This window comes from Neomonachus schauinslandi, chromosome 2 (assembly GCF_002201575.2).
Source record: "Neomonachus schauinslandi chromosome 2, ASM220157v2, whole genome shotgun sequence".
NCBI classification, from domain to species: domain Eukaryota; kingdom Metazoa; phylum Chordata; class Mammalia; order Carnivora; family Phocidae; genus Neomonachus; species Neomonachus schauinslandi.
Window position 1 is genome coordinate 183,404,804 of NC_058404.1, and position 65,112 is coordinate 183,469,915.

General features: G+C 43.6%; 1 protein-coding gene across 3 annotated transcripts; it reads right to left on the reverse strand.

Annotated features, from left to right (window-relative positions):
* Positions 1–18,021: 18,021 nt before the first annotated feature.
* ANAPC4 (anaphase promoting complex subunit 4) lies at positions 18,022–56,162 on the reverse strand. Of its 3 annotated transcripts, XM_021679449.1 has the most exons (30): positions 56,105–56,162; positions 55,875–56,013; positions 52,933–53,038; positions 51,132–51,264; positions 48,622–48,696; positions 48,461–48,487; positions 48,324–48,368; positions 47,580–47,664; positions 46,800–46,904; positions 44,882–44,965; positions 43,665–43,751; positions 43,188–43,252; positions 42,435–42,477; positions 42,244–42,320; positions 40,474–40,574; positions 40,342–40,393; positions 34,290–34,345; positions 31,733–31,779; positions 30,818–30,874; positions 30,420–30,476; positions 27,540–27,633; positions 24,028–24,125; positions 23,385–23,446; positions 23,268–23,306; positions 23,067–23,168; positions 22,158–22,232; positions 21,114–21,287; positions 20,340–20,463; positions 19,588–19,838; positions 18,022–18,232 (listed from the first exon to the last, which is right to left on the reverse strand). In XM_021679449.1, exons 2-29 carry the CDS (start codon positions 56,001–56,003, stop codon positions 19,611–19,613), a joined length of 2,427 nt encoding a protein of 808 aa, XP_021535124.1. In that variant the 5' UTR covers positions 56,004–56,013; positions 56,105–56,162; the 3' UTR covers positions 18,022–18,232; positions 19,588–19,610. The 3 variants fall into 3 exon arrangements, with proteins under 3 accessions (XP_021535124.1, XP_044768948.1, XP_021535123.1); XM_021679448.2 differs by lacking the exon at positions 18,022–18,232 and having other exon boundaries at positions 19,493–19,838; XM_044913013.1 differs by lacking the exons at positions 18,022–18,232; positions 56,105–56,162 and having other exon boundaries at positions 19,485–19,838; positions 55,875–56,044.
* Positions 56,163–65,112: the final 8,950 nt, after the last annotated feature.

The following is a 65,112-nucleotide window of genomic DNA, read 5'->3' on the forward strand; positions in this document are numbered from 1 at the left end:
CATGTGTGTACCAAGCGGAAGTGGGAGTGAAACCCCCTGGTGAGGAGGTTAAGGCTGACACAGCTGACTAGCTGACTCCTCTACTAGAAACTTGTGACACCTTCTGCTTCCCCTCCCCCCAGCCCAGGAAAAAAAAATGTGCCTATGATGCTTTCTTATCACTTTGGGGCTGCCCACATTAGAACTTCCTGGAGAAGTTGGTAACATTAGCATCAGGAAAATGGATTCGTTGATCATTCAGCCTTTCTATTTCTTCTTCTTCTCCTGTTTTTGGAAATAAACAGATTCTTTCTCAAGCTGGACCTTCACCATGGCCTTGGTGTTCCCCTTCTGCAGAAACCAAACGCAACCACTGAAAGCCCTCAGTGGCCAGGCCCACACGGCACTCCAAGGCAGCCTGTCCTTCTGGTAGACTCGGGCAAGCCAGCCAGCTTACAGCTCAAAAGTTGGCATCCCACACGGTTTTACTACAGAGAAACGATGCCCCGGTTGGCAGACATGAGTCTCTGGATGGCTCGAAAATCGTACTTCTCATTGTAAGTTGTGAGTTTTAGGTTTTTTTCACTCCTAAAAGAGCTCTAGGCATTGGCTCTCCAGAGTCTACTCCAAGTCCCTCTTACCACCTTCTCCACTGTCCCTGCCTCTGGCCCCCAAGGCTGACACTTTGCCAAGGTCTCCTGTCATTGGTTTGCTTGACCAAGTGTATCAGGTCCACGCCTCAATGTAAATCATAATTCACATTTGCCCGGTACCCTCAGGTTCACGGTTTGCTTTTGCATCAATTATCTGATTGAACCCTCTCCTCGTGGGGTGCAGAGACCCACGTTACAGGTGAGCAGACGGAGCAGCAAAAAAGGGAAAGCAATTCGCTCAAAATCGCACAGCTGGTTATGTAGCGCACTGAGACACAGACGTGCACAGTCCAACCCTGAGCCCGGCGCTTCTCCATCTACACAGTGGCACACCAGGGGAGATTATCTGCTTAATCTGAAATACAGAGAAGAAGCTCCCTGGGCTCAGACCTGGTTTGCAGAGACTTGGCTAAAGGCACCAAGAAGGTCGGAATCCTCAGTAAATACGGGAGCCAGGATGGTGCCTTGTGCAGGAAAATGGTGAAGAAGATTGAACTAAGCCAGCACAGGACAGCACTTTAAAATGGGAGAATGTTTGGAAATATTTTAATGTGAGTTAACCCAATACAACATTAATCAGAAAAAAAAAAAAATGTAACCAGTCAGCATTTAAAATTCCAGAGATTCCCCAAAACCATAAAACAGAACTGGTTTCCATTGTGCCTTCTGTGGCAAAACCAAAATGGAAAGACGAGCCTCGGGGATCCGGCACTGTGGTTCTTGCATGAAAACAGTGGCCGGCGGTGCCTGGCCCTGGGACATGGCTTCTGCCGTCACAGTGAAGTCTACCCAGCGGAGGCTGGAGGACCTGAAAATCCACTAGAAGCTCCACCACATTGCTAGCTTATCATAAATGGGTTGATCTATGTAACAATTTTATGTTCACATTTCCAGAACATAGAACTATAGAGAAGAATAAGAGAGGTGTTAGAGTTCGTCATTTTAATAAGCATCACAGGGTGGGCCAGGCACTGAAATGAGACTCAGCAGAATGGGGAGGATTACGTTATATCTGACCAAATATATGACTCGGGCCCGGCAGGGCTGATTCACTTAGATTCAGTAGCGCTACAGTCTACACGGCTTCTGGAATATTGTAGAGTCACGCTCGACTCCAACTGGTGGTGGGAGCTTGACATTCCAATGGCCCAGGACAAACAGCAGCCTTTCCACGCGTCAGGCTAGGACATACTCCTCACGAGCTATCACCTGCCTAACGGATCCCAACTCACGTGAGACATCGAGTCCCCTGGAAGGCATCATGTCACACAAAGGAATTTTGTAGCTAGGGACATCTCAGAATAACGGGGTATTGTTTCCCAGTGACCCTGGAGTCAGTCCTTATAGATACCACAAGTTTTCAATAAAATGGAGGCCCCAAAGTTCTCGCTGCTTTACCCTGGTCCATCTCTGGATTCTTCCCCGTCCCACTTTCCCAGGCAGGACCCTTGAACTGGCTCTTCACAAAAGATAACTTACAAATGGCCAATAAATATATGAGAAGGTGTTCAACTTCACAAGTCCTGTGGAAATGCATGTGAAACCACAATGGGATAGCACCACACACCAAACAGAAAGGCCGAGGTGAAAGAGGGGGGCAATGCCAAGTCTTGCCAAAGAGATGGTGCAGTTGGAACATTCCTACACTGCGGTACGACCATTGGAAAAACTGTTGGCATACATCTCATGACTCACTCCTAGGTATATGCCAACAGAAATGCTTACATGTGTTACCCAAAATACATGTACAAGAACGTCACAGTCGTTTCATTTCGAATAGCCTGACACTGGAAACAACTCAATGTCTATCAGCAATAGAATAGATAAATCAATTCTGGTATACTCAGACAATGGAATAGGGTAAGCCAATGAGAATATCAGATTGTCACTACACACAACACAAATGAATCTCACAAAGATGAGGCTGAGAGAAAGAAATTAAACACATCACAAAAAAAATACATGTAGAGTGCATATAGGTCTGCTTATATGAAGTTCAAAGGCAGGCAAAAGTAATGAATGGATGGTCAGCACGGAGTTACCTTTTGGGGAGGGGGCATTGAGGAGGCTTCTGGGATACTGACAATATCCTGTTTCTTAATCTGGGGGCTGGTTATCTGGAAGTTTTCAGGTCATGATAATTAATCAGACTATACGGTGATAATGTGCTTACTTTTCTTAATGTATGTAATACTTCACTGAAGGATTTTAAGACACCATTAGTTTAATAGGGATACAGGATAAATATAGGCTTCAATGGTGCTGGGTTAGAACGGTATAGACAATCTCATATTTTCACGTTGGCGGAGCAGGTTGATGACTACAGTCACGGATAGTTGAAAACAGCTGCAGATGGAGTAGCCTGGGTGCTACAAATAGGAAGAAATAGGAGTCTGAACAGGAGTCAAAAGCTAGAATGGATGGCAAGTAGCAGGACCGGCACGTGGTTGGCTGTTGGTCTGGACCACACCTGCACTTACAGATACGGATCCCTGCCACAGCACCCTCGTCCCACACAAAGGAAGCCTTTTTAATAGACCCTATGTGGCCATCTGCCAAGGGACAAGCAGACTCCCCGCTGGGCTGGGAGCCTGATGTGGGGCTCGATCCCAGGACCCTGGGATCATGACCTGAGCTGAAGGCAGACACTTACCCGACTGAACAACCCAGGCGCCCCTGTTGTGAATATTGAATGAGTTAAAACATGTAAAGTGCCATTTATTCATCTTCTATTCCTTTATCAATCCCATCTAATTTATTCATCTTCTATTCATTTATCAATCCCATCTAATATACTGCTTCTCAGACTGGGTCCCAAGGATACCCCAAAGGTTCACTGATGGAAGATTCTTGGAGGTCCACGAAATTTTTCTGATAAAGGAGGCCATAACTAACTCAAGTTTCAGAAATCCTGAGCAAGAGGCCCCAAACTTTGTTCTAAACATCAACAAGAGCCTCAAAGACATGTAAGACCGAGTCCCTTGAAATCCAGCTCACAATATCCTGTTGAATAAAAGAGCAAGTTGCAAAATAATACATATTATATGACCTCAGTCTTACTAAAATATATGCACGGACTTGAAACAAACTTGGATGGATAAATATCCAGGTGCATTCTCTCTAGATGATGGGTTGTGGGTGTGTCTTTATTATTTGCTTTTCTGATCTTTTCTGTGTTTTCTACATTTTCTACCACAAAGGTATATTACTTTGGAAATTTAGGAGAAAAATACATAAATGTTTATTATTTTAAAAAATCACTCCTAGCCAGAAGGCATAGAACAATCATATAGCTCCCAGCTGAACACACATACGCTCTCACAGAAAGGATAAAAAGACTTGAGCCTGTATCTTTATGTAACACCTCTCACAGCTTTTCTGTCCTCTATCGTATGCTAGTCCCTCGGTTTCTGGGAGAGGGAGTGTAGGACTATGAATTCTACACAGTGCCCAGCGGAGCGCTGCTCGCAGAGGACACCCACGTGCAAAATAACCAGCATCACCGTTACAGAATCGACAGCCGATGTGGGGGCATCCGGCCAAGCCAGCCCCGTAACAGGCACTTCACATGTTTTAACTCATTCAATATTCACAACAGGGGCGCCTGGGTTGTTCAGTTGGTTAAGTGTCTGATGCAGCTCAGGTCACGATCCCAGGGTCCTGGGATCAAGCCCAACGTCAGGCTCCCTGCCCAGTGGGGAGTCTGCTTGCCCCTCTCCCTCTGCTCTCCCCCCACCCGCTGCCTCTCAAATAAATTTTTTAAAAATCTAAAAAAAATATTCACAACCTTCTGCAGTGGGTAGCATGGTAATCCTCAATTTAGGATTTACTCCTAAATTAGGTGATTTACTCAAGGTCACTCCCCAGGCATTGTGTGGGAGAGGAGGGGTGGAACCGGTGGGGGGGAGTCTAGAACCCCCAGAGTTCTCACCCCTTCCCTTGACCACTGGTAGGAACAGGGGCTGCTGACATTTCTGAGCACTTTCTCCAAGAGCAAGGGGAGCTTCACGCTTTCCACCCGTTGGCTCACCTACTTCTCTGACACCCTCTGCAGGCCCAGCTGAAGGGTGAGGCTTCTCTGCCCCCAGTTTCCAGCTGAAGGAGCCAAGGATTCATGAGTTAGCCAAGGCCTCCCAGGAGGCCGGGGAGGCACCAGGCCTCACAGCCAGCCGGTCCAGGCCTGGAGCCCACCCTCACACCACGGGTCCACCCAACGTCTGCATGCTTTTGGATAAACACTTGTCCAGGTGGTGGGATCTCAAAAGCAAGGCCCGGGCTCACTATTTTTACCCACCATTTTATGGGAGGAGGGACGATGAGGCTCGTGTCTGTAAGTGGGGAAAGGGATGCAAGGGAGGGAGGGGTCTGAGATCTCTCTTTAGCTCAGTCTGAAATTAGCCTGAGACCAAAGACCTGTGACTTCTCACCCCTGTCACAGACCCCCTGAGGAGTTAAAGTGGGTCTTGCCAAGGGGTTGACATTTCCTCAGAAAGCAGGACAGAACATCCTAAGCGTGGGGGTTCGACACAGTAGTGCTGGGCCTCAGTGTCCACCGTTCACAGCAATGTGCTGTTAAGAAGGAAAGAGCTGGGAGCACTCAAAGTTGTTCAGATGAGGCTGGGGGTGCTGCGGGCCCCTCCCCAGGGGGTGACTCTGGGCAAGTCAGTTTACCTCTGGAGTCTGTGACTCTGCTGGGAAATGCTGACCACAGCGTTGCCTCGAGGCTTAAAGACGGTGTCCTCGGAGCACCATGACTGTCACCCAGGAGGCTGCCTGCCTGTTAAGGGCAACACGGTGTTAAAGGGATGCGGTCCCCAGTGCCACATGTGGTAGGTGTTAAGGACGAGGATGCTTGTGAAGAGGACGAGCAGGAGGGGCAAGAAAGGAAGGAGGGTGTTGATGTGGACATACTGCATCTCGCAGAAGTATGAGCTCAAAAGTCATGGAATAAAACAGAAATGAAGAATAGGGGCAGACACTTGGGTCTAAATGACAAGCCACAGGGGTGCCTGGGTGGCTCAGTCAGTTGAGCATCTGACTCTTGATTTTGGCTTGGGTCATGGTCTTGGGTCATGAAATCAAGCCCTGCATTGGGCTCCATGCTCAGTGAGGAGTCTGCTTGAGATTCTCTCTCTCTCTCTTTTCCCTCCCTCTACCCACAATCCACTCTCTTTTTCTCTCTCTCTCTCTCAAATAAATAAATCAATCTTTAAAAAATAAACAAATAAATGATGAGCCACGAACTACTCCATGGGATTTCTCACCTGAGGAGTCTTCACTCCCCATTACTGGGCCTCTCAGGATCTTCCACGGTTGGCCACCTCTCCTTCCTGAAGGCTCTACCTGGCTTCTTTGACACCTGTGTGCCCAGGCTTCCTCCTACCCCCCAGGTGCTCCTTCTTGGGTTCCTTTACAGGTCCATCCCTTTCGCAGAGTTCCCACATCTGGGAGGTCTATGGCCAGGTTCTACCAAGACCCTGTGCTTGTCTTACTCTCTGTTCTCTCCTTAGATCATCACTCCCAGGTCAATTTCTGAAGTTATATTCCACTTTTATTTTTCATTCTTCATTTTTAATTTTTTTTAAGTAAGCTCTGGACCCAACGTAGGGCTTGAACTCACGACCCCGACATCAAGAGTCGCATGCCCTACCACCTGAGCCAGCCAGGTGCCCCTATATTCCAATTTTAAACCACTCTTCTGAACACCCCCGATAGCCAACAACCACACTTGGATGTATCAAAGGCACCTCCAATACCATGTGTCCAAAGTCAAGCTAAAGATTATGCTTGGAAATAAAAACTACACACACCTCAATCACATATATTTTCAGGGACATCAGACAAGACAGAGATACCCTGAGACAAGGAGACAAGAACAGGATCTGGCAGAAGAAGGTGGGGGTGGAGGACGAAAATTATAATAATCAAGGAACAAGAAAGAGCTCTTGGAAATTAAAATATGCTAGAAAAAATTAAAATTAAAAGATTGGAAGACAAAGTTGAGGAAATCTTTCAGAAAATAAAGCCAAAAAGCAAGGAGATTTTTTTAAAAGAAAGAGAAAAAAGATTTTAAAAATAAGAAAATCAGTTCACACGAATTCCAGAAGAAGAGAATAGAGAAACATGAAGAGAAGAAAAAACAAATCAAGAAATCATAATTTTTTTTTTTTTTAAGTCTCAGAGCTGAAGGACACGGGTTGCAGTGGTGAGCGGGGGCCGTCTTATTCTGACTTGTGACAGCCACTTTTTAAATTTTCAGGAGATTTTCCAAGGTGTTCTAAACACAGCTACTAAGAAAAAAATGACATTATGTAAACTTACAATTAAATAAATTGTATTAGAAACAAATGTAAGGAACACTCAAAATGCCTTACTTCTCATCAGTTTGCAACATTTTACGAGTTACTATTATTCTCTGTGCTCTTAAGGTTGTTTACACCTGTTGCGTCTGCGAGGGACAACATCTTCGTTGTCTGACTTTGTCTTACTCTTGAACATAAACGGAAACATCAACCAACAACCGTTCCGGAAGTACACGTGTTCGTCGATGACATGAACACCCCCTTTGCTGAACTGGCTAATAAACGGGGATTTGCTCGTAATCTGATTTTGTCCAGTCGCACCTGGATTGCAGCTAACGGCCGGTTACAGCGTAAGAGGTCAGCAACAACAAGGAAAGCAGTCTTTGAGAATTGACTGGCCATATAGAATTTACAGCAAAGCCTACTGCATATTTTATTATTCTTTGTAAATGGTGGGCCTGGCTTTCCAGACAAAAGCCCCATTAAGATCCCAATAAATGAATGCAAGGAGTCCCACATGGAAACACATCAGTGAGATCTCAGAATACTGGGGAGGGGGAAGGGATGATGCTAAATGCATCCAGAGGAGAAAACAGACACAAAACCACAACCCAGGTCATCACGCAGGAAGCACGGATCACCGGCAACACAGACTGCTGGGAGGGGTAAGGGAGCAGCGCCTTCTAAACCCCGAGGGGAAACAGTTTCTAACCTGGAAACGTGCACCCAACCCAAGTGACAATGGATGTCACAGCAAAGACATTTTCAGAGACAAGATGTCTCAGAAAGTCTACTCTCATGTACCCTTCCTCAGGAAGCTTCTGGAAAATGTGCTCCCTCCAAACAGGGGGCGGGGGGTGTTGACTCAGAAAGAGGAGGGAAGGGATCCAGGAAGCAGAGGTGAAGGGGATCCTGGGGTGCTGATGGAGGGGGTGCAGGCTCCAGCCGCGACAGCTTCGGGCAGACCGGAGCAGGACAGAAGGCTCGGCTTGGTTTGCGTACATTTTTTGACAGTCATCTCCCATGCCAATTTTAAGACGCCTGATACTTGTGTTTGAAAAACCCTTGGGTTTGGTTCAATCAAAAGAAAGTGCATCTGAGTCTTGTTTTCTAGTCTGTCACTCGGGTGTTCCTCAGGCTTCCCAGAGACTTTTGTGAAGGCTGCAAAGTACCGAGGTGGGGGGCGGGGGTTGGCGTCACCAAGAAACTGGGGCAGGGGACACATGGCCAGGCAAGGCATTTAGTGAGCACTGACTGCATTTCTCTGGCCACTCAGCACCAAGGTAAGCACCAGGTGTTTGCAAAGCATCACGACCGCCTTATCCCACAAGTCACCCACGCCAGGACCAGCCAGATGCAACAGTCTTGAAACTGATAGTGTCACGAGGGGGACGGGGGGGGGGACACCGGCTGTGGAGGAAGGCGGCAGTGCCCCCGGCTGCTGGTTACTAATCCATGCCTTTACCGTGTCCACGCCCCTTCCCCCCGAGACTCCGCTTCAGAGGTGTGACTGTGAGTAGGGCGGCTTCTTCCTTCCCTCAGGCCTGTGCATGCAAATGAGCTCTTGCTCCTTGCAAATGGCCATGGGGGAGGCCACATTTCTACTCCAACCCTAACCACTGCCTTTCCACAAGTTTAGGGAGGACCTCCTTGGCAGCCCACAGCCCCTGTGGCATATTCTCTTGAATCCCCTCAGTGGAGAAAGACTGTCACCCTTGGAGAGTTTGGAGGGCATGCGCAGCCAGAACTGATGTCCAAAGTGATAGGAAATGGGAATATTTTCTTTGACCAGAAAGCAAACTTGAACCAAAGCAGCGAGGTGACGGTGATGATCTAGAGCTAGCCCCGCAAGCGAGGGGGTTTGCGGAGTGTGGGTCTGGGCCTGGGCCCCTGTGGTGCAGGACCACTGTCCCATTTCATAGACGAGGAAGATGAGGCTCAGAGGTTAAGGCCTCGTGGCTACTAAGTGGCAGAGTGTGGCCTGCGAGCTGGCTCCGTCTGCCCCCCAGAGCTGTCAGGACTGGGGAAGGGACTGACTGCTCCTCGAGGAGGCAGGCTTCGTGCAGGGTGGTGAGACAGAGGGCCTGGCGTGAGCGGGGGATGGAGGGGAGCTGGGTGACCCTGGGAGAACTGTGATGGGGAACAGCGACCAATACACACAGAGAAGCCTCAACACTTCTGTGCAAGGGTTTAAAAAGCCACAACCCGCTTTTTTTTTTTGCAGTGAGCCCAAATTAGCAAATTATTGTAAGAAGTTTCCATTTTCTTGCTTCTGAGAATTTCAGGGGGCCTTAGCGTGGCTATGTGGACAAGTGGTGGGCCGGGAGAGCCACTGCCAGGATGTGGATTTGCAAACCTTGGGAGTCCCCCAGGTGAATCCAAAACGGGCCCCATACACGGAGGGCAAGGAGAGACTGAAGAAAAAGTCAGGCCACTCCAGGCTGGTAGGTGGCCAGGGTCATAAAGCTGCAAGACCAGGAGATGCGCCCCCCCCCCGCCCCCGCCACCACCACTTCTGCCCGCCACATTCGTAAAACCATGTGGAGGCCTTAACGTGGTTCAGTTACATAGACCATCCAGATGGTCTCAACACCAAGGCTACCTCCTCGAAACAGCTCCGCCTGTGGGAACGCTGGGCAGAAGGTGCATTCCAAGGTCAGGGGAAGGGGGTGGGGAGCCTAGGACTGCCCGGGGCCAGCTCATGGGTCAACCGGAGGTCACATCCTCTTAATGACCTCTTCCAACACAGGAATAGCCAAAGAATGCCTTGAAATTAGATTTTATACTTGTAAAAAAAAAAAAAGATTTTACACTGGTTTTGTATATAACACGGTGCTGCTGAGGTCCTTGAAAATTTTGCTGGCAACCAATTAAATATTACCCTTCTCCCTGCAAACTTTTTGTACAGTGCATTGGCTTAGCAAATTTTTTTTTTTTTAAATAGACCAAAACTTCTCTACTTAAAATGAACAGGATCCGAATTAGTAAGATTGGAGCCAAAGGAGATGATCGTTGTGGCCAGCACTCACTGCGGACTCACACGGCCCAGACTCACACAGCCTGGCCAGGCCAGGGTGGAAAGAGCAAACCGGAGGGGTTGACAGCTTGAGAGGGAAAAGGGCACGTCAGCCAGGCCCCGAGGGCGTTCTCCTGGGTGCCTGGGCCTGGGCCCCCCCGGGAGGCCCTCAGTACTTGGGGACAGTCCCGTCTCCCATTCTAAGTAAAAGTTGAAAACTGCAGCTCGATCAACCTGCCCCCAAAACCACACGAAAGCTTGCCCGGTCATGAGTCCAAAGATGAAGACAGGGAGGACGGCATTTGCGGGGCCCGGGGTGATGTGGAAATATGGAAACCCCTTTCCAGAATCCCCAGGTGGCGACAGCAGGGTGACAGCCTGAACATACAGATGGATGGTCAGCGGCCGGACCGTATATAAAAGGGGGGCTCTGACCCACAGCCTGCAGCAGCCTGCCCAGGACACCAGCGCCTCAGCCACCACGCTCAGCCCAGGAAGCCAGCCTGGCAGCCGTCACTCCTGCAGGAAGTCACGCTGCTCTCTCTAGTGACAATCCGGGGGGCCGAACGATAACGCCTGTACCAACCCGCCCCAAGTGGCCAGGACTTGATCACTAACCAGCAGCTTCCTTAGTGTTTGCTCCCATTTCCGACTTGGCACCAACCAGAGAGTGCCCAACCTGCGCCCCGCACGGGTCCCAGAGGCTGCCCAGTTTCCAGGCTGCCCGCCTCCAGCTTCCCGGCCTGGACCCTACCCTCGGCTCTCCTACAAGGCTTCCCCACCCCTCCGTCACCTTCCAGTCTCTCTGCCAACACGCAAGTGACAGCGGCTGACCCCCTGCTCAGAGTAAACAGCCTTTGCTTGGGCTCACTTGGCTGGTCTTCATTTAGCCCCAACTAAGCCTGGCCCTTCAGCGCATGAGGCCCCAGGTCACACTCACCTGTCGCCCAGCCGAGCCTCACCGGAACTGCGCAAACAAGCCAACTACTGCCCTCTGCTGGATTTCCGACCATCCTCCCACCGGCGAGCCAAGAAGACCTCAGGGACCCCACCTCCGGACGGGGACCCTCCCACACAGTCTCCCCCTCTGGGATGTCCATCCCTGGCAGAGCACTGCCTGGTGACCTGGCGTAAGCCAGAAAGCCCATGCTGTGCCTGGGCTTCCTGGGTGGAGGCATTCCCACAGGGCACCCTCAGAAATGCATGTGGTCGTGGCCATGGCCGTGGCCGTGGCCGTGGCCGTGGGGAGCAGTCCCTCCTACCTTGGATGGCTCAGCTCTGTGGACCTGGCCCTGCGGGCTGGGAGCCTCAGGCGCTGGGCCCACTGGGGGCTCAAGTTAGACTTCTCAGGCACCAGGGGGCGCTGTGGCTTCCCAAACAGGACTGGGGGGCCAGATCCCCACCAGTTTCAGGGGCAGGGCTTCCCAGGGGGCACGGATCTTGAGTGAGTGGCATTGTTGAGCCAACCTGCAAATTTGTTCCTTTAACTTCCACTTCTCAAATGGAAGCTTCATTGTTACATGCCCCGCTCTGCCCACCCCCCAGGCTGTCTCACCCCATCAAACCCCGCTTTGCACGTCGGGTGAGTAAATTAAGGATCATGGGCGTGTGATGTTCTGAGCTACTTTGTCTAAAAACACAAGACGTCCCCAGTGTTTGCCTGACACTGCATTATCGCAGCTTCTAGCCTACAGTTAATGGCCCAAGTGTGTTTTTCTAGTTTGTTTCCTGGAGGCTCACTGTCTTCCTCGGGGTTCACAGCTGACCGTTCTGCTTTGAATGGCTTTCCCACGGCAAACTGCAAATCCGCCCTCTGCTCGGCCTATGTTTTCATTCTGAAGATCAATTCCCTGCCCCCGGCCCCCAAGCTCGCCTGCTCTCTGTTTTCTGTGGGCACCCTTACCCACTGCAAGTCTGCAGACCAACAAAATGCAACACAATCTTGATGAATTGGTCCCTACTGGGGAGAAAGCACGGCTCTCTCTCTGACACCTGGCCACACACATTCCAGAACCTCCTCAGGAGGCAAAGGAAGAGGACACGGTTGGCTAGTTGTGGGCAGTACCGCCTGGGCGGAAACCACCCTCCTCTTGGGGGTCAGGACTTGGGGTTCGTGTCCTGGCTCGGCCACATGCCACCCCTTGTCTGCAGGAGAAAAAGCATTGCTCCCCCTCGCGGCCTGTTTCCTCACAGAGCTGACAGCAATCCTGAATGAAGGAGCTCAGCCCGAGCAGAAGCCTGGTCGTCACCGGCCCACGAGGCACAGATATGATGGTGACCAGGCCACTGTGGGAAGACCGTGCTCAGGAGATGGCTGTGGGCAAGGCAGCTGGTGGGGAGTGTGTGTCTTGGAACAACACCGACCCCAGATGCGAGGGTCCTGCACCACACCGCCTGGCTTCGCACCCCTACCCCACCCCCTGCTGCCTGTGTCATCACCACGGACAGGTTGGAAAACTGCCCTCCGCCTCAGTTTCCCCATCTGTGGAACAGGGATGGTGTCAGTAAGAGCACTTGCCTTGCGGGAGGGACTGTGGCGGGGCGTCAGTGCCTTACTCACGAGCGGTGCTGGGCACGGCGCCCGGCTCCTACTAAGCCCTCAAACCTGGTTAGCAGTCGTTATCTGGGCTCCGATCGTCGGTTTTGCATCCTGGCTCTACCACCTACGAGTGCGATTGAGACACAGCGAAACCCTCTGAACTTATTTTCTTTTCTGTAAAGTAAGGATAGCAATGCCTTGGTCGCAGAGCTAATCGGAGGACTCTACGGGATCCCGCGGTCCTTCGCATGCTGTTCCTCCTCTGGGACAGGCGTCTGCGTAGGAGAACCTCGACAAGCCGCATGTAGACAAGGAGGAAGGGATGGGCGTCCGCGGGTGCAGGAAGAGACCCTCTGATCACGACCAGCCTCAGACCTGGCCCCAGAGCGCCTGCAGCCCCAAGCACTGGGGATTTTCACGTACAACCCGGCAGACCCACGGGTTCCCAGGGCCAGGTCTGCAGACCCAGAGCCAGCAGACCCTGACGTGCACCTTCACACGGCGGGGGGAAGGCGGATGGTTCAGTGTGAGCTCCTTCAGGGCCCCGTCTGGCCCTTGAGCCAGGACTCACTCGAGCCCACGGTCCTAAGCAGTCGCCATGCTCTGCCACCCAACTGTTTCCGCCAACAGCAGTGCACCGAGGACAGGATTAGGCGGGACGGCCACCCGAGCCACGGCCTCCCGGAGCCAGCGGGGGCAGCTGCGGCCTCTGACCTCACCTCGGCTACAGCCTTTAATGGACGGCCCAGATGGAAGAAGTACTAACCTGTGGCTGATCCGAGAATCACAAACACTCCCCACGCTCGCGTGTGGCTTCGTATCTTATGCTGCACCGTGTCCCCCTAAGCGTGGGGATGTGTTTCCAGCTCCTCTGGGGCAGTTGGCCTGGGGCTCGGGGGCCGGGCTGGGCCTCAGCCTGCCTAGGTTCGAAGCCCAGCCTCACCAGCCCCCAAGTGACCGTGAGTCGCTGACTCCCTCCAGGCCTTTGGAAGCACAGACAGCTTCCGGTTCTCCTCTGTCGCGCTCACTCCTATCCTCGCCACTCACGGGTGACCTCAGGTCCACGCCCTCCTACCTTCCCCACCATCACTGCTGTCACTGTTCGGTGACTGTCACGGCCTTCCCGAAACCCTGGCCACTCTGTTCCTGACCTACCTGGCTCCAGTGAGTCCCTCCTCCTTCCCGGGGGTGGGGGGGGACAGCCCCCAGCACCACAGTCACACTGCGGCAAACGCGGCGTTCCACCACCTCTGGAAGGGTCACTGCAAATGGCCCTCTCCAGCCACCCTCTCTCCCTGTGCTCCCACCGCTGATTCCAAAATTCCACAATTCTCCACCCTCCGAGCCACCGCCCTGTCACTGTGGTACCACCTTCCCAACCCCCTCGCCCCCTCTGCCTGGTCGTAATGGGCTGACAAAACCCCAACCCGGATTAAACCCAACGCCCCAGCGGGAGAAAATGATCCCGTGAAGTGGACATCACGTCTCCAGGGCGCCCTCGACATTCCCAGTTCCCCAGCAAGCGGGGGGGGAAGTCACTGGTCGTGGCTCTCTGCTGAGACCGTGACACCTAGTTCCCCGGGGGGAAATTGTACATACCGCCCGCCTGCGTCCCCACACGGCCATTAGGATGCAAGGGACATCGCGCTCCAGCCCAATGCCGAGCCCTCCCCTGGTCGCTGGGTCTCAGACTTTTTGCCTTCTTAAGGATTTCACTCTCACGCTTCCCCTTTTCTCAAGACATGGTCAGTTTCTCCCCCTTCAGCACGTCACTGCTGTGGATGTATAAATATGCCTTGTGTCATCGGTCTTTTTTAAAGCTCCCTGATGCCATTCATGCCCCCTCCTACTCTTGCAGCAAAATTCTTCATGCGTTGCCCCCGTGGGCAGCTCTGCTTCTCACCTCACCCCTGCCCCACACCCACACCCACTCCCACCGGGCTCCTGCCACCGCCACCCTGGGAAACCATGCCTGTCGGTGTCATGACTGATTTTTTTTAACTAAAAGTCATCTTTTAAATACATCATTTCTTAAGCTGACAAAAACAGAGGCCTTAAAAATTATGTGGAAGCTGAAGACGAGGGATTCTGATTTGGAAACCTAGGTGTAAGGTCACCAGTATTTGGGTGGAGGGGAAGCTCCCGGAAGATCAGTAATTGTCACTTTCAGTGGGTGCAGCCTGGACCAACCATGAGTTTTTATGGAGACGAATGTAATCTGTCAGTTTGCAATTTTGGGGGTACCACCCATTTGTGAACAAATTTAAAGCACTGTAATGTTGTTAAAATTTCAGGATAATTTCTTTCGGATCTCAAACCAGTGTCCACTTTGCTGTATGCTAGGATGTTTGGTAAGCTGATCATCCAATATTTCTTGAGCAACTACCACGTGCTAGGCACTATGGTAGGCACTGGGTATGGAGAGGTAAACAAATGGGCATGATCTCTGTCACAGGGTTTATAATCTAATTTAGGCAATAAAATAAGCACCAGATTAGGACATAACTGCAAATCGGGACATCTGGCATGACGGGGAAGGGGAGGAGACTCCTGAAATCTCAGTGGGCTTTTCCGAGGAAGACATTGGCTGAGGAATTGAATGTGAGGAGTAAGCCTGTGAAGTGTTAGGGAAAGGCATTCCTGGCAAACGGCATGTCCCAAAGTTCTGGGGCAGAAAGAATCTGGTTCCTCCAAGAAGAGGAAAGAAAGCCAGTATGAGCCAGAGGAAAGTCCTGAGATGGCTGCCAGGGAAGACTGAGGGGGCAACATGCTCACGGGACTGAAAGCTGCTCCAGATGCAACCACCAGTGACTCAAGTGTTCAGACATACTAGCCAATCCTCATCACTCTCTTCCTCCACTTCTTGGCAGCATTGGACATGACTGAAGGCTCCCCTGACCGGGTTTCCATTAAAGACGTCACCTGGGTCTCCTCCTCCTTCTGGGGACCACTCTTTCCACATCTCCTCCAATGGCTCCTCCCCCAGCAGGGAGACAATGAACTCTACATCCCACAGGACCCCACGGCCATGGTCTTCGCCCCTTCCATGTGCACTCTGTGACTCAGAGATCTTGACTTTACAGCCTAAGACAGCAAACCGTACCATATATATATTAAATTTTATCCTTCACACCTCTTCCTGCAAAAGGCGGGCAGGACACAGTGGTGCAAACTAAGTGGTGGAAGGAAAAAGGGGCAGCAACATGTTATCAATGTGAGAACATTTTCGCTGCATCATTTGACATGCTGACAGTCGTGGGTGCCAGTTTATAGTAGCTACTTGGGCTCCTAAATATCCAGTTCTACTGGGACGCCTGGGTGGCTTAGTCAGTTAAGCGTTTGCCTTCAGCTCAGGTCATGATCTCAGGGTCCTGGGATTGAGTCCTGCATCAGGCTCTCTGCTCAGCGGGGAGTCTGCTTCTCCCTCTGCCTCTCTCTCTGTGCTCCCTCTCTCTCAAATAAACGAAATCTTAAAAAAAAAAAAAAAAAAGGAAAATAAATACCCAGTTCTGCTATCTGAAAAGTGGAAAAAATACAAATTAAAATAATCATGGTCACTCTGCAACAGCAATCAGGAATACAGAACTAAATAAAATCAGTTCCTAAGGTCTCCAGCCTGGTTGGGAGGATATGGGAACAGTGGCAGTTGGAAGGGCAGGAGGCACGAATTACAAACTTGTCTCCTTGCTTTAACATTGAAAACATCTATGGAGCCAGTCCGCACAACGTCCCGCGGCCATGCCGCGGGGCGGACTGACCATCTCTACCGCAGCCACCACAGCGTCTGGGGGTGCTGTTTAGTCTGCACACCCCAGAGCGAGGGTGTCATTGATGAGTCGTAATTGCCGGTTAGCCAGCCTGCTTGGCCCACACAGACCCACTCGGCGTCTACCACCCGGTGGAACGTGGGCTTAAGGCTGAAATGTGGCCTTCTGGGATTGGGTTCTACACGCTGCAGTGCCCAGACGCAGGATAATTAGGCCCGCCGTTGTTTAAACAGATTTACAGAACTGTGAGCATGTTGCATGTAAAATTAATTACATCAGGGTCATTTGTAAGGAAAAAAATATATCCGTTTTCAATGCATCTAAGGGAGCAGCTTTTAATTAAAAAATGATAAACAACTAATTACTAAAAAATAGCTTCCATAGACTATAAAGGTTCTCAACTTCAGTGGGCATAAGATCAGGTGAGCTGGTTAAAAATGCAGGCCTGTGCCCTGTCTCCACATTCTGAGTGGTCTTGGGTGGCACCCATAAATTTGCATTATTAATCACCAGCCCAGGAAATTTTGATGTGATGGTGTGTGTTTCATGGAAGATCCTGTTCCAGTGAACCCAGAAAGTGAAAAACATTATCTATATATTAATAATTCATTTTCTTAGAACCAACCCTTTAATAATTGAGAATTTCTAAACTGAATATTCCTAAGACTTCATGTACTATTTCCTGCTCTAAAATAATCCTTACTCTCATACTCTAAGGTTTCTGTGACCTTGACTTAGTATAATCCTAAGTACCATCTCCCTCTGCTCAGTGAGAACTAAAAATGGTATGTTGGACAAATGTATATTCTAATAAATGCAATCAGTCTGTAATAATTGTCACAAATGCAAGAGGTACCAAAGAAACTGATCTGCCCTGGAGAACTCATGCAACCCACGATTTCAATCATAGCATTCTCTAGAAGTATTTAGCACATTTGCTTGCTGGATTTCCTCGAGAATTGCAAGTATTTAGATTAACTCAGACATCTATATCTATATCTATATCTATATCTATATATCTATATCTATATCTATATCTATATCTATATCTAAGAGGCCTTCCCTAGTTATGGGGTCATAAACCCAAGGTTATACTATAATAGTTTTCCTCACATTTATATTCAAATGCTCTAAATAAAGAAGATAAAATGTTTTAGCATTTTGCTAAGTGTAAAATTTTTTATTTTGGAAAATTCAAGAACAAAAGGAAAAAAAAAACAACCTACAAAGCCAGAGAATTAGCAAGACTATTATCACAATCCCATTAAGTCGGGCACCAAAAAAAAAAAAGGGGCTATTTAAATTCCTAAAATATCAACACATTTTATCCTGGAAAAGAGCAGCACAGAATTTTAATAAGTGCTGATCTTTATCAGGTGTCTCCTATGTGCCAACCACAAAGCTCTATGACACCCATTTAGTCCTCAAACCCTGAGACAGGTAGTTGATTATCTCCACTCTATGAAGGTCAGGGCCCAGAACTCCACGAACAGCCTGTGTATGCCAATGCCCAGCACCCAGGATCCCACATGCCCCACTTTCCTTGTCATTCACTCAATTCAAAACTCAAATTCAGCATCTGCTGCTAAATAAACCAGAAATGATAGTCTATAACGCTCAAATTATTTCTAAATATTAAAAGCAGAGTTTCTGACAGTGTGGAAATCATAGCCTACGTGTAAAAATATAATGATAAAACAGATTATCTGCACTACACTTATTAAAACTTAAAAAGGAATTCAGATATCAGTTCAAACTTCTCTACTTCGATATAATACAAATCCAGTTCCTAAATTATTTATCATATACATTAAAAACATTAATGAAGAAACTATCCTAAAATTAGGAATGATTCACAATTATTTAACTCAATGATAAGGGATAGCTAAGTACATCAGTGGAACTAGCACTGATGCCTGGTTCGAGATGATGGCAGAGTCTGGGAGTCTCGGTTTCAATTCATCCGTAGGCTGGAACTGCAGAAAGCAAGCGTGCACGTATCAAAAAATCTTTATAAATTTCATGCTGAAGTCACATAGGACAGATTACCGTCTAATAAAGAACTGGTGGCTCATTGTGAAATTGCAATTTATTCTAACAAGCTATAATGTCGCCTGAGAGATTACCTTTCTTGCTCACAAAAGCTAATTCAAGACATCTGCACAATGCCATGAAACTGACCAACCACCAAGAAGCATTTATGTAAATTACATATTAAGCGTGTTCGAGGCCTGCTATGTGCAAGGCCGCATGCAGGCACAGCCGGGCTCCTGAAGATCATAGTTCTAATCGCCAAGCTCATACACACAACAGTGGCTTCTTGTCAGTATTCCCTTCAAAACTGACACAGATCAGACCAACTGAGGTACCTGGAGTATCTAAAGCATGATGTACCTAAAATCCAAGTGCAACAGGTACTATTAAAGAAACAGACAAATGACACAGAATCCGGCAGTTACCCACTCATGTGGTTAAAGTATATTTTCCTGCCTAAAGATATTTAAAGCTTCAAAAAGTGATGCTTTCATTTATCGGTGAACTGATACTAGAATTCATATATAAAACGGAAACTCTTTGAGAGTCTCATGAGAATACTACTCAACTTTAGGAATGAGCACCAGGAAATCAACAGAAGCTCATGTGCACTAATGTTAAATTAGGCTTAGTTGATCCCACGTTTCTTGTGTTCATAAGGCATTGCACAGATAGCCACCATGTGTCTTTGACCGATTATAAACAGAGGAAAAAGACACATCTAAATGCTGCCAATTCAAAGGATTCAGAGCTCAAATCCAGTAACAAAATGAGATAATTATGTAGGTGTCAAGCAGTGTTTTTGCTGTTTAGATCATAAAGACAGTATCCATCTTCTGGCTTATTTAGCATCACAGTAAAGCAGTATAATTTTGAAAACATAATTTTGGAAAGCATTCTGGAGACTGAGAATCAACTAGAAAGGGGAAGATGGAAAAGGAGGAATAAATGTTATCTATGTTTTTAAAATATTAAAGCATCAAAACTTCCAGTGATGAATGACTATTTAAATGTAATTTCTTCTTGATATAGGAATGATTCCTGATACCTATCTTTTAACAGAAAAGACTGAAATTTTCCTCACATTCAATTTATGTTTTCTTTAAACATGAGTTCTGCACACAGTGTTAAAAAGAAATCTTGGCAAAAAAAAAAGTCTATTATAGTGACTCTACTACTAAGAAGCTGAAGCAGAATAAGGAAAAATAAAATGTATGGTTTATTTCTTTGTTATACAAAGAAAATTAAAAGTGGTCCAAAACATCTTCGTCCATATCCCATGTCCTCCCTGACATACCGAGAACATAAGGGCAAGCTAGATCAGGAGTCCAGCTCAGGGTCAAGTTTTTCCACCTTGATGACTACGTCCGGAGCTGCGACAGCAGCTCTGGCCTGCTGGTTCTCCGCCTCCGACTCCGACAGCACCTCTTCCTTTATCTTCACGGGCTTATTACTGGCTTCCTCCTCTTCATCCGAAGACTCATCAAGCTCCCATTCATCATCTATGTCCATTTCAAATACTCTTACATGACGGAGGTTTGAGCTTAACTGGAGAAGAAAAGGTCAAATAAAGACTCTCTAAATTAATGGCTGAACTAATGCATAATATATAAGAAATGAGAAGCTTGAAGAATGGTTTTGTATGAAAGTTATTTTCCCATCAATTTACAACAAAATCACTAAACTTAGCCTCACTTGCTGTAAGAGGATCTCTATATACAACAGTGACAATTTCATGATAATTAAAATCTAGGGGCGCTTAGTGGCTCAGTCGCAAGACCATGAGATACTTGATTTCAGGGTCACGAGTTCGAGCCCCATGTTGGGTGTCGAGACTACTTAAAAAATAAATAAATAAGTAACATCTAGAATTGTATTCCTCAGTCAGCTTTCTCAGAACGAGAAAGCTACATAGCTAAGACCACAACATGTTCGTAATCAATAAAGGCAATACACCACGAAATGTTTACACTTTCTGAAAGGACCTTATAGATCCAAAGTCACTTCCTCCTGTTACTCTCAGTCAGTAAACAATCTGTAAATACTTACCACACAGGACACTTTGCGAAAACCATTCCCAGCAACATACTGAGCCTTCATACTTTCCAGTAATCGCCAATGCTTCTCAAAATGCATGGTACGTGTGGGAATAGCACTGCACTGTTCATCTAGCCTGGAGAGGGGAAAAAGCAACCCCAGGATGAAAAGGCGATCTTCTCCCTGGTTACAAGGGGTAGTATTAGGATCCACCATGGGTTCGATTTCTACCAATATTCCCATTTCCAAAATAATTCTATCAGCCACTTTAAAAAGTATTTAAAAAGTATTTTCCTATATCCTAGGAAAATACTGCAATTCCAAATAGCCAGAATGGCATCTTACTAAGGTTTCTGATTCCAGCTCAAGGAAAGCAAACAGACACATTTTTTAAATTAGAGAAGGGTTAGAGTTAGCTGTGTACCTCCATGTGGCTACTGAGGTCCTAATTCTGGAAGGAAACCACTAGGAGCAAATCTAAAATAACTAATTCTGTCATTAACTGGGGTTAATGCTACCCTTAAAAATAGCACAGAAGCCCCATTCACCACTCCAAATAATTCCCCACCTTATTTGAGCAAATACTCTTGATTTATTTGTAAAGCAAAAGGGCAGAAGACCTGTTGAAGCCAGCATTTTTTTTAAAGAAAAGTACGTCTGCTCAGCTGACTTTCCTATCCCTAGTAAGCACTGTCTAGCATACCTGAGGAGCTAGAATGTACGATACACATTCAAAAGCATTTAACTGTTAGGTCAGCAAGACTTTCTTACTGATGAGTTAGTTACCTTGTGGAGTAGGCCCCAGTGAACTGATACTCTGCAGCATCCTCACCGTTATACACTGAAGACAACGGCAACTGGACCAGGAGTCTATCTCTCCCTTCGCGCCCCACAGTGTCTTTCAGAACTACTGTTACGGTCTCATCATCATAGAACTGTGCGTCTAAGCAGCTGTAGGCACTAGAAGTGAAGGACGTTCTGTTACATCACAGATGATCAGGACTACTGAGCAAGTACTGTGGTACCACGCAAAAAATTAATACAACAAAAACCAGGTGACATTCTATACTAGTACACTAAAAATACATCATTAGTTTGTGCTAAAATCAGTTACCGATTGCAGTGATTATTCACAGATAGAACTAGGCCCTAAAAAGAGGTCATCATGAAAAAAGAAAAATCTGGGAGGGTGAGATTGGTCCAGTTCCAGAAAACTCCTGATACCAGTAGTCAGGCCTTAAGGCTGTGGAAATTCCACGAATGGCACCTTGTAGATATCTACTGCCTAAACAAACAGAGCTGACTAGACTGAGAAGTAAAAATAAGACTGACAGAGGAAAAGTCACAACAACTTCAAAGACATTCTCATAAAAATCTCCTTTTACGTAAGGAAAAGAGAGTGAGAAAAAAATTGGCCTGTGATGAGTGTCCACCCCACAGCCTCAGGGACAGCTCTGGTACTTTTACCCTTTTATATCCTAAGAACATCCCAGAGCAGGGAGAATGAGGCCACCTCATGTTAGTGTTGGTCATAACAAGAACTTCAGCCACATGCCCCCTGGAGCCACCTTGCTTTCATAACAGACAGAGGAGCTCAGAAGTATCAATCACGGGAAACCAGGGCTCTATAAACCCCTGAAGGGCAGTAAGGTTCTATTCAATTGTGAAGTCAATCAAAGTATAAACTATGTGAGCAATCCTGTGTCCTCTGCTGCAAGTTACAAAGGCCTCGTGGGCATAACATCATCACTGTACCTGAGTCTAACCACATTTCTGTACAGATCATTTGTACATGTGAACAATCTCATCCAAACAAGATTCAAGACTTACCTTCTTCTCACTTTTTCGGTTGTAGCATATGTGAAGCTCCCAAACTTAACAGCAATTAGACCGTTACTTACAGATCTTGAAGAAAGAAGGGGAGAAAAAAGAGACTGTGGAACAACCTGGATAGCCAATGATCGAAATGCTTGAAAGAACATGATTGTCAGTGTTAGTATATTCACCTAAACAGCCAAGTCCCAGACCCAAAATACCATTATGCTCATTCTGCAACACTGACAGCTAATTTAAACACCTGGATAGACAAACCTCCATCAAAATTACAACTTGCTTTAAAATCTCAGTCACTCAAGTAGCTAGATACCTTATAAAATTAAGGACAATTGGGACAACTAAATTACTTCTCTTTGGCCCCATCTTGGGTCTCAAAACATTTCCTTCAAATTCACATTAAGAACCATCTGAGAGACTAAAAACGAATACATTGAGAAACACGTATTCTGTATGTGATTTATTTTTTAGAACTTTTACTTCAGATTCTCAAAAGAAGTCTCTATAGGCAGGCCTCTTGTTTAATGAAAGGCATACCTAGCCGGAGGCAAAAATTCTTCCTATAAGGAACCCAAACTTGTAGCAGTTTTGAACTGCTACAAGTTCATGAGATATAATCCTGAGTGTTCCACTGTTGTATTTTTCCTAACGCTAAAGAAATCCTGCAAGTCACAGCTACACCTGTACAAAATTAATAATCTAGAATCAGAAGGGATCATATAGCTTCCTGATTTGGCATTATCCTCTTAATCATGTGAAAACTAAGACTAAGAACAGTTCAGCGACAAGCCTAAAGTCATAAGGTAGCTTAACTGAACCCCAAAATGTAGGGGAGGGAAACTGTATGTTTATTATTAAAAATAATACAATCTCATTCTCAAACTCAAACTTTAGATTAATACTTACTGGGAAATATCAGTATGTCTCCTTAAGATGCACATTTTATGAAGTGAATCTTCTAAAACAGTAAAAAGAAGATAATGTAGATTTGAGGTTTTATTATTCCACCTAAGGAAAAAAAATTAATGTCAAAACATGATATTCAGCTGTCACAGCAGAGAACAAAACTGTTTTTCTCGCATGAGATGGGGAGAAACACACACTTACAGGAAGGGAAATTTGAATAATCTGCGTGTACAGTCCTGACTAAAACAAAAGAAAAAAAGGTAAGAAAAAATTAAATTGGCCGCTGAATTTTACCACCCAAAAAGTAAACAGAATTACCTTCTAGCATCCCTATATAATGGAATACAGATTGCTTGATTCATCGATTTTCCAATGACATCCTAAATAAAATAGATTAAAACAATACCCCATTAAAGCATTTACATACACACAGGTACTCTACAGAAAGTCCCTGACCTTCACTGCTCAAGTCTAGTAAAAAACCATCCAGATCACCAAGCTTTCACATGAGAAACTTCAATGACAGTCCTAACAGCAAGGGAAAGAGACAGAAGAAACTCTGAAAAGGACACGGGAAAGAAGCGCAGACTAAGAACTCCCAGCCCATCTCCTTGTCTCAAGGCACGGACCTGCCCTCCTGCGGCAGTGAGCTAGACGCAAGACAGCTCTCTAGCCAAGACCGTTTACAAGAAGTTTGTTCTGGGAACAAATAAGATAATAAGGATGCCAACACTCTCAATAACCTTGTTATCTGTTTACCTTTTAGTTTATGTAAGAAACTAACAATAAGAGGAAATGTTAGGGTGAGCCCAACGAGCCTGCCATTTTTGTTAGCCAAAAGGTGAATAGCAGCATTTTCATACGGCTCACCTTAATAACTGTTATCGTTTACGTAAGTGAGCCCCATATTGTAGAGATTCTCACTCCTCCACAAAGGCAAGTATTTCTTTTTCAAACTTACTGCTGGTTTTTGCAAGCACAGATCAATAATGTTCTCCATCCGCCTTTTCACAAAATGCAATGATTTTCGAGGATAATATGGAAACAGCAAAGGACTTTCTGGTTTCAAACAAGAAAAGAAACAAAAACACAAAGCTATAATAAACCAAATGATTAGCAGAAAATAATCTCTTGTCCGAGGCAGCCCGCACCGCATCTCTGGCGGCAGCGATCTCCCTGGTCGCTTCATTATCCCTTCACACAACCTCACCACGCATGGCTGTGGCCTCCCGCCTTTCTTTCCTCATCCCCTGCTGCCGGCCCACTAAAACCCACCACACCCACTGCAGGCCGAGTCCTAGCAGCTCGATACTCTCTCTTCTATTTCCCCCACCCAAATCCGACAGTATGCTTCCGCTGGGTATAAGAAGGAAGGGGTGATTTGGGAACCACAAGACACAAAATAGAGTTCATTCTCTACTCTGCCACAGTGGTGTGACAACAGCAGTCCAGTAATGTTTTGGAAGAGTGTAATACTAAAAACAGAAACAAGAGACAAGACCCTAGTGCTGTGTAAATAAGCACTTTACTTTTCAAAAGGCTACTTTACCAGTAGAAAGTAATACATAATTCAGCGTTCACTGGTAGCGACTCCGCTAGATCCCTTTCTGTTATTCCTATTGCTCACAACAGCTGTAAAAGTAAGCACCGCGCTCTCCAACTTACAGATTAAAAAAAATGAGGCTCACGATGTTTGGGCAATTTGCCTGGTGTGAAAATGATGAAGAATCCACACCTGTGACTCCAACCCTCGGGCTCCCAGGCCTACCACCCTCTTCTCCTGAGCTCTGTAGGCTTCCCTCACTCGAGGCATCTCATATCCCAGCTATGTGGGCAAAATGGGTTTTAATCAGTTAACATTTTAAGCTCCCCACAGGTGACAGATGCTGTGGGAGCAGAGAAAGATATCTGGTCTTTGTCCCTGGTTCCTGGCACAGAGCTTCTAAAACCCTCAGAATTTCCTTAGTGATAAGGGTGACAGGAACATCTTTTGGTGTAAGGAGGCGACTCTGGGTGGATCCCTCGGTAGTTTCAGGATGAAGACTGATTGCCAGAAAGACTAAGCCCCAACAGAAGCCTGGACTTTTCAGCCCTCATCCCCCAACTTTCAGGGTGGGGAGAGGAGCTGGAGTTGAGTCCAATCACCAGTAATCGATGATTTAATCCATCGCACCCCATAAAGAACCCCTGAACAGAGAGCTTCCGGCTGCTGGGAGGGTGGCATGCCCAGAGCAGACGCGGAAGCTCTGAGCCCCTCTCCCCATACCCTGCCCTATGCATCTCTTCCACTTGGCTGTTCCGACTTGTATCTTTATAATAAAGCAGTAAACCATTTTAGCAAATTACCAACCTGAAAGGCGGGGAGGGGTTGTGAGGACAGAAATGTGGGCCACCCAGGGACCTGATCCTTAGGACTGAAGTCAGAAGCAGAGGCAGTCTTGTGGGACTGAGCCATGGAAGCTGTGGAGTCTGGGTAGTTAGCATCAGAACGCGATTGCAGGACACCCAATTGGTGTCAGAATTGGTCTGAGGAGGAAAAACCTCCCATTTTAGTGTCAGAAGTGTTCTGAGTAACGACAGCTCACATGCTAACATCCTGATTGCTCAGGAGCCATGAGCCAGGCACCAAGTGCTCTATCTACATTTACTGAATCTTCACAACAGCGTTTTGAGGGAGGCACTACTACTGTCCTCGTGTTACTGAGGAGAAAACTGGGGCACAGAGAGGTTAGACGGTCTGCTCTCAGCCACACTACGAGGAAGTCGTAGAGCAGGTTCCAACCCCCACGGCCCAGAGCACCAACTCTCACCCATCGTACAACACCGACGCTCCCTCAAGTACCCTGAGAAAGTACATGTAGCAGATAGCACGTGATTTTTTCAAAGTGCTAGAAAGAAGTTTCATGAAAGTTTTCTTAACGGTTCCATAATGATGGGGCATCTGGGTGGCACAGTCGGTGGGGCATCTGAGCCCTGGTTTCGGCTCAGGTCGTGATCTCAGGGTTGTGGGACTGAACTCTGCGTTGGGCTCCATGCTCAGCCCAGAATCTGCTCGGGATTCTCCCTCCCTCTCCCTTTGTCCCTCCCCACCACACTCTCTCTAATAAATAAATCAATCTTAAAAAAAAAACAAAACAGAAACAGTTCCATAATGAGAGTCTGTATTTCTTCACACTAGACTAAGAAACTGGAGAATTAATGAGTTTGTCCCAATTCACATACTAACAAAACCTTGAGCATTTAAGAGAGGGAGTTAATAATACGAAGTGTTATCTTGGTTAAATATGATGCCCCTAGCTAAGATTAGGCCTTCCTGTTCAGTCATAGAAGATGTGAGGAGAAAAGGGGTAGGGCCTATTTTTAGCCCATCCACGTTCCCAGGACCTAGCCCACTCCCAGACAGGGTTCAGGTGCCACCTCCTGGCACACTGCCATGAGCCTTCCTCAGGCTGGGGATGCATCCTGATTAAACAGCAATGGCTTTATTCTCCCTCCATTCAATAACTGACATTAATAGATCTCAAGCAATACACAATGTCCTGCTCTGAAAAAGAATTTGGACTTCTCACATTAAAACAAAAGAGCAGCAAGCCAAGTTCTGAGCTTCAGAGAATTCTCTCCTTCCCCCATCCATCCTCATTCATTCATTCATTCATTTATTTAGATAAACAGCAACCAGACAGAGTGGCAGAGGTTACCAGTGAGTCGAGTTAAAAACTCAGGCTTTGAGGTCAGCAGCACCCTAGTTCCACCAGGTACCAGCTTGTGTGATCTTGGGCCTTCTCTGACCTTCAGCCTCCTTGTTAGGAAATGGGGATAACAGGTGCCTACCCCCTAGGCTCCTGGGGGCATTACGGGAGGAACTACGTGCACAGGGCTATTACCCTAGGGACATAAGAAACTGACAGGCTGTGATCAGATTACTCTGTGAGAAAGCAAAGAAATACAGCTTCAAAAATATCTGCATCTAAAATAGTGAAGTTCTGATATATTTAGTGGTTGCTATTTTGTGTTGCATCCCGAGTAATGCTGGATCATTTTCCTATACCAACATTTCAAGATCCTAGAGAATGAAAGGCACAAATACACACAAACCTACAATCTCAGGAGAACAGTTAAGCATCACTATGCTTTTAGGAGTTAACAGACTGGAATCAGCCAGACTTCTCTCACTAGCAGGTTCTATAATTTTCTTCCCAATATCCTTTTTTTTTATAAGGTACAAAACAGACCATATAAGAATACCTGAGAATAAGCAATCTTACCCCATCGCAGTTAATTTCAGAATGTTTTCTATCATGGTAATGTCATATACTATTTGTTATTTTGCTATTTCTCTAATCAAAAACAATAGGCACAAATGATCTAAAGACCTGAAATAAATATTCAGTAATTGTCCAGCAACATCATAGTTAATATAGTGGTCTCAAAGCAAGTATAAAATGGCCAAAATCCACTAAGTTCATTAAATACCTTTAAGGTGGTTGCTATTTTGAAGAAAATCATACCACTGGTTTCCTTCTGTGTTAGGCGGTGACACAAGATCATCATCTTCATCTTTCAAGTACTAGAATTAACACCAAATCAAAATTTTAAGTGTTGTAAACAAAGAAGAAGGCTTCGCAGACTTTATAGTTAACATTATTCTATTTAAAAAGTGATTCTGTTTGGGCGCCTGGGTGGCTCAGTTGGTTAAGCGACTGCCTTCGGCTCAGGTCATGATCCTGGAGTCCCGGGATCGAGTCGCATCGGGCTCCCTGCTCGGCAGGGAGTCTGCTTCTCCCTCTGCCCCTCCCCCCTCTCATGTACTCGCTCTCTCTCATTCTCTCTCTCTCAAATAAATAAATAAAATCTTTAAAAAAAAAAAAAAGTGATTCTGTTTTACTGCCAAGTGCTCTGAAATTGCATTGCTCTTATTCCAAGTGAAGTGACCAAAATCCACTAAATGCCAAGCCACTTAGCAAGCTGCAAACTTCTGGAAGATCAGAATGCTACGGATGCAGAGACCACACACCGAGTTTAAATTTTGTGTTCCATTTTCACGAAGGACATTTTAATCTTTTATATGCGTGTGTACGTGTGTGTGTATGTGTGTGCGTTTGTTATAAATGAATTTTAAAAGTATCAACTGTCGGGGCGCCTGGGTGGCTCAGTTGGTTAAGCGACTGCCTTCGGCTCAGGTCATGATCCTGGAGTCCCTGGATCGAGTCCCGCATCGGGCTCCCTGCTCGGCAGGGAACCTGCTTCTCCCTCTGACCCTCCCCCCTCTCATGTGCTCTCTCTCTCGTTCTCTCTGTCTCAAATAAAAAAAAAAAAAAAGTATCAACTGTCAATCTACTCTAGGGCAACAGTCCTCAAAGTGTGGTCGACAGACCCCTGGGAGCCCCGAAGATGCTTTAAGGAATAATGCGGTCAATACTACTTTCATAATGTCAGAATGGTATTTGCCCTTTCAACTGTGTTGACGTCTGCACTGAGGGTCAAAAGCACAGGTGGGGAAAAGTGCTGGTACCGGGAGGCAAGGTGGTGGCCTCAAGCCATACTAGTGGGCATTGTATTCCTTTCTGCCACTTACTGACGGTTTCACTTACTATTTAATGAAGCTATTAAAATAATTAATTTTAGGGCGCCTGGGTGGCTCAGTTGGTTAAGCGACTGCCTTCGGCTCAGGTCATGATCCTGGAGTCCCTGGATCGAGTCCCGCATCGGGCTCCCTGCTCGGCAGGGAGTCTGCTTCTCCCTCTGACCCTCCCCCGTCTCATGCTCTCTCTCTCTATCTCATTCTCTCTCTCAAATAAATAAATAAAATCTTTAAAAAAAAATAAAAATAAAATAAAAATAAATAAATAAAATAATTAATTTTATTTCATCTCAACCCTGGAGTACAAATCTTTTTACTGTTCTCTGTGAGAGGATTGGGAAGTATACATAAAGCACTTTTGCAGATACCAAAGTACAATGGCGACCCTGAGGAAAAACATTTAAGAAATTGTTTGAGTTGTGGGTTAAGCCAGGCACTTTGTTGCTGTCAACGGAATTCCATTTTTATTTGAAAGAATGACTGGCAGATAAGCTATGATCATTTGTACGTGGGTATTTGGTAGACAGTTTCTTGAAAATAAAGCAAGCCTGTCATTTTAAGAAAAACAACCGGCAGTATTTGTTGCCAATGATAAAATTTAAACATTTAAGCAAAAATTAAAATTTTGGAAAATCTAAATCTGCCACTGTGTGCTTGACAGCCACAGTACTTAAAGATTTTCTGATGATATTGGTACGGATATTCATAAATGTGACTTTTGGATACTGCATGGAGAAACGTGTCAGCATTTGGAAGATCTGCATAACTCAGTGAACCAGTATTTTCCAAACGACCAATACATAGTATTACAAAATCATGCACGGGTAAAAGATCCATTCAAAGCACAAGACAGATGAATGGATTTTAATATATCAGAGTACGAAAAGCTCACTGATGCAATTTTAGATTCCACATTAAAGCCAACCTTTAAGACACTCTCTCTTATCAAGACTTGGTATAATATCAAAAAACATCCACATTATCTGAAAAAGCCATTACAATACTTCTCCCTTTCTAAAACCTACGTGAGGCCAGATTTTCTTTACATACATTGACCACAGAAACCCAACACAACCAACTAAAGAAGCAATCGGAAGCTGTTTTCTATTAAGCCAGACAGCAAAGAGATTTGCAAAACTACAAAACGATGCCACTCTTCACTAAGCTGTTTTATAAAACACAGTCATTTTTCATTAAAAATATTTATGTTAACATGTAATGGTTAAGTGGAATTATTGTTACTTTTAAATAATTTTGTATACTGTTTCATTTCTAATGCCTACTAACATCTACCACTGATAAATATAACCCACATTAGCAAAAACTCTTTGGCGTCTTCAATAATTATTAAGAATATAAGAGTTCTGAGACCAAAAGTCTAAAAACTGCTCCTTTTTGGTTACTTTACTAAAAGAACAGGGCTGCTGTGTAAGCTGTCACTGCATTATTTTCCAGAAACTTTGAATAATAAAGACTAACACTGCTAAAGTCTTAACATTAGTTTTTAATAATTTCTTTCTTTTTTTTTTAAGATTTTATTTATTTGAGTGAGAGAGAGAGACAGTGAGAGACGGAACACAAGCAGGGGGAGTGGGAGGGGGAGAAGCAGGCTTCCTTGCCGAGCAGGAAGCCTGATGCGGGGCTCGATCCCAGGACCCTGGGATCATGACCTGAGCCGAAGGCGGACGCTTAATGACTGAGCCACCCAGGCGCCCCAGTTTTTAATAATTTCTAAAAAAGAGTAATAACCAAGTTCAATCAAAAGCCCATACCTGACCAACTTTTTCAACATTAAAGTATTTTCCTTTTCGGTTATAAAGGTCTGGAGCCTAGAAAGAATAAACATAGTTTAACTCTTAAGTCAACTCACAAAAGAGAAAGAAAAAAATTCTTAAGCTTAACGAAAGCCTTTATTTTTGAAGAGAGCTGTTAGTGGCAGTTATCTTTTTCTTTTTGATTGTATGACACATATCCAAACAAAAGTTGAATTTATAAAGGCTCTAAAATAAGTATTGCCATTAATTAGTTCAATAGTTTAAAAAGTACAACTGCTAAAAATGTCAATTAAATTAGATTAAATGTGATTACTTCTCACCATTACCCAGGTTTATTGCAATTCTTAAAAAACAAACAAACAAACAACAACATTATATAAATACCAATTTCCTACCTCATTGAAATGTTCAGTAAGAAATTCGGCAACAAATGTGATATCTTTTTGAGTCATCTATCAAAACCAAAAAGGAAAAGAAAAACAAATCAAGACAAAAGAAAGCTTCCCAATACATCTTATATTTTTATAATAATAAATGTGACCTTTTTTTTTACTATCTACTAAAAGCCATGATACAAGAGGCAACATTGCTTCAAAGAAACATCAACAGAAATCCAAAAGATTACGCAACTGTGAAAATATGAAATCTTGAGGCTCTGACAAGCATGTAATTAAACATTTTAAACCCATTTTCCAATCAGCTAATCTAATAGCTACAGAATTCCTTATGGCCTAAAGTTGTTTATTATTTTAGGCCTTATGTTAAGACTGTGTGTGCAGGGTCCCTGCTCTGGAAGAGGAGACTGTACGTCCAGAGAAGTCACCTTGACTTGAGTGAAGACCTACAACTCAACAGTGATGCTCACACAGAAATCAGGTGGGAATGTTGCCCTAGTCTGAACGTTCTTACTTAAAGGAAAGTCCACGGCCACCTGTCACAATCCTTGTAGTCAGAAAAACTGTTTACCAGACATCAGCACTGGGACTAATATCTAAAGTACCAGATTTCCAAGGAAATAAAAATGCATTCAAAACTTAAGGAAGGTAAAGAATACAAGTACCCTACATAATGCAGGTTACAAAATCTTACATAAACATGAAAATTATAAAATTAGATAGCCATGGTAAAGGTATTTTGTGATGAAAAACAAATTTCTTAAAGGAAAAAAAAAGGCTTACTAAGCTGTATTTAGCATCCACAGCCTGACATCTTGTAAACTAGCAATGGTGTAAGAACACCGAGACGAGCAGCCACGCTGAGCTCAGCGAGAGCTGCAGTAACGTGCTGGAAAACGTACTACCACATACTACCTTATTCAGCTCCGGAAGCACATGGTCCTCCGTCATTCTCAACATTGCTGGCAACAGAAATCAAAAAACTGGCTTTAAAGGAAAGCTACAAATGTTAATTTTAATACAGATACATTTCAAAGACTAAATATGTTCCACTGGACTAAATCTTCAATATTCAACCAAAGAAATCTTTTCACCAAGGAAAACATTTTCCTTCTAAACACTAAAACATGAAGACTTTAAATTTTATTTGTATTTTCAGGTTTAAAATGGCCAGTCTAACGATCCTACTAAACTATTTTTTATTTTCTCCTTCAACTCAACCCGTTGCCACTCTGGACAGACCGATGTGACGGCTGCTTTGTACGAAGGCGATGTGTGCAGATTGGATTCTTTCCTCTCTTAACACATGGCGTTTCTTCTCCTAAAATCTGCAAGCAATTCATTCCTCCAAAAGCCTTAGAATACCAAACAAACTTGTTTCTCTCCCCTGGGTCTTTTGCTACACAAAGATATTTGCACTAAGACTTCTGTGTATATACATACACTTATATATACATATGTTTACAGACTCTTTAATATTCATTTTGTACTTTCTGAGGGTTGTGTTTTTATATTATGTTCACCTAAGTCAAGAGGAACGCTGCACGTGTTTCTGCACAGTGTTTGAATATCCTTCTTAATTGCATTCAGTCAGGAATAAGCATGCTGGATGTGATTCTGCAAACACAGATTATTTTAGAAACTCTTCTTAATTAGTTCAAACTTCTAAATTATCTGAAAAGCAAGCCATGATCTAGTCCACTCATTCAGTCATCTGTCCAAAAATTACTCACTGAGCATACTATAGGTGCTGGGGATACAATGGTATAAAAGAAGTTCCTGCCTTCATAGAGGCTCCATTTTCCAAAGGAGCAAACCAAGGCTGCACAGCTAACGAGTGGCAGAGCTGGGATTATAATGAGGTCTCTGGTTCTCCGATCCAGCATGCTTTCTGCAATGCCCTGCTCTAATGATAAGGACTGAGCAGTAATTCATTTCTCTTCTAATCAGACTTCTCATTAGAGTTAGGACATGCAATAAGAATATAAACTGCCTCAACTACTCCAGTAATTACAAGTAAAACCAATCCTCTTCTGTAAAAGAAAATTATTTCGAAGACCTCATTCAGTTTTAATACTGTAATTTATTCTAACCAGCATCTCTGATATTAAACAGGCTGGCCTGATAAACACTCTGGCTCCCCATTCTGGCTAGCATTGGTACGGTTTTGAGAAAAAAAATGAAGAATTTTAAATGCCAACATCTGCGGATCCCATTCTTTTTTTTATCACAAGCAATTACATTAGGCTGACAAATACAAAGTCTGTTTATAAGATATCGGAATTGAAGATTTGGGCATTTGTTTAAAAGATATGAGCACATTACAGATAATTTAACTTCTATTTTATTTACTCTTTAGAATTTTAACAAACGTGGGATAAATCCCATTTAAAACTAAATTTTGCCTGTGTTGGAAGGGAATGTATGCTGGATTATTTCAAAGATATTAAGGGGGGGGGAGTCACAAAAATAGTACAAATGGACCTCCGTAAAATATGCACATGCTGTAGAGTAAGCATTAAAACACTATCAAGTCAATAAATCCTGGTTAACTACCTACAAATGAAAAGACACTGTGGAGACACAAAGAAAGGCAACGAGTGGTCTGCATTCTAGTTAGCTAGGGCACTAGTGTCTGATGGAAAGGATGCTAGAAACTTCTTGTTCAGTGCTGTTCAATGTGGCACTGACAGTGTGTGGCCACAGAGTACTTCAAATGTGCATAGCGTGACTAAAGAACTAAACATGGAACTTACATAATTTCAACTAATTTATTTATTTTAAAGATTTTATTTATTTATTATTTGAAAGAGAGAGAGAGAGTGCACAAGCGGTGGAGAGGGAGAAGCAGGCTCTCCACTGAGCAGAGAGCCTGACACAGGGCTCCATCCCAGGACCCTGGGATCATGACCTGAGCTGAAGGCAGCTGCTTAACCAACTGAGCCAACCAGGTGCCCTATAATTTCAAATAATTTGAAGAGCCACAGGTGGCTACTGGCTACCCTAACGGATGGCATACATCTAGAAACAGAAGATCAAGAAACAGAACAGAAAATAAGCTACTCAAGAGCAGAGGCCAGATCTTTGTCTTCCCCCCTCTCATTTTAAAAAAACTAACACCTACCAGTGCTTAATACATAGCAGAGATTCAAAAGTGTTATTTTAACCTAAGGAGAAGTTACAAGGTTAAAAAAAAAATGTTAACCATCAGCAGTGAGTGACAGGGACAATCGGTGCTACAAGTGACGTCTGGGGGGGGGCCTGGGCCTGGTGGTGCAGGAGGAGGAAGGCGGGCCACGCGTAGAAACCGCTGACACCCGTGAGGGGTACAGGAGGGGTCATTTACACCATTCGCTCTACTCGTACGGCTACTTGAAATTTTACCAGAATAACTGAAATATTCTAAATTGATACTCCCACAGTTTTTAAAGAAGTGTTAAGGTAACAAGAATGCTTTATTCAATTAACTTACCCACATAAAGCCAGCGAAAAAACGCTTTGAAGTTTTTCATACTACTATCTATAACTCTGAAAAGATAAAAGAAATCAGCAAAAAAACGCCTTGAGGTTTTTCATACTACTATCCATAACGCTGAAAATATAAAACTAAAAGAAATCAGAAATCAAATGATGATGTGTGGTTCATGTATCATCGTTCAATTGTTGTGGGATATAATACTCCTTACCATTCTCTTTTATCCTATCTGGAGGACATTTAAACCTTTGATTTTACAAATCAAACACATACCTAAAAATAAAGCTTCAGAAGAGCAAATCCTGGTTCTTTTCAAAAATAAAGCAAATGACTCAGATTCTAACTGGTTGTAACAGCCTTGCCACAAACTGTGTAATAGCCTTTCCCAGCACTCAGTAAAGTATGAAATCCTTTTCCAACTTTGCAAATAAAAGAAGTTAGGGAAAAAAACGTTTTCAGCATTATTCTCAGTTAAAAAAATACTCACTGGTAAGAAAAAACATCAACGCCAACAGAAAGTCATGATTATAAATTTGTACTATGTCACTGCCTCTGGTATCAGTGGACATTATTTTTGGAAGTTGATTTTTGATGCTTACAGTAACTGATCTCAAAAACTGAACTTCCTTGAGCTTTACAGAAATGGACCCCCCAAATTTAAGTATAAGTATTATAAGTGGAAGTCATGTTCATTTTGATGAAACTGTCTCTAATATGGACAGGGGTATCACTGCTTAAAAAATCTCTTTAAGCTCACATTTACAAGATAATTACTCTAAGCAAGTAATACCTGCACTTTTCTTTCCTAAATCTCAAAGCCCTTTCCAAGCAAGAAGCTTGGAGAGGTGGGTCAGTATCATTAAGCTAGCTCTCTAGAGTAAAACACTTGACATAAAAAGACTGCGACATTTCTGATGTTACCAAGCAACATAATCAAAACTCTCTTATGGCAAAAATGGAAAAAGGGAAGAAAAGTTCCTTTCTGTCTTTCCCAATCAATACTCTGACCCCCTCCCCACACCCAGCAGGCAGTCCCTGCTCTGCTACAGGTGAACATCAAAATTCTCACTGCCTCAATTTCTTTGTCTATAATCTAAAATAATAATTCTATATTCAACTTACTTCCAGCGAGCCAGAAGTTAAATAAACTACCTTGCATTCATATTGAAAAGTGATCACAAAAAGCTTAATATTTTATATTTACTCTCTGCAAATACGGTGAACCAAAAAATAATTCAACATAGGGGAAAAGCAATGTCATCTCTCCTCTCATTTTGTCTTCTGAACACAAGTGTGTCTCCAACCTCTACCTTCTAAAACTCCATTAAAATGATAATGGAGCGGTGGGGAGGGGTGTGTTATAAACTCACAAAAACAAAAAGGACGGTAGAAAAGAAATTAATTTCAGAAATGTCAGAAAGGACACGAGGCTGACGAAGCTCAACAGAGGCAGCCGCACGCAGGACACGGAGAGGACATCCAGCAAGGAGACTTCCGGCCTGCGACATCCCAGGGACACTCAACCTTGGGAACATCAGGCTCGATGACACGCGGGGCTGGACACAGGAGGACAAACTGAAATACAGAGCAGTCAGTATGTCCTTTCCCCCAAAACGTGAACGCCTACGGGTTTATCTCCCAAATGAAAACGAACGAACGGGGTTCTCCCAAGAAAGCACGTAAACTGGGAAGAACCGAGGGAGCTCCGTGCGGGCGCTGGTGGCCCATGGCACAGCTCTGCACGTCCCGGGCAGGGCACCGAAGCCGGCTTTCTGCTGCCCCAGTCCGCACAGATTCCAAGCAACTTCAAATCACCTCATGAATAAACATGAGTAAACACCGGAGCAGCAGGTACTGGAAGAGAGCTTGCAACAAGACACCAAGACAGACAGAAAAGTGACCCAGGAACGGGAGATCATTCAGGGAATGGCAGGCTTTTAAAAATATCTAATTAATGTCCTCAGAGATTTGAGAAGATGTCTTCTACAAAGCAAGAGCACAGCTTTGAAAAATGATTAAAGAAGTAAGAAAACACATTTGGAAACTGAAAGACTAGGGCTGCCGCGATAAAGAATTCAAGGCAAAGGTTCCGGTAACGGTCACGTCCTCCACCTCACCTGACTACCGATTCCAAAGCTGACAGCCTAGACCCCAGCACTGCCAACGTGAACCCTCTGACTTTTTTTTTTTTTAAATATTTTATTTATTTGACAGAGGGAGACACAGCGAGAGAGGGAACACAAGCAGGGGGAGTGGGAGAGGGAGAAGCAGGCTTCCCGCCGAGCAGGGAGCCCAATGTGGGGCTCGATGTGGGGCTCGATCCCAGGACCCCAGGATCACCACCTGAGCGGAAGGCAGATGCTTAACCACCTGAGCCACCAAGGCGCCCCCTCTCTGACTCTCAATGTCAAGCATGCCACTCACCAACAACCACCTCTCTTCCCAGGGACCTCTCTCCAGCACCTCAGCTTTCGTCTCCCCAAGACTACTGCCCACTGGTTCCCCACCTCTCCTCCCTGTCTCCCACTCACACCATGTCCCCACTTCCCCCCCAAACCAGCTCAAATTCCAGGTTCATTTGAATCATACCCTCGCTTTAATTCCCTCAACCCACTCTGGCTTCACTTTGGTCATGAAGCCTAGCAAATCTAAGTGCTCATCTGCTCTGTGCCCCGGCACAGCTGGCTGGCCCCGACTGGAGAAAAGCCAGCAGCCACGCTGACCGGGGTCACTTCTACTCTCACAAGGGCTCCCCAACTGGCCCTCAGCACCAGCAGCATCTGCCTATTTCGCCCGTTCTTTCTCCCACTGCCTGAGACAACCGGCTCACAGCTTTTCCTTTATTCTTAAACCACCTCCCACCCTTAACCTCCAGCTGACATAACATTGCCTCATCTCATTAAGATGGTAAGAACAGTTGGAAGTGAACGTCTGCAAGCCCCCATGGGCCCGGATACTAGCGTCTGTGACCCTTTCCGCAGCCTTCTCTCCCGCAATTGTGGATACACGATCTTTCCAGCCCATTCCCCAATGCCCCACATTGCTATCCCCTCCCGCACTTTTACTCCAGCAATCCTCTCCTCCCTCCACCATCAATCGTTCCCCTTCCAGAACACCCCATCATATATAAATATGCTCTAACTGCTCCTATCGTAAGAAGATTAAAAAAAACCAACAACTGTTTGCAACTACAATAAAACTGCTCAAGAGACAACATCTGCTGTTTCTTTGCATCTGCTCTCATTCTGTATCCCAACAGCTCCACGACTCCATGACGTGGCTCCGATCAAGGTCACCAATAATCGATTCTAGTAATACTCTGATTATCTGTTCTATTCTTGGTCTTCATCTTACTTGACTTAGCAGCATCTGACAACCGATCCCTCATTCCTTCTTACCACGCTTCCGTCCCTCGGCCTACAGGACACCCACTCTCCTAGTCTTTCTGCCTCTCTAGCTTCCTCTGCTAGCTCCCCATCAGCCCCATTTCTAAATGTTGGAATGTCCATCTCTGGAGTCTTTAAATCTGTCCTCTTCTCTAAGCACACTCACTACTACCTCATCCAGTCTTATGGCCCAAAATAACATCAATGTGTTGATGGCTCCCAAACTGACATGTCCAGCCTGGACCCCTCCCTTGAATACTAGCCTCATATGATCAACAATGTCTTGGACAGTTCCATGAGGCTATCTAACAGACATTTCAGATTTAATATAGCTGACACACTGACCAGGTCATCAAAATTCACATCACTAAGGAAGCGCAGACACAGACATCATTTGCTTGCCTCCGGATGTGACACCTTGAGAAGGACACTCCTCCAGTTATGTAGTATTCTGGCCAGGGATATATAACCTGAATCTAATCATAAAAATACCAGATAAACCCATATTGAGGAACATAAAATACACATATACAGTTTATATAGTCTCTCCCAAGTCTTCTCCATTTCCGTAAATGTCAATCCTACTCTTCCAGGTGCTCAGGACCTAAACTAATAATTACCCATGACTCCTATATTTTACCATCCACACACAATCATTCAGCAAATCCTGTTATTTCTACTTTGAAAACACACCCAGATTCCGACCTCTTTGGATTCTAACCACCATTTCTCTCTTGGCTTCTGTCGTTGCCCTCTTTTAATTTATTCTCAAAACTAAGCAAATAACAAAAGGATCTTTTATTTATTTATTTATTTATTTATTTTTTTTAAGATTTTATTTATTTGAGAGAGAGAGAATGAGAGAGAGAGAGAGCACACATGAGAGAGGGGAGGGTCAGAGGGAGAAGCAGACTCCCTGCTGAGCAGGGAGCTCAATGTGGGACTCGACCCCGGGACTCCAGGATCATGACCTGAGCCGAAGGCAGTCGCTTAACCAACTGAGCCACCCAGGCATCCCAACAAAAGGATCTTTTAAAAACCTAAGTCATATCCTTTCACTCCATGACCTTAACTGCTTCTTCTTATATCCAAAGTAAAAGCCAAAGTCCTTCCAACTGCCTACAGACTCTATACAACGTGGCCCATCCTCCTCTCTCAACTCATCCTCTATCTCTCACCCTCTGTTGCTCAACTCACTTCAGCAGTGGCTCTCGAGGCATGCTCCAAACTCAGCGCCTTCACACTTGCTGTCTCTTTTACCAAATATCAATGACTCACTTCTTACAACATCATCATCTCAGCGAGGCCTGCCCTATGTGAAATCGCATCCCTTAGGTCCCCCTTCCCTGCTTGGTTTTTCTCACCACTACTCACACTATCTGCCTTGCTATATATTTTAATCATTCATTTCTTTATTGTCTATCTCACCACATTAAAATATAAGATCCATAAAGATTTTACCAGTTTCGTTCACTGCTGTATCCTCAGCATCTAGAATAATGTTTAAAATATAGTTAAGTACTCAATAAATGTCTACGATGAATGACAATGTTGGGTAAATAAGTCAAGAAAATTTCTCAGGAAATAGCAAAGACACAAATATGAGAAATATGTGAGGAAAAACAGAAGACACAGATCAGTTCACCGCCTAATATCTGACCAACCAAGTTTCTAGAACAAAAATCTAATTAAAAAAAAAAAGAAAAGGAGATTACCAAAATAATAACAGAATTCAGGTTCAAATGGTATTTTCTTATTATCAGCGTAATGAAAAGACCCATATCTAAAAACACTACTGTGAAATTTCAACATATCAAGGATAAAGAATGAAGCTTTGAGAGATGAGAAACCAAAAAACCTCCATAGAGGGATGAGAATCAGAAGCACCAGACCTTCCATCAGCCACAAAAAGGCCAGCATACGATGAAGCAATACTTTCAAACTTCTCTGAGAAAATGACTTCCCCTTCATCATCCTATACCCATTGGACACCATCAATAAAGTGTGAAAGTAGGAGAAAAGACACACAGTTTATCGTCTCGTAGCTACTTCCTGAGTAAGTCACTGGAGGATGTTTCCCAACAAAGTGATTAAAGGAAGCATGAAGCAAAGGAGATCATGAAGTCCGGATCTAAGAGAAAGCACCCAAGTGCCTGCCTGAGGGCTTCCGGGGCGGTGGGGGGAGGCCAGAGGAGGAGCCATCAGGGACTGAGGGGGCCCCAGGGCGTGATCCTGCCCTGCAGACAGGGGGAGAATCTAAGGATGTGATAAAGGCAGAAAGAAGAAAACAAAGTCTAGGAAAAACAAACACAGAGAAGAAGAATTTCTAAAACTGGATAAGTAAAAGACATGCAGTACAGTTACACAACTTAGAAGTATGGAGGTAAGCTGCAGAAGAACTACAAACAGAAACAGTTACAGGAGTTAAAAGGATTCCCCGTGGAGAGGGGACTGGAGTGAGGATGGGGGCGGTGGGGGAGAGTATAATACCGCTTTAACTGATGAGACGGCTGTGTTATTGCTTGTTTTAATCACGAAAAGGTAATAACTTTGATAAAAGCATATAAAACCCATTTTAAGAAAATCATGACAATTTGCTGGGTTCTTGCTTATAAGGATAAAATATTCTCAGGTCAATGATTCCAGGTATCCCCAATACTTACTGAAGAAGTTCATTTGCCTTGAGTATGAAAGAACCCACAGCGGTAATAGCATCTGAAGAGAAATAAATAAACATCATTTTTCTAGTAAGTAAAGTGTGTTTAATGTATTCTATTGAAAAATTAAATTGCTACCTTCAATTCCTGCAGCATCTAGTCCAAGAGGTTCATATTTTTGCTTCCACGAAGCCATTCCTTTCAGTTCACTCAAATGGTACAATAAAGACTCGGAGCCACTATCAAAACAGCAGAAGTAAGTTACTATCATTACCATCATCAAGGTGGCAGACAGCTACTTCCTCACCTAAATATTTCCAAATTTTCAGAAATAAAAAACGAAAGTAACTTCAATTTTCTTTCTATGAGAAATGATCATTTCTCAAAATTTTCTCTAAAAGCCGTAACAGAACCATTTGGCCATCCGGACAACTGAGATGAATACATGACCGTAAGATTTAATCTTACAAGATCACATTATGTTCTACAGTTAGCCCTGGCACTTTGAAGACAGTCATATGGTCATCTTATTTACCCAAAAGCTATGTATTTAGCATTCAACAAACATGTATTAAGCTCTAGCTTTAAGTCAGCACTGTGCTACATACTGCGGACACAACAGTGAACAAAGCGAAAGGATCCTTACGGCACTGACAGTCTCATCGTGGGGGAGGACACTCATAAGCACATCAGACAGTATATCATTCCAACTATCATAAATGCCTAGAGGGAAATGCACACGAGTGCAGGTCTAATTCAATAACCTGACCTAATCCGGGGAATTGGGGAAGGCCTCTCGGAACAAGTAAGATTTTAGCTAAGGGGTTCAAGTAAAGAGCAAGGTGGGAGTGTTCCAGAAGGCAAGACGGATGCACAAAAGCCCTGAGTAGGAAGAAAAAAATGTCAAGTCTGGTAAGCCCACCAGTGCGCATGAAGCAGAGAGGCAGATGTGTTAAAGGCTATGCAAAGGTCTTGGTCCTGAGAGCAATAGGAAGGCCCTGGAAGTTTTTAAGTAAGAGTAACATGATCAGATCTGCTGTGGGGAATACATTTGAGGCACACATATATATTTGTGGACTGGAAACCAGGCCAAAGGGCACTGCAGTGACCCAAGGCTGAGATGATGTAGTAAGGGCTAGGGAACTCAGCATAAAGGGATTTACCAAAATTTAAGTCAAACTCCGAGCAGCCACATGCAAACTGCTTCACTGAGGGAGCTGTGGATAGAAATAGCATGAGACCTGAAGATCGGAGACAGAGTCTGGCAGTGACACTTAGTAACTTCAGGCCAGTATGGGTTTCGGTTTCTTCTTGTGTAAAAGGAGGAAAATCATAATCAACACCTTGCCAAAGTGTTAAATGCAAAAACACGTAACATGCTTTGTAAACTGTAAAATGATAAATATAATTTCTCTGCTCAAGAAAGGGTATATGGGGATGCCCGGGTGGCTCAGTCGGTTAAGCACCTGCTTTGGGCTCAGGTCATGATCTCAGGGTCCTGAGATCGAGTCCCGCATTGGGCTCCTTGCTCAGCAGGGAGCCTGCTTCTCCCTCTCCCTGCCGCTCCCCTGCTTGTGCGCTCTCTCTCTCTCTCTGACAAATAAATAAAATCTTAAAAAAAAACAAAAAAAGGTATATGCCTTTTCAAAATATACGTCATGGTTGTCTGGCTGGGAAAAAACGCCCAGATAGAGAGCCTAACCCAGTGAACAGATGTTTGAAAATTATTTCAAGATTTACCATTATTGACTCTTTATATCTTGGGCACTCCAAGATTCCCCTCAAGTGCCAATGCAACAATTTTAGCTAGAAAAGGCTAAAAAAAAGAGAGAATGCCAGCTGATGAAGAACACCGACACATGCAGTACGTGTAGACACAATACCAAAGATTCAACATCACCTTCATACCTCTGTAAGTGACTTATAACCAATTTTTGTATACTAGAATATGATGACTCTATAGACTGGCCAAGCTTCTTTAAGCCCTAAGTAAGAGAAAAAAATATATTTAGCATATAAGTAAGATATTGCATGCTGCTCTAAAAAAAATTAAGAATGTGCACATAAGCCATTTAAAGACAAAGATATTTTAGCTGCACCTTTACTGTTAACTGGTTCATTAAGAGGGTCTGAAGTTCAGCACTACAATGAAAAAGAAAGTATTTTTAGTCTTCTCTATTCAAAATGTGAATGCAGCACTTAAAACTTTTAAAAGTAAAAACAACATTTTTAAGCAAAATAAACAAAAAGAAATAGCCCAACAAAAATTAAGACTTTGTTGTACTCAAAAAGGGACAGAAAACAGGAAAAATAAAGTCCAGAAACAGACTGAAGTATATTTAAGATGTACTGAATGCTAAAATGGCATTTCAAATCCATAAGGAGAAAGAGTAATACCCAATAAATTATGTCGGGCAATTATCTAAACCTTCAGAAAAAAAGAAGTTAGTCTTCCATAGCATATAACCAAATAAATCACATCTGGAACATGTAGATGGAATAAAACATAAACTATAAAAAAACTCTAGAAGAAAACACAATTTTTGAATACTCTTAAGATGGGAAAGGTCTTTTTAAGAATAACGCTAAGGCAGATACCATAAAGGAAAAGACTGACGGGACCATAAAAAACTAGAAATTTTTTTACACATTTAGAAATACATATATGTATTATAGACATAGAAAATGATTACATTTACAAAAAATGCATAGAAAATCTAGAAAAATAAATACTATTTTTTATTATGTACCAGAATTTTCTATTTTTTTACAATGAATATGAATTCCTTTCAAAATAAAAAACTACTGTAAAAAAGAAGAAAAAGCAAGAGCACCTAATATGAGTTTACTACCTTGCTTTCCCCCATAACAGCAAGTGCATGAATTCATCTTGCACAGAAGTGGTTGTGCTCTTCTCCTAGACAAAATGGATAACATCATGATACATATTTTTTAAATTATACCCATGTATAATTCAAAATTAAAACTATAGGAGCATGACTCCCTTCCTTTTCCTTAAGCTTCCTTCAAATCCTTATTTAAATTGATTATCTGACTATCGGTTCATGGAGAGTAGACAGTCAGCTCTTCCAATACCCGTCCTGACTCTCCACGCCCCACCTGCTCCACTTCACAGACCCACCTAGGTTGTCCTGATGCGAGGAGAGCCCTTCCTCTCTGGGGAAACAGTGTGTGATCAGACCAAGCCATCTGAAAGCTTGACCTTCATCTTTTACAAACCCGACCAGTATCCATCAGGTAGCTCGGGAAGTCAATGAGGACAGCGTGCCCGTTTCCACTCCTTCCAGGGGAAACCTCACAAACATTACCTGTACAAACTTGGTGAGACGAGAATCCATCTGCATCAGTATTTCTTCCCAGGCTTCACACATACACGTTAGTGACAAATTTATATACTATTAACAAGAAGGGAAAAAAAATAGCTATCAGAATAGTAAAAAAAAAAAAAGAAAGAAAAGAAAAGAAACTACATAAATCAATTTGCTAAGTAATATATGCTTCTTCCTGCCAACTATCTCAAAGAAATCCAGAATTTACTTTCAATCATTTTTAACTCACCCTGTGAAAGAGAAGACCACAGCTAATGCTTGATAACCACTTAACCATCAAACATTCGGAAATTAAGTTTTTATCTGGTAAAACAGACATCCTCCAGCTTTTTATATGTATGTTTCATGTACACGAACTGTCAAAATGCTGGTTGAGTCAGCTATTCAATTTTCAAACAGAATCCTTAAAAAGGCACCGATGTGCAGAAATCTTTGACATCAAGTAAGTCAGGGACTGTGGCAGACTGAAAAAGAACAGCCACAGTTCTTTGTAGCTCCTCTATCCAGAAGCAGACTCCATCTCCCTAGTCCCTGAATCTGGGCTGGCCTTGAGTGAGTCTTGCCGTGACCGACACACAGCAGAAGGGACACCGAGTCCAAGGCCTCCAAAGGCTCTGCACGTTCCCCCTTGCACTCCTGACACCACTGCTGTGGCTGCCACTTCAGGAATGAGCCCGCGCTAGCCTGCTGGGAGATGGCACATGGGGAGCCACCACGGCTAAGAGACACTCAGACCAGCCAGCTGGCCACTGACACACGACTGGGCCAGGCTGCGATGAGCTGAAGCTGGCCCGGATCAGCAGAACCTTCTAGCTGGCCCAGGCCAAACTGTGGACTGACTAAGACACTGACCTACAGAACCATGGCTAATTTGGGGTGGGTGTTTATGTACAAGAGTGAATTGATATGATGGCTGTTTCCCATAAGGCTTGATTTGCAGTAAGCCTTTTCAAATTCCAAAATGTTATTTCACTTAGGGGATTATTTTTAAAAGATTTAAACTACTTTTTTCTTTTCTGGTGGGAATAGATTTTCAATTAAATTTCTTTTTCTTATTAACGGACATTATAAGATTATCAGAATAGACACTTTATACCACAGTTAGCTTTACAGAATAAAATTTGCAAGTGTTTTATTTATAGACTGTTAGAAACTTAAGAGTAAATGTTCACATAAAACAAGTTACAAATAAATACCTGTAAAAGGGCTGAAATGTGAGTAAACTTTCTAGCCATCCGAGTTACTTCAGGTAAGAAAGAGTACAATAGATTGGTTTCAAGCTATAAAATCAAAATAAAGTGAGTTACAATCACACACACTTCTTTTAAAGATAAATCAGTCCCAGCTAAAAAAAAAAAAAAATCCTACAATTTAGAAGAGTCAAGGTCTAAGTATGTATCAGAAAGACTATGTCTGAATTCTGCTACCTTTGAGCCTAATACTTTGAAGACTAAAAGAACAGAACTTCAGGATTTTCTAATCTGCCATGTTTAAGTGTGCACAGGTCACCCCTCTCTAGGTTAGCAATGCCATCTCCATAGCTAGATAAATATAATAATCTATTTTGTAACACTATGAGAATTTAAGAAATGATTACAAATATACATAAAAAGTTTTTAAAGAACTATAAGCTACTGATAAAGACAAGCTAAATATCCATTACAATGGTGTAAGAATTATCTTAATAAAGCTGTTATTTAAAAAAATATCCATTACAAACTTCAAAGAAATAGTGAATCATTTTATTACAGCATCAAATGCAATCCTAGAAATCATATTTTCACGGAATCTTAAGATGAAGAGTAAATATGACCAACTATTCTGGGGATCAGGACGTCAAGAGTTCCCTGATGCTCTGAATACAACAATGAATACTGGAAAGCATCAGACACAGTGCATCCTGCATCTTTTTGTTCTACTTTTGTTTGAGAATTCGCGCATCCTTAAGCTAAGTGGCTGGGTTATTTGGCATGAAAATCTAGGGAAGGGGAACCTAGCTGGCTCAGCTGGTGGAGTGCAACTCTTGATCTTGGGGTTGTGAGTTTGAGCCCCATGTTGGGTGTAGAGATTACTTAAAAATAAAATCTTAAAAAAAAAAAAATCTAGGGAAGACTTTCCTAAAGGCAAGGCTACAATCTAAATACTCTATAGGAGCCCACAGTTTCCACAACTTACAATATAAACAGCATACAGTACAAAAGGTGTTTTCCAACTTTTTTTTTTTTAAGATTTTATTTACTTATTTGACAGAGAGAGAGAAATCACAAGTAGGCAGACAGGCAGGCAGGCAGAGGGAGAGGGAGAAGCAAGCCTCCCACTGAGCAGGGAGCCCGATGCGGGGCTCGATCCCAGGACCCTGGGATCATGACCTGAGCCGAAGGCAGATGCTTAATGACTGAGCCACCCAGGCGCCCCAGTTTTTCCCAACAAGAGGCAATGTGTTGGTGAAGAGCACTGACTCTGGAGCCACCCTGCCCAGCATCACTTCCATATGAGTGATACCGAGCAAGTTCTGCAGTTTCTACTTATCTATAAAATAGGGATAATAATAGGACCTACCTATTAGGTTGCTGTGAGGATTCAAATGATTTATACTGAATCACTCAGTACTTGGCACATATTAAACAAATGATAAGTATTAGCTTTTATTATTTTTAGGATCAGAGTCCTAAGAACACACCTGATAGAGGGGTGCCTGGGTGGCTTAGTTAAGCGTCCAACCCCTCATGATTTCATGGGTGGTGAGATGGAGCCCCATGACAGGCTCTGAGCTCAGCACAGAATCTGCTTGGGATTCTCACTCCATCTCACTCTCCCCCTCCCCTTGCTCACACTGTCTCTCTCAAATACATAAGTAAATCATAAAAAAAAGAATACTTGGTACAAAGATAAACTGGTATAGCAACCAATTAACATGGTCATTAATAAACTATCAAAACACTGTTTTTATGAAAACTATACTGGGCCCTGGGAATAATAAAGTGTTCACTAGAGTAAGATTCTATATATGAGATTTAGAAGCTCCAAGTTGGGTTTTTTTTTCCCTTGCTTTGTTTTAATAACACCTTTAAAAAATGAATTTACTGTCTGCTGCTACCAGGTTTCCACACTTACCTGGAAGTATGAGACCTCCGAAGCACCGCCAGCAGAAACCTCTGTGACCACTGACAATGATTTCAAATCACTGGATAAACACAATGCAAGACAAGTACCAACGATCTGTAAAAGAGTCAAATCCCCTGGTCCATTTAGTATTATTGCTAGTCTGCACCTGCTTATAATACAGGCAACAGAAACTCATGGAACTCTCTAAAGCAGAAACACACACGCCTGACGCCTTCCACGCATGTGCAGGAAGGAAGGTGTGTGTACCCCCAGTCCACACCCCTCATGGACACACACCCCTCCATCAGGGGTCCCAAATCAAGTGCTGGAGAGCCTACAATATATCCTCTTCCCCTCAGAAATGGCAAGAATAGGACGGAAAAGCTGTGGACAAGACCGAGACTTAGCAACCAGCACAGATCTGGTCCTAAGTAGAAGATCGCTCCTCATGATGTTCGTCACGTTCCAGTCACAAACTGTAGCTCTAGCCCTGACTACAGACTAGAAAACCATTGAATCGTAATCAAGTGTATCATGTCAATCTTTTTCTTAAGAAAAACTTGATTAATTCCACTAATAGTACCTGATCTTCATAGATACCCTATCACCACTATTTTATCTTAGTAATAAAATTATCCTCTTAACATTTAAAAATGAGTAACTCCAATAACTGAAACTGAGAAAAATACCCTGGTGTTTTAATTTTTTTTCCATAAATCAGTTAGCTGGTATATTCTAGGTGGTATATTCTAAGAGAAATGACGTGGAAAATTTTAAAGGAAAACTTACCCCCGTGACTCGAGCAATTTTGAACATTCCATACGCATAAAGCTCGATAAATCCAGAGCTTCCTCCGAGGACAAGAATATTAAGCCTAATTAAAAGGAATGTAACAAGCTGAGGACATCAGAGAAGACCGAGTTCTTAAACCAAGATGTAAGTTGTTCTTGCTCTCAGATAATCTGCATGCTAAGACTTCCCTGTGGGGAAACTGAAACCCCAAACAAATTCACCAATACTCAATATTCAATCACACTGGGCTTCTTCCTTTTCTCAAAGGAACATAAATTTGCTCTAGCCTAAAAAACATCGGTTTATAGTAAAATAAGGCTATAGTATTTTAACAACTACTGTATTTATATACTCTCAATAACAACACAATCCTTTTTCCACCTAATAGAAAGTGCCGTTAGTTGTTTCACGGCTCTGATGCTAAATGTATTAAAAGGGCTTTAAAAACTTGAAATATTTAATTTTAATTTTAGAAACGCTAGTAACATCTATCCTCCTTTACTTTTAAAATAAACAAAGGTACATTATAGTATTATTGAACTTGACACAATCAAAGACCATACAATAAAAACAAGTAAATAATAGACACTAATGTCTGTATATTGTTCAGTGCTGTTTGTCAGCAGGGAAATAACATAACACATAAAGGAACTGCCCTTGAAACTCTGAACTCTTGTCTCAAATATCAAACACCAACTTTAAGAAATTAGACTTGTTATTTAAGATATTTGCAAACTTTACCTGACGTCTCCCAAAAGCTTAATAATTTCATCAGAATTTTCTTCACTAAAATATAAAAATAATTGGGTTACCTTTCAACTACATCTTTCAACTAATAAAAGATTATTTTACCTGAAAACAAAAAAGGCATATCTTACCTAAAAATTTTTGAGGTGTTGCTGTAACTAGAGAAAAACAGAGACTAGTGTAAAAAGCAATAGAAATATGTTTTTAAAAACACATGAGAAAATCATCACAGTGTCAAAGGAAATAGAAATCTGCAAGACGGATTCCAGTGAAATTCAACTCTGATACTTACTTTTTTGGCAGGGTAGGTAGTTTAGGTAAGAGAAGATTTGATTCATCCTCAGCATTATAAAAGGATGTTAGAACACTGAAAAGAAAAGCCAAGAAGAAGCATTACTAAAACACCAAAGATTTTACTTGTTTTTCCATTAAAAAGTACTTTTTTAAAAAACTGCCCAGTTTTACATATTATATACAATACCAAGTAAACAGATGCCACACATACTTTACTATTATAAAACAGTCATTGTAATAATCACAAACAACAAACAAAAAAATAGGAAATTCTTCATTTACAAGGGGCCTTGTTTCTGGGGGGGGGAAAAACCCAGCCACTTTACACTTAGAGGAATAAATATTAATAAATAATTTTCTCTATGTATTCAGTATTAGATACTAAGAATTTAGGATTTTTTTTTTTTTAAAGATTTTATTTATTTGAGAGAGAGCAAGCAAGAGAGAGAGAGAGAGCATGAGCAGGAGGAGGGGCAGAGGAAAAGGGAAAAACAGACTCCTCACTGAGCAAGAAGCCCGACATGGGGCTTGATCCCTGGACCCCAGCATCATGACCTGAGCTGAAGGCAGATGCTTAACCGACTGAGCCACACAGGCATCCCAAGAATTTATGATTTTTTTAACTCTCATCTAAGAACCATCTAAACACATATGAATATCAAGGGTGAATGTGGGTTTTAAAGAACACTGCAGTAATTATCTCATTTAACTGTGGGTTCTACGGCTTATATACATTTGGGGATTTGACAATCCAGCAAGTATCTAAGACGACACCACGCATTTTGAAATAGTCTTGCTTATTCCCTTTTCTCAATTTTACCTCCAAATAAGGGTGGTAATAAATGAGTGAAAAGGTGACTTGGCACACGTTTTTTTCCCACTTTAACACAAACTTGGTGTCCTGAGAGATCCTGGAATCTCCACATTATATTTCTAAACTATTAGTAGGAAGTATGTTAGGATACACTTAGCAGGTACCTTGAATGGGATAGAAATGACATGGTGTACTCTGCTCCTCTAAGCATTGATAAATTCACATGACCATTTGCAACCCTGGATTATTTGATGATGCATTAATTATAGATAAATGTTTTATCTATAGTGAATTTCAAACACCAGGTGAGATCCTTATTATTCAATTTTTTATAGACTCCCCCTTTAGTTAATTTGAAATTAACTTAAAAGTTTATTAGAAAGGAAAAACTGGGGCGCCCAGGTGGCTCAGTCATTAAGCGTCTGCCTTCAGCTCAGGTCATGATCCCAGGATCCTGGGATCAAGCCCTGCATTGGGCTCCCCGTTCGGTGGGAAGCCTGCTTCTCCCTCTCCCACTCCCCCTGCTTGTGTTCCCTGTCTCGCTGTGTGTCTCTCTGTCAAATAAATAAATAAAATATTTAAAAAAAAAAAAGAAAGGAAAGACTATTGGTAAGAAAATTATCACATTTCCTAAAAAAAAAAAAAAAACTTTTATTTTCAGTATTAGATAAACCCATTTATTTTTTAGGCCATCTTGACTGCAAACCTGGTATATGACTTGAATGTAGACTAAGGCAAAGTTATTTTCATGAGACCAGGAAACTATCAAGACCACAGACACAGAAAGAACTCATTCAACATCAAAACAAAGCACTGAGGAGCACCTGGGTGGCTCAGTCAGTTAAGCATCTGCCTTCAGCTCAGGTCATGATCCCAGGGTCCTGGGATGGAGCCCCACATTGGGCTCCCTGCTCAGCGGGGAGTCTGCTTCTCCATCTCCCTCAGCCCCTCCCTCTGCTCATGCTCCCTCTCTCTCTTTCTCAAATAAAATCTTTAAACAAACAAAACAAAACAAAACAAAAAACCCCAGAATGCTCAACTTAGCACTTTTTGTACTCTGAGGATATTTACGAAGATGCAAAAAAAACGCCCAAGCTCCGAAAGAAATGGGTGGCAAAAAGGAACAAAGAACCTCAATTTGCTAATCAGTAATTTTAATTTCTGCTACTTGAAAGAACAAATCACTACCCATAGAATTTCACTCATACGTGGAATTAAGGAAGAAAACATGAACACACAGGAAGGGGGGGGGAAGAAAAAAAGGAGAGAGGGAAACAAGCCATAAAAGACTCAATGACAGAGAACAAACTGAGGGCTGATGGAGGGAGGTGGGTGGGGGATGGGTTAATGGGTGATAGACATGAAGGAGGCCACTTGTGATGAGCACTGAGTGTTGTATGTAAGTGATGAATCACTGAATTCTACTCCAGAAACCAATATTGCACTGTTAACTACCTAAAATTTAAGTTAAAAAAAGAAAGAAATAAGAAAGTATAAAGCACTGATATTAACTACTAAAAATAAAAAGCAAAGACAAATCTTAGCCCTTCAGGCATATAAACTGAAAACCCAAAGTTAAATGCAGCGTGCCCATGCTCAACACTCAGATCCTCCCAAGTGTCCGTTTTAATCCCAGCAGGCGCACAGCTGTCCCACGGCGGCTGCTGGAGTCGTCCTTCCAATCCTTCCTCTACCTGCTTTCTGCAGTCACTTCCATCCAATGCATACAAGACACTGGGGCCTCCACAGAGAAGGAATGCAAGCTTTCAGGTTTCTCTACATCGCACAAAACGATTTTCTTGGTGTCCGCAAGAGCAAAGGCCAAAACTGAAACAAGAAGAGACGATGAGGATGACTTACTGTAACAGTCAAGAAAACGAAATGGCTATTTCACTTCTTGCCCAGTTTTACTATTTTAAATGTATCATCATCATAGAAATTATTTAACCTAAAAATCCTTCCTTTAAATAATATTTTTTAAAATGGAAAGCTATCTTTACATGTAGTTATGCTGTCATCTAAGCTTATTTTCAAAGGCTCAAACTCTCATGAGTGACCGACTACTTTCTCGTGTACTGCACTTAACGTCTTACACATCTTACACATCAAAGCCTCTGGACTGGAGCCCTGCTTCCAAGCAGAAGATACAGAACAGGTCTCAACAGACAAACAATAATATCCTATCACCAAGATATGCTGGTCTTGTAAACGTGCCTAACCGGTGAGAAGTGATTCCATCTGCTTAGTTCTTAGAAAGTTCAGTATTCCCTTTTGTTCCTAACCCTTCATGGGAAACGAGACCATCAAATGCTGATGAGTCTTGTTTCTTTCACTGTGGCTGAATTATCTAGCATAGTCTCTCCACACAGGTCACTAACATCTTCCTAACACATCAAATTAAGAATTTCTAAGTAGAGGGCTATGCATTTCACGGTATACCAAGACACACAATTTTGCAAGATGTGAGGCAACCCACATCTCCTCTTCTTCAAACAATTTAAAGCAATCTTGAAATAATCCTTACCTAAAAAACCTTATTTCACTGTCCAAAAACACAAGGTATATTTTTTTAATGATAAAAAATTCATCTACTTATATACATTTCAACACACACAGACTTTCATGATTTATTTTTGAGATTCTGGTGTTTTGGATGAATAGTGCAAGATCTCATAATGCTACTTATAAAAGTCCTCTAATTTTACACATACCCTTTTTTTGTTTTTTTATTAAAAGATAAAACGAGAGCTGAACAGGCTTTCCAGGTGTTTTTACAGACTCATTTATATTTACCAGAAAAAAATTAAGCAATAAGGAATACATATCATTTTACAAAAATGATTCAGTTTTTTTTCCTTAAAGCACCAATGATAACAGATGAACTTTAAGCTGTATAATTTATAGCATTTTACTGTATTGACTCTGTGTACAGCAGCTCAAATCACGACTGTCATTGCAAAAACAACAGGTGGAAGCATAAGAAGCTACAAAATAAAGGGCACGCGGAGAAAGAGGAAGGAATGGGGTCAGAGCTGATAGTCCTTCAGGTGAGACAAGCATTCGTGCCAAGAGAATATTTATGAGCTACACATTTAATGTTAACATACATTTTGGGGAGAAAAGACCACAGTGGTACTCGACAGACTAGTGAATGGTAGATGGAACGTGGGCCATCAATGCAGGACAAGACAGCGCCAACAGCAAAGCCTAAGTATTTTGTACATTCCACAGATTTTATTCTAGCGTTACCTTTGCCAAAAAGTCAAATTTCATTTTAGAGAGATCTCAGCCAAGAAACAACATAGTAAAATTAATCTCAACTCTATGAAAACACTTCAAAGCTTCCAAAAAGCAAAGCTCCCAAGCTGATATTTAGTATACAATAAGAATATAATAAGAACAATAAATTCTTTCAGGAAATAAGCTTTCTTTACAAAATACTTTTTTTGTTAATAATAATAATAATAATGTATTTTCAAAGAATCCTATCATTACGTTTGCCATCTGGTCTCCAAGCCAGACAGGTCACTTCCTTTCCTGTATTTTCATTTGGTGGAAAACTCCAAACTCGATGAAAACTTGCAAGTCGGTGAAGTAAAACCTAAAACAAAACAGATACATGGCAAAAAATTAAAAATCCATTTCCAAAACTGAAATAAACCTAGATCCTCACTATAAATCTTTAAATATAATCTCAAGCATAATATTTAGCTATCAGAAGAAATTAGAAGACAACAAGGTCTGAATGAACTGAAGGTATATTCAAAGCGATGGGTGAAACAAGACCTAATTTAACCCTGTACTCTATACATTTTCCTATCTTCTATGTCAATAAGAGACTTATCTTTTAGAAAGAAATAAGGTTGTCCAAGAAGATCATGATAGAAAAAGAAATAAGGAACATAAAAAGCAGAAAAGTAGCTGTAATAGTCAAATAACACCAAACTTGGAATCAGACACCTTGGGATGGAATTTCAGCTGTGTTGCTTACTGGCCATAGGTCTTGGGCAAGTCACTTAGCCATTCTAAATTTCCACTTCCACACGGGAAAATTCCTAGGGTCAAGATGTGCCCCAGAGCTCCTTCTGACTCAGAAATAAAGCTGTCCCTACTCCATCCTCTACACAACCACTGAAAATAAGGAACTGCATGCATCCCTGCAGACCCTCCCACACCTTCTCAGGTCCCCACACTCACAGCTTCACCTCTCCCACTTTACCTCACAGCACTCTTCACTCCTGGTACATTGGCCCCCACAGGGAATCCTTCATTCCCTAAACACAGTGCTCTTCTCCGAGCCCTTATTTCCAAAACCTTTCCTCTGTGCCCTCTGAAATTCACAACCAGGTATCATCAAGATGCCCATATCCATCTAAAACTAATGATGTAATGTATGGTGATTAACATAACAATAAAAAATTACTGGGGGGAAAAAAAAAAGAAGCCCATATCTTCCTTCTCTTCCCTGAAATGTGTTTCTCACCCAAGGACATCGCTTTCCAGCAGGATTCTCAGGTAATAGCCATGCTGCATCCCATGTTCCCCATTCTACTGGGCCAGGAGATGAAGGTGGTTTCCTCCTTGATTCCCGATGCCATTTCTGGATGACTTTTCTTCTCTAAAATCCTCTAACTCTGAATCATATGCAATCACACCATACTACCCACTACCCCTCTTAACTGCAGTTCCCTAAAGACCCCTAGGCCATCCCCCTCGTTCCTGGAAGATCTGGACTCCTGTCTGACTCACTCATGCTTTCCAACACTATTCATCCCCATTTTTGGTGATTTCAAGAGCTACGATGTCCTGGCTTTTCAGTGCTCAACTACCTTTCTTCCAATGGTCACGTCTTCTACTCACCTCAGTCACTCCTGGGGTCATGCCCTTGACCTTGTCCCTACAGTTACACGTGCTGCCATAATGTCTCAAACCTCCCACCTTCCATCACTGTCTCTATCCTTCTAGTTCATCCCTACTAATACCCAACTTCAATTCTTCAACCTCACCAAGTCCTACAACCCACTGATCCCACCTACTCATTATCCCTCACTCACACATGCCCCCACTTCCATACTTAATCCGAGGATCATCATTACCATCGCCCCTCTGACATGTAACTTTAACTCCCTTGCATCTTTCTTGCTATGTGACATTTGCAAAACAACAACCCTGGTGAAACCCAACCATGCCTACACCCACCCAGTCGAACAGAACAGCAGAGACACAACCGTGCTCACTAGATTCCCTCAAACTGCAAGACCACTAACCTCCGTGGCTCTTAACACTGACCAGCAATCTTATTAAGTTTCCCTAGTCTGCCTGCCTTGTCAGCTTTTCATACCCCGCCTTTCCCCTCAAACTTCCAATATTTTCTCCTCCATCCTCACTCCTGGACAGCACTCTCTCTTCTTCACTGAGGAAATGGAAACAAGTGCCCACTATCACATCTACACATCTAGTCGCACCGATGCCCCATCCTCTCCCTTCTGGCCTGCTGCTCTGGCTCTCCTCTCTAGAGCATGAAGAGTTCCAAGGCGCAGTGGCAAAGGAGAGGGACCAGAAGACATCACAGAGGGCCTTGAGAAAGGAGCCATCAAGGCCTGATGAGAAGCTATTAGTAGTCAACAGAGTGAGGCAGCTTTGCAGGCTCCTAAGTATTCCTTACCACCTGGTGGCGACACCGGTCTGCACACAGCACAACTCTCACCTGGCCAGGTAACTCTCAGGAAACCTGCCCAAAGGCCAAAGGAGGAAAGATGCAGAGCTGAAGGTTTCCTCACACAATGGCTGCCAGGTAACCAGGCCTCTCAGGAGAAAGGTAGAAGCAGCGGGTATACCTGACCAAGCCTAGTGTGATATGCACTAGAAACGCTAAGTGACAACACTCATGTACACTCCGTCAGGACCCCAGGGAAGCATCACTCCCTTCCTAAATGTAAAGGTATTTTTAATAGGAGGTGGCGATCCGGTCCACGGTAGGAAACCTGGACAAGGGATTCTGGATTTTTTTAACGTATCCTCTGCGGCAGCTACATGCATGCACATTCGCAGCTCCGGTATGACAGTAACTCATCCTCCTCCTGTTACGAAACCGTAAGCAAATTCAGGGCTGGGTCTGTGGATCTACTATTTCTAGTTGATGACTGACACATTATGGGCTCTTAAAAAGCCCATTTAACAAATGACTAAAAGAGACTCGGGGAAAGCAGGGCTGTGCGACTATGCTGTGTGAAAACTGTTGTTTTCGCCATGAAATACGGGAAATGGGCACATAAATGATCCTCCCCGTATATGCTCCCTTCTACTTCCACCTAAGGTTTACAGCTGCTTGGAAAAGAAGGGGGCGGGGCCCACATGCGGCCCAGCGAGTCCACAAAAGGGGAAACTGAGGCTGGGCCAGGCTGCAACGCGCTCGCTGTCGGGTCGGGCTCACTCACCTCGCCTGCCGTGTTGGCCAAAGCGATGAGATCCCGCTTGGGTGACCAGACCAGGAAAATGATCTCCTGCGGCAGCTGCTTCTCTCCCACCACCCGGAAGGACGGAAAACAGGTCGGAAAACGCAACATGGGGGCGGCACTGCAATGACACCCCAGTCAGAGGCCGGCAGGGGCCTTCCGTGGCCGTCCCGCCCCCGGCCCTCCCCCGAGCGCTCCGACCCCGGCGGTACCTGGGAGACCCCTCTCCGCGGCCTACGCGATCCCGGCCGCCTCTCCCTCCCTCCACGGGTCGCGCGCCCGCGCCGCCCCGCCGGCCCGCCGCCGCGCGCTGCAGGCACTTCCGGCGCCCGGACTTCCTCGCGAGAGGACCAGGGGGCGCGCCGGGCGGGGGCGCGCCGGGCGTTCCCGAGGCCGCACTCCCGCCCGCAGGTAAGGCGTGGTCCCACGTGTGTACGCGCGCCCGCCGGCCTCGTACGTTTTCCGGGAAGTTCGCTGCTAGGGGGGGCCACTGGGCGGGCATAGGTTTGGGGGCGAGGCCTCAGAGACTTCGAGGAAAAGGGACGCAAACACTAGGTTCTGATCGGCTGGAGCCTCCCTTGACAGCCTCTAAACGGGTAGTTAACAGTCCCAGTTGCTCAGTAGAAGCACCTGGAGAGATTTATTTTTTAAACCCCTCCCCTGCCCAGGCAGCACCCCAGATCAATTAAAAGAGAATTGATAAGGAATGCGAGCGAGTATTTATTAACTCTCTAGGCGAGTCCAGTTTGCAGCCAAGGTGGGCGGGCCCTGCCTCAAAAACTCTGAGTAGGCAAATACCTTGATTATCCCATTAAGCCTCAACAACTTATTGGTGGTAGTAGACCCACCGTAATAAATGAGGGCTGTGGGCTCATCCAGGATTTATCCTACAGCTAGCTGTCTGAGGATCTACCAGGAGAAAGAATCTGAAAGAATCTGAAAGAATCTGGGCTACACAAATGCGCAGAGCATGAGCTCTGCCCTAAAAGGCTTATAGTTCAGCTTGGTCAACAATAAGATGCTGCTTTATGGAGGACAAATTTAAATGTTAGCATGTTCAAAAGTTGACTTAAGTTATGACCCCGGTTAAGAGAATGTGACCATAGGGGCACCTGGGTGGCTCAGTTGGTTAAGTGACTGCCTACGGCTCAGGTCATGATCCCGGAGTCCCGGGATCGAGTCCCGCATTGGGCTCCCTGCTCGGCAGGGAGTCTGCTTCTCCCTCTTACCCTCCCCCCTCTCATGTGCTTTCTCTCTCTCAAATAAATAAAATCTTTAAAAAAAAAAAAAAGAGAATGTGATCATATCATCCTGTGATTCTTGAACTTAAAATCTATGGTAGAAAACCATCTACCTTTCACTTATTCAAAGGAGAAAGTGGTAGAATCTTCAAGTTTAACAAGCCCCATCTTCTTGCCCTCTATCTGGATCTAGCCCCTGGGAAGTAGGTGTCACTGGTAGATTCATTCATTCAGCAGCAAATACTCGAGGCACTATTTTGTGGCACTGTTCTTACCTGATACCTACCCTGCTTCCCTCTCAGAGATAGGCTTTTCCCCTTGCCTTTGCTGCAATTTAGCATGACCCCCAAATTCTTCCAGAGGCAACATTTTTATTATTTTTTTGTATTATTGTTTCAGGGGTACAGGTCTGTGATTCATCAGTCTTACACAATTCACAGCACTCACCATAGCACATAACCTCCCCGATGTCCATCACCCAGCCACCCCATCCCTCCCACCCCCCTCCACTCTAGCAACCCTCAGTTTGTTTCCTGAGATTAAGAGTCTCTATGGTTTGTCTCCTTCTCTGGTTTCATCCCATTTCATTTTTCCCTCTCTAACCCCCATGAGCCTCTGCCTTGGTTCTCAAATTCCATATATCAGCGAGGTCATATGAGAATTGTCTTTCTCTGACTTATTTCACTTAACATAATACCCTCTAGTTCCATCCACGTCATTGCAAATGGCAAGATTTCAATTTTTGATTGCTGCGTAATATTCCATTGTATATATATACCACATCTTCTTTATCCATTCATCTGTCGATGGACATCTAGGCTCTTTCCATAATTTGGCTACTGTGGACATTGCTGCTATAAACATTGGGGTGCACGTGCCCCTTTGGATCACTACCTTTGTCATCTTTGAGGTAAATACCCAATAGTGCAACTGCTGGGTCATAGGGTATCTCTATTTTCAACTTTTTGAGGAACCTCCATACTGTTTTCCAGAGTGGCTGCACCAGCTTGCATCCCCACCAACAGAATAAGAGGGTTCCCCTTTCTCCACATCCTCGCCATCATCTGTCATTTCCTGACTTGTTAATTTAAGCCATTCTGACTGGTGTGAGGTGGTATCTCATTGAGGTTTTGTATTTCCCTGATGCCAAGTGATGTTGAGAACTTTTTCATGTGTCTGTTGGCCATTTGGATGTTTTCTTTGCAGAAATGTCTGTTCATGTCTTCTGCCCATCTCTTGTTTTTTGAGTGTTGAGTTTGACAAATTCTTTAAAAGTCTTGGATACTAGCCCTTTATCTGATACGTCATTTGCCAATATCTTCTCCCATTCTGTCAGTTGTCTTCTGGTTTTGTTGACTGTTTCAGAGGCAACATTTCTAAGGTGAGAATGGACTTGCCTTTATTATTCATAAAATGCATTTTTAGGCATTATTTAATGTTCTGGGGTGGCAGTAATGGATAATCTGGATGCTGGGGTGGAGGGGGGATAGGGAGTAGGCAATATCCATCCACCTAACATTCTTACGGAAATCGAATGCCCATTTTCTTGAAACTTATCCTGATTATGAACCCTCATATAACACGAGAAGGACTAATAGGGGTATACACTCAGTGCTACCAGACAGAGGAGAGTAGTGCATTCACAGAGGAGAATTTCCCAGAAGGTATTATAGTCCAGGAACCAGCATAGCAGTGGAGTTCCAGACGTGGCCAGGAAACAGCAGATGATTTTATGTGGCCATAGCACCTCATGTATACTGGTGGGACTGGGGGACACTGTAAATTATCCAAAGTAGCCATAGGACAAAGTAGCCACTAACACAGTATTTCCAGCCTTTTCTTTTCCCACTGACCCATAAAAGATATTTTGGGCTTTACTCCTCTTCTTTGTCTTCCCCGTTCTCTAAGGAAAACATTGCTTTGGCAAATTGGTTTACTTAGGCTTCTGTGGTACAGAATCAAGAGGAAAAGGGAAGAATACCCAGGTGCTTTTTAAGGAGGTAAGGGCAGGAGATAGAAATGGTATAGGATTGGCTTTTGAAGGGCCAGGCAGCTGTCAACAGATTTACTGGGGGGGGGGGGGGGTCGTATTGTTGGTTGCATCACACTGGTTCATTGGTTATTCAGGACCTGAACTCACGTGACAGGGGTGATGACTGCAGGTGTAAAGATGGGCAGGAAGACTAGTTAGGTGGGGATGGGGGAGGCACAATTCCAGACGTTTCTGAAGTAGAACACTAAGAACTGATTATTGATTAGACTGAGGGAATGAAAGCAAGGGAATAGTCAAGACTAAGTTTGGGATATTTGGGTATGCAGACTCAGGGAACAGAGAAATGGTTGTTGCTGGATCAGAGCAGAGGTAATGAGGAAGTATGAAGGGGAAGGGAGGAAAAGCAGACCAGAGGAAAGGAGTTGAGTGAGGACTATGTTCAGGTGGAGGTGTGGTGTGCAAATCTGTAATGACCAACAGGCACCTGGAATGGCAGGTTTGAAAGGGAAAAGTCAGGGCCTGAGCAAAGATGTGGGAGTCACTGTATACAAGAATGGGAGATGGAACTATGTGGGATATGACTAATCTAGGCCATGTGAGAGGCTGTTATTGTGAGAGGTCTATTTTGAAGTCATAAAATAGGTGAAACATACAAAATAAGAAATTGACCGAATTTGCTGGAAAGAGATAAATGTAGAAAATTGGTGTCAGAATCTCTTGCCCTACCATGGTTGCATTTATTAGGTAACAAAAAATCCCAACTTAAAGTGGCAGAAGTAATAACTAGAATGTATTGGCCCATGTAAATTACAAGTCCATAAGTAGGGCCAACTTCAGGTCAGGCTAGATCCAGCAACCTGGAGTCATCAGGGACCAAGCTCAGGGCGTACATCATCATAAGTCTGGCTCCCCACGTGGTCACTGGAAAGCTATCAACAACAACTGGATCTATATGCGTCTGCATTCAGAGAACACCTCTTCACCAATCACAAGGCTGAAGTCCTGAGTTTTGCTGTAATTAGACCAACCCCTATCATGAGCCTACCTGAAATCAGTCACAGGTGAGGGGTATGGAACTATGCCCAATAAAAAGTCCTCCCCAAGAGCTGAAGAGGATATCAGTCATCTCTCTCCCAAACCCCACGGCAGGCACACGATGGAGAGGATGGGAAAGATCCTGCTGATGCAACCAATCAACACTGTTCAATAGGACAATCAATCACAATTACCTAAGTTTTAAGTACAAAAGGCATTTGGAAGACGGTCCATCCTGGCAGAGAGTCTAAATCCGGGGTGTTCTGTTTGTCTCTGCAAAAGAAATTCAGAGACCAACTGATGAAATTCCAATCTGAAGAAAGAGGTTCTAGTAAGAGCTGCAGACCCAGTATTCATATGTCTAGAAATTTATTCTAAGGAAACAAAAGATTTAGTCATAAGAATGTTTAGCATAGGGTTGTTTACAAGAGTGAAAAAATACAAACAACTTAGATGTCCAACCATAAGAGATTGATTTAAGTCTGATTTCTCTGGTTTCTCCTACTCCTGGCCCCTACATTCTTCACAGGTGAAGAAACTGGCCCATCTCCTCAGGCTCAGTTTCTTAGAGACCAGCAGCTAATAAACTTCTCATCTGCAGTAGTACGAAGCAACTAAATAGTGTGAGAATCTTGTGACTGTCCAGCTAATGGGATAAAACTCATCCCTCAGAGCTATGAGATCTGCTTGCTGTTGAGTGCTTCTTTCCTTCAGTCTTGCTGCGTTAACATTTATACTAAATCGCCTGAAATCCAACTGTCAAGATCTTATCTGCACTTGATTGCAATGACCTTCTTGGCTGACCCTTGACTAATTTGACCCCTATCCTAATGTTCCAATTAAAATCACATCAAATTAAGTGAAATTGGATTTTCCTTTGCAGTCTGTGCAAGCTTTCCTTACCTAGGCAGCTCTAAGCATATTAGCTTCGTCCTCATGTGGCACAGTTAAGGTTTTGAGACCTCAAGCAGTATATGACATGGCATTTCTATTCACTCAGTCCCGATTTACGAGCAGCTACCACTTGGTGGGTGGGGAAATGTGTCAACCTGGCCACCCGCTTCCCGGGGTCATGGCGGGAGGGATTGGTGAAGTCACGTGGGCAGCAGTTGGTTGTCTCGGACATCACTGTGTGCAATGCACAGCTCTAGGAGCTAGAGAACACACACCACGGTGCCTGCAGGCCCCTGCTACCAATGAGCTTCTAATCTGTACAGGGGAAACAAGCACAAAAAAGTCGATCTAATACAGAGCATACTTTAAGTACCTTAAAAGAAGGAGAAATGAAAAGACACACAAACACATTTTTATTTCACTGGCAAGAGACGTACTATTCCAGTGGAGACACCAACAAGGACATTGTGAAGGAGACAGCATCATACCAGGACCTTTTGTGGGCTGGGATTTTACTTTAAAAATTAGTCAAACTTCTCCTAGATGCCTAGTATTTTGTAGATGACTTTGAAGGGACCAGACATCAACCTAAGTGTTTTTCTTAAAATAACCCTGGAAGCTGAATTATTCTAAGCTTAAAGGCTGTCAATCTTGCTCACACAGCACATCCCAACCTTAAACACACATCTAAACCCTCAGTATCAAGACAGTCTTCCTACTGACTCTAAATATCTGCCAATATTGTTTAGGTCTGTTTTCCTTTTTTCAGTCCTTATAGGAAAAAAGACCAAGGGGAGCCTGGGTGGCTCAGTCAGTTGATCTTGATCCGGCTCTTGATCTCAGCTCAGTTCTTGATCTAGGGGTCATGAGTTCAAGCCCCACATACTTAACAAAAATAAATGAATAAAAATGAAAAATAAATACGAGAAAAGACCAAGTCCTCTCCATATCTTAGGCATGCCTACTGTTAAGAACTGACTTGTATCCTCTAAATCCAGATGCTGAGGCCCTAGCCCCCAGTACTTCAGAAAGGGACTGAATTTGGAGATGGGCCTTTAAAATGGAAATTAAGGTAAAATAAGGCCATTGAGTGGGCCCTAATCCAATCTGACTAGTATCCTTATAAGAAGAGGAAATTTGGACACAAGAGATACCAGGGAATCATACACACAGAAGAAACATCATGGGAGGAGTGAGAAGGTAAGCTAAAGAGAGAGGCAGCAGAAGATCCAAACTTGCCAATACCTTGATCTTGGACTTCCAGCCTCCAGGACTGGGAGAAAATAAATTATTGTTATTTAAGCCACCAGTCTCTGATACTTTGTTATGGCAGCCCTAGCAAACTAATGCACCCACCATCTGGAAACTTCTAGAAAATTCCATGCTTTCATCAAATTTTTATTGAGCACCTATAATGCATGAGAGATATAAGATGGTATAAAATGGGTACTGACATTAAGAAACTGAAATCTTTGGGGGAAGTAGAATCTGTAAATCTAATCACAGAATAATACACGAAAAGTGCCTCAAATGTGGTTGCAGAACACCCAGGCTTCAGAGAGGAAGGTACCGGCTGGTAGCGGGGACTCAGGCAAGACTTCCCAAAGAGAGTGGGACTTGGGCCAGGGCCTGAAGGCTCCATAAGACTTTAATAGATGGCATATGGAGGAAACACTCCAAACAGAAAGAGGGTGAGATGAAAACAGTGGGGCATACTGAAGAAATAAATCAGTCTAAATATCAAACTAAATGTAAGAAAAACCTGAAATCTGATCATTCAGGGCCTACAAAGTAACTATGGATTTCCTCAAATTTTGTAACCTAAGCAAGAAGGGTAATGAAATTTAGCTGTAATAATTTAAGAAAAACATCCTTTTAAAAAGCTTAGAAAGTTTTATGTGTCAAATTTAGGGATTTTCCTCTATTACTGTTTTGACTAGGTATCTTAATGTTCAGATATGCAGATTTCTAATTAGAACAAATGACCTCATCTCCCATCTCACTTTACCTCCCAGAGACATTTTTACATCCTATTAGTTTACTCCCTGAGAAAAGAAAATCCTTAAAATTAGTATTAATTGAACAAAGAACAGAATCACCAAACTTCTTTTTTTTTTTAAGATTTATTTATTGTCAGCGGGGGGGGGGGGTGGGTAGAAGAGGGAGAGAATCTCAAGCTGACTGCCCGCTGAATGCAGAGCCCAACACGGGGCTCAATCTCACAACCCTGACATCATGACCTGAGCCGAAATCAAGAGCTGGACGCTTAACCAACCAGCCGCCCAGGGGGCCCCAGAATCACCAAATTTCTTATTTTTAACTTCCTAAGCAGTTAAAGTTTTAAAGTAAATAATTCCTGATTATAAGTAATACCCTATTTCAATTCTAAGGTGTACTCTTTTTTTCACATTTCAGTATTTCTGAAACAGGATACCCCTAAAATTTAATATACACAATTAATGAGCTATGGGGTTTCTCCTCCTGAAAGGCTACAATCACATCAACAGTGCATTTTACAACTGATGGTACCTCAGAACTCAGGAAATGGGGCGATGATAACCCCTGGCCAGCAGGACCCAGTTCTTCAGGAATCATGGTCCCTCAAGTGTCTGAGTTTCAGGGGAGATTTCAAGAGATTTTACCATGGTTTTGGGGGACACCATGAAAGTCAGGTAAAGTCTAGGCCTGTGGCTGAATCGGGGGTGGGAGGGAACACTCACAATGATTCTGCAAAAGGTTCATGTCTCACCCAGTCACCTCTGAATCCACCCCTCTGATCACCATAGCAACCCACGTGGAAAAGGGGGCAAGGGAAGGGTTTTCTGATGCTTGTTAAATCCAGGGGGCTTAGCTCATCTTTTGATGTCGCCAGATACACGCCCCTATCCACTGATCAGGGCCACGCTTGTGCCTTCCACATCAAGCATCCAACAGTCCTAACTTTAAGACCAGATGGAATTTCCAGGCCAGATGGGGTGCAGCTCTTGTACCTTCACTCCCAGGGCTCTAGCTAAGCCCAAGCAAGCATGCCTCCAAACCTGCTCTAAAGCAGCTGTTTGGGAATAAGAGAAAAGTCATTATGCAAATGTAAGCAATTCAAAAGTATGCAATCTGAAGGCGATCATGTCAGGTACCTAGCAGAGAAATGGGGAGACGAACTGTTTGTTCTCAGAGTTCAAGCCCAGTCCCTTCCCGGCTATGATCCTGGACCACCAGAGGATTACCATGAGGGCTCCAGCTATCTGCTGGTTAACATTTGTTAACATTTCTCACCAACACAACTGAGAGCCAGGCACATGTGCCTCATTTAACGTCACCACCACGAAAACAAGCCTGTGGTATAACTACTGTTATATAATAAAATAATTACATAATAATAACAAAGAAACAGGCTGCCAGTGAATGACCTGGTCAAGGACATAGAGTCAGGAAGGGTTCGTCCCAATAGGGATGAGAGGTTTTAATCCCCAAACTCTCCTGCCTTCTGCTATTACTTTTACAAAGAAATAACCTTAACTGCTTCGGTTAAAAGACACTGAGACGACAGAGCAAGTCATAATTCTAAATGTCTCATTCATCCTACAACATTTAAATGACTCTATTCCATCAAAGGACACTGTAAAGAAGTACTTGAGAAACAAATATTTAGTAATAAAATCATAATTATAATCTTCATATCTTTAGTTTTGTCAAAACTCTTCCCATCAGGGGCACCTGGGTGGCTCAGTCGTTAAGCGTCTGCCTTCGGCTCAGGTCATGATCCCAGGGTCCTGGGATCGAGCCCCGCATTGGGCTCCCTGCTCCGCGGGAAGCCTGCTTCTCCCTCTCCCACTCCCCCTGCTTGTGTTCCCTCTCTCGCTGTGTCTCTCTCTGTCAAATAAATAAATTTAAAAAAATCTTTAAAAAAAAAAAACAACTCTTCCCATCATCTTTGTCTAAAAATAATTGTTCAGGGGCGCCTGGGTGGCTCAGTTGGTTAAACGACTGCCTTTTGCTCGGGTCATGGATCCTGGATTCCCGGGATCAAGTCCTGCAATGGGCTCCCTGCTTGGCACGG

Excerpts from the sequence above, each read along its gene's own strand:
- ANAPC4 (XM_021679449.1), bottom strand. The coding sequence starts at position 56,003 with ATGTTGCGTTTTCCGACCTGTTTTCCGTCCTTCCGGGTGGTGGGAGAG. Across the intron at positions 23,169-23,267 it reads TTATTCAAATTTCCCTTCCT|GTGGAATAATAAAACCTCAA; the intron begins GTAAGTGTGTGT and ends TTTTTTCCTTAG. Across the intron at positions 20,464-21,113 it reads ACTGGGGCCTACTCCACAAG|GCTAGATGAACAGTGCAGTG; the intron begins GTAACTAACTCA and ends TCCCCTCTCCAG.